The 65,550-nt window shown below is 33.6% G+C and overlaps 4 protein-coding genes across 4 annotated transcripts; 1 reads left to right on the top strand and 3 right to left on the bottom strand.

Moving 5' to 3' along the window:
- LOC18601752 lies at nucleotides 9,601–11,806 on the bottom strand. Its single transcript, XM_018117229.1, has 3 exons — nucleotides 11,463–11,806; nucleotides 10,928–11,342; nucleotides 9,601–10,797 (listed from the first exon to the last, which is right to left on the bottom strand). Exons 1-3 carry the CDS (start codon nucleotides 11,804–11,806, stop codon nucleotides 9,601–9,603), a joined length of 1,956 nt encoding a protein of 651 aa, XP_017972718.1.
- LOC18612139 (zinc finger BED domain-containing protein RICESLEEPER 2) lies at nucleotides 26,548–30,601 on the bottom strand. Its single transcript, XM_007048761.2, has 2 exons — nucleotides 30,448–30,601; nucleotides 26,548–28,813 (listed from the first exon to the last, which is right to left on the bottom strand). Exon 2 carries the CDS (start codon nucleotides 28,784–28,786, stop codon nucleotides 26,813–26,815), a length of 1,974 nt encoding a protein of 657 aa, XP_007048823.2. The 5' UTR covers nucleotides 28,787–28,813; nucleotides 30,448–30,601; the 3' UTR covers nucleotides 26,548–26,812.
- Nucleotides 35,109–37,781, top strand: LOC18612138 (HVA22-like protein f). The gene is made up of 5 exons (XM_007048760.2): nucleotides 35,109–35,259; nucleotides 36,806–36,832; nucleotides 36,947–37,069; nucleotides 37,156–37,408; nucleotides 37,522–37,781. Exons 1-5 carry the CDS (start codon nucleotides 35,213–35,215, stop codon nucleotides 37,546–37,548), a joined length of 477 nt encoding a protein of 158 aa, XP_007048822.2. The 5' UTR covers nucleotides 35,109–35,212; the 3' UTR covers nucleotides 37,549–37,781.
- LOC18612137 lies at nucleotides 40,424–51,105 on the bottom strand. The gene is made up of 4 exons (XM_018114010.1): nucleotides 50,666–51,105; nucleotides 49,808–50,543; nucleotides 40,967–44,025; nucleotides 40,424–40,883 (listed from the first exon to the last, which is right to left on the bottom strand). Exons 1-3 carry the CDS (start codon nucleotides 50,695–50,697, stop codon nucleotides 40,969–40,971), a joined length of 3,825 nt encoding a protein of 1,274 aa, XP_017969499.1. The 5' UTR covers nucleotides 50,698–51,105; the 3' UTR covers nucleotides 40,424–40,883; nucleotides 40,967–40,968.

Here is a 65,550-nt window from a genome sequence, read left to right as displayed (position 1 = left end):
GTTTCCATAGAGGTTAAGCCTTCTTGTGTTAATGGCATTGCCATTCCTAGCTTAAGGGAAAGCCAAAATGCTTTAACTTGAACGTCTATGAGGAATAGTGGTTTCAATAAGGGGATACATAATGGTTTTTTGTATAGTCATATATATGGTTGTCATAAGATCTCCTGCCTATTCAGGGCTAAAGACTTGCAATAATGTTATGTACTTAATACCATTGCATTTATACATCATTATTCTCAACTTTTCAAATAAAATCAAGGATAAGTGGCCAACTACTTTGAAAATTTCTAGAACTTCAAAATAGTGACTAAGGTGAAAAAATGGTAGTGTTCCCTCAAAACATTGAGCCAATTGATGGGTTTGGCTATGGACGGCATGCTCAAAATACACAGCAGAAAGCAAATTAAAACTTTTAACTAAACAACCAAAACATGCCTCCACCCATGGATCACTTTAGTGATATTTAACACATAAAAGCACAAAATAAATTATTATTCAGAAAGTTACCTTGTCAAGTAATTTCGCAATCACAATGGCACTTCCCGAAGAAATCCCGCAAACACCATAAGAAGTAAAAACCCTAACCAATGAAGTGCTTGGCCTCAAGCGGTAGAACACACGATTGCACTTGAACCTTCAACAAAGGAGAGAGTTTCTAACTATACTTTGTGCTAGCAAAGAAGATAACAATTGTCATTTTCTTCTTTTTCACAATCTTAGCCGAACCTTTCTCGAAAATTGCTTCATAAGCAATTTTCATTTTCACACAAAGAGAGTGGTGGTAAAGAAAGAAAGTGTTTTTTTTTCTGACAAAAACTAGGTCTTCTTCAATTGTGAAAAACTCTCATATGAAAATAGTTAAAAGATGACTTATATAGTTAGGTTAAAATAACTTCAATTTTGCAATTAAGCTCTCAATATTATAACATATTATAATATTGGGTCCATTATTTAATTAAACTCTTTTAATTAAGTCCTTGAAAATTAAAATCAAAATTAATTTTCTTTATATTTTGCAATCAAGGCCTTATAATTATAACTATTTATAATTATGTCTAAAACTTAATTAAACTCTTTTAATTAAGTTTATAGAAGTTAATTACCTAGCATGTGATTTAAGTCTAACTTAAATCATCGCTTGCCTAATTTAATTCAAATGCAATCATTGTGTGTGTAGACACCATATTTTTGGTGTTTAAAAAATAAATAAATAAAATAATAAAATAATAGTAAACAAAAGATAAACAACAAACCAAAAAATAATAATAAAAAATAATAAAAAAAAAGAGAAAGAGAAAAGGGGAGAGGCCAGGCACCTCCTTTGCCCTGCCAGACACAAAAAATTCGCGTCTAGCAAGGTAGTGGAGGCACTACACTCGGCCAAAAAGTCGAGTGTATAAAGCACTGTAGTAACGGATTAATGAAGGGGGGAGCCAAAAAAAAATTGAATGAAAAAATCCTAGGAATCTTGAGGAAACCAAAACAACCCTAGAAAATGCTAGCCACCTGCAACTCAAAAAACCCCTAATCTCTAACAGCCAGAAACCTCAATCGAGAAATAAAAAAATATACCCAAAAAAATACAAAAAAACAAACCAAAAATCAATCGCAAATACATATTAGGAAGGGGAGAGTAAAGGTTTTTGGAGGGATTTTTTAGGTAATTTCTAGAGGGATTTTGGGGTTTTTTTGAGCGACTGCTTTGGAGGGAGTTTTATTTTTTTGGGGGGAGCATGGGTGCCGCCGGTCGATCGGGGGAGAGTCGACTGTTGGGGGGTATCATCGGTTGGGTTGGAGTGGCATTGGGTCACTGATTGACGATGGTAAATAGAGAGAGAGAGAGAGAGCTGACCGATCGGCAAAAGAAGAGAGAAATAGAGAGTGAGAGGAGCCCGACTTGGGCGGTGAAGGAAGAGTCGACCAGGGCGGCAATAGGATAGAGGGAGAGAAGAGCCCGATTTGGGGCGACGACCAGAGGTCTGGTTGCGAGAAGGGCTGGCGCTTGTAGAGAGAAGGGAGAGAGTATGGTCTGTAGAGAGAGAAAATGGTGAAGGGAAATGAAAAAGAAGGAAAAAAAAAGGTTTCTATAACTAGGCTTGGAGAGCTCAAAACTACGTCGTTTTGAAGCTCACAAAAAAATCTTTTCTAACCTCCCTAAACGACGCCGTTTTGCTAGTGGGGTGTTAGAACCAAAAGGGGCTGGACGGAGCTGTGGGAACGGGTCGCAGATCGGGACAACAGCTTGGGTCCACTTGACCCACAAAGGTAAACCTTTTTATTTTTTCTCAAATTTGTTGGGTGATTTAGGTTGATTTATTATATTGGGTCTTAGGATTAATGTTTAAATAGGTATGATCTAGATTAAATAGTTTTAACTTGATGTTCTAAACTACATAAATATTAAAATAAAATATCAATGGAAAAATATAATATATATATATATGTACACATAGTAATAAAAATGTTTAAAAATGAAAAGAATATTTGCACTTAAGTAAATGAAGCATATATGCAAAACAAAAGTAGATTGCTAAATAAAATATATTTATAGTCTTAGATTTAGAGAACAAATATAACAAGAATAAAACTAAGAAAACAACAATAATACATAAATGACTGAAATAAATGATAGGCTAAAAAATATATATATAGGTTAAACAAGAATTAGAAACTAATAAGAATTAGAAACTAATAGATTAAATATTAAAATAATTATAATAAAATAAGTATGAGAATCAATATTAGAAAGTTAACTCTTTAAAAAAATAATATATCATTATATTAACTACAAGTATAATATACCGATGATGGGATGATTGGTCGGGGACGCGAGAAGTCGCAATCCCGGGCTGATTTTCCCTAGGTTCGGAATTCGAATTAAGGCTCCACCAGTACGATGGGAGGGCCTCGATTTCGAGATCTCAAAATTTTTTATAAAAATTCACAACACAAAATATCAAAAAATAATAAATAAACAAATAATAGATAAAAAGGAAAAAAATGAAAAAAATAAATAAAATAAAACAATAATGATAATAATTCATATATGTATATAATAAATTTGTGAAAAGGTAATATCCATGACATTAAATAAATAGACAAATAATAAAAACTATTAATGAGGAAAACCCAAAACACTAAATGATTTAAAATCAAGTATTAAATATCTAATGGTATAAAGCATAGATTAATAAATATTATGAAAAAATGATAAGATAAGAAATATCAAGGAATATATAGGAGAAACTTAGAATATATAAAAACATAAAATAAAATATAGGAGAATAAAAAAATAGAAAATATGATAATATGAAATAAAATGAAAATAATAATTAAATAATAAAAAATGACAAAAAAATAGATAATTGCATTAACATAGCATATATATATATATATATATATATGTTGCATATAATTGCATATAAATATTTCTGTTTTCGAGTTTAAACCCCGATGATGGGATCTCCCAAGGATCTTACGAAGGCGGGTATTTTTTGAAAAGTTTTCTAAGTGAAAAGGTATCCCCGGGTCCCACCAGTATGATGGGAGGGCTCGGGAAACATCTTTAATAAACGGTTTTTGCTCGAATTAGGTTCATTATTCATAAAAATATTATTTTTAAAAGAAAACGTACGATGACCCCGATGACGGGATTTATTCGTCGAATTTACGAAAGTGAATTTCTCGAATAATTCCGTAGGTGAGAAAACACCCCAGATCCCACTAGTACGATGGGCGGATTCGAGAGAACGTCCTTAATAAAAGGTTATTCGTCCGATATTTTTATCTCACGCCATGCATATCATCTTACCTCCTATTTGCATTCTATTTTAGGTTAAATAGGAGATAAAATAAGAGAATAATAACTAAAAAAATATAGTAAAATTAAAAATTAAAGCCCAATAGGATAATCTAAAAATGTTACCGTTCATGGAACGGGCGTCCCGGGGGTGTTAATCCTTCCCCGAGCATAACCGTACTTTTGAACTTAGATCTAAAAAAATGTAGACCAGTTTAGGGTTCTTTTTGGTGAGCTTAAAATTATTTTAAGGCTTCATCGATTAGAATCGAGTCAGCAGGTGACCAATCGCACCTAGCAAAAAAGTTTGGTGGCGACTCCTAGTTTTTTTTTTTTTAATTTTTAAAATTTTTGCATCGCGTTTGGCGGTCAAGTTCCCGGACCTGCACGTTACGATAGTGTGTGACCCTAATTTAATTCAAATACAATTATTGTGTGTGACCCATTAGATTCCCAACATGTTGGCAATGGAATTAATTAATATAAATTTCAATCAATTAATTTATAAGCAATTCCATATACCAAGATTGGCATCTAGCAATGCATCATGGCCACCCAATTGTTAAGAGAGTAAAAGGGTTCTTTGACAACCTTTCAATATACAGTCTATCAGTGTAATTCATTCCCTTATCATATATCCTAGAGATGATAAAAGCTTGGTACAGTGTCTACTTTTATTGACCTCTATATTTGTTCCTGCAGTTATAGCATTAGCTTTATAGAGAGTTATGAAACATTTTCATAATTTCTATATTGCCTTGGTCAAGGATTTCAATAAGCTAATGTTAACCAAGAACTGATAGGATATGTCCTTTAAAACACTTGAGGTGATTATTTACCTTGACCACTTATTTACCTTCACATGCTTCATACTATACCCAAAAGCATCTTGTTTTGGCATCCTTGGTTGGGCACCCGTAGGGATTAAATCAAAACATAACACTCCACATATAAGACAACTTGGTGTCTCAAGTCTAAGGAGTATTTACACGACTGACACATGAGAAGTGTTGCATAGACACTGGAGTGTATTATCAAATGCACTTCTCATGACTAATCATGTTCAGTGAACTTGCTCTCCTAGGCAAGCACCTATATTCTAATTTCAAGTATCTCTATACTTCAATCTATGAGATCGATTGCTTACTTTCAAAATAAGGAACATAGAATATACCAGTCTCTAAGTATCATTGATGTCTAGTTTCAATGATACATTGACCAAGAACATTTTGAGATTATGCTTTGATGCATAAGGATCTCATAGCTGCAACCCATTACAGTTCCTTTACAAGGTATATTAATCTCATGGGCTTTATCCAATTAGACTTATAACTCATTATAATCGATATCTTATTGATGAAGGAAAACCTTTAATCATTCAACATAGATGATACTATTGCATAATTAGAATCAAACTTTAACCAATCCCAATTAGCTGCAAGGCTCATCCCAACCCTAACAATCATCAGAAGTAATCAGATATCGTCCATTAAACGGTGACAAATTAGGGATCTAAGATTGTTGATGTTTTGAAAGAATAGAGGGATGGGCTCAAGTTAAAGACAAACTTAAAAAAGGCATTTGATAATGTCAATTTGGACTTTTTCAAGTTGATTATGTGAAAATTGGAGTTTAGTAGTTGGTGACACATATAGATAAAGATGTGCATTTTTTTGACATATATATACGTACTTGTTAACAAAATGGCAACCAAACAATTCAAGATGGGCATACGGTTGTCGTAATGTGCGGGTACGGGAAACCATCTGCCAGACGCGGGCGAAAATTAAATCGGTTTAGGAGTTGCCACCAATCTTTTTTTTATCTAGGTGTGATTGGTCACCTATTAACCCGATTCTTAATCGACGAAGTCCTAAATTAATTTTAGGTCCGTCGAAAGAACGAGAACTTATCCATGTTTTTAGAGATGGGTTCGGGAGTGCGATTACGCACGGAGAAGGGTTAGCGCCTCCGTGGTGCCCGTTCCACGAACGGTACCATTTAATCTTAAGTTATCTTAATATAGCCTTCTCTTAGTTTAATCCCTACTTTATTAATTAAATTTTTATTATATTGACAAACTGAGTTTTTTTATTTGGTTTTACGTATGCACATGATGCAAGCGTAAAATGATGTCATGACTTGTTTATTTTAGATGATGGAGTCGGTAATCTTTTATTGGAAAATTATTCGAAGACCATCCCAACGCTTTGGTGAAGTCTCGAAATTTTCCTCACCTAGAGATATCCCCGGAAGAACTCGTCTCTACAAGCTTCTTGGGGAAATCCCATTATCGGGATTTTCGTACCATTTGCAAAATAAATGTGACATGCAATGACAATATAAAATGATGAAATCTACATGACCGTGTTTATTAATTAGTTGGTTGGTAATACTAACATGCTTAATAATTTCAGGTAATTCNTATTTCTTCACCGCATCCGCATTTATCGGATTAGGCAAATCTCCCCCATCCATGTCAGCCAAGATCAAAGCTCCTCCTGAAAAAGCCTTCTTTACCACGTATGGCCCTTCCCAATTCGGCATCCACTTTCCCCGAAAATCAGTTTGATTAGGGAGTATTCTCTTGAGAACCAACTCTCATTCTCGAAACTGCCTGGGATGAACTTTTTTCTCGTATGCTCGCATCATCCTTCGTTGGTACATCTGACCATGACAAAGAGCCGCAAGCCTTTTTTCCTCAATCAGATTCAGTTGTTCGTAGCGGGAACGAACCCACTCAGCATCTTTCAATTCTGTTTTCATCAACACCCTCAATGATGGGATTTCTACTTCAACAGGTAGAACTATTTCTGCACCGTATACTAATGAGTACGGAGTTGCCCTGGTGGAGGTACGCACAGAAGTTCGATATGCATGTAAGGCAAAAGGAAGTTTCTCATGCCAGTCTTTATAAACTTCAGTCATCTTTTCGATAATCTTTTTGATGTTTTTGTTGGCTGTCTCTACCGCTCCGTTCATCTTCGGACGGTAAGTTGTCGAGTTATGATGCTTGATCTTGAATTTAGCGCAAACATCCTTCACCATCGTACCATTCAAATTGCTTGCGTTATCCGTAATGATCATTTCTGGAAGCCCATATCGACATATGATCTCCTTTTGGATGAACCTGCACACCACATTCAGCATGAGCCTCCTCCTTTAGGTACGAGCTGCCCTTTTTGAGTTTTCAGCACGAACCCCTTCCATTTTTTTTAAGCATAGTATTTCTTCACCGCATCCGCATTTATCGGATTAGGCAAATCTCCCCCATCCATGTCAGCCAAGATCAAAGCTCCTCCTGAAAAAGCCTTCTTTACCACGTATGGCCCTTCCCAATTCGGCATCCACTTTCCCCGAAAATCAGTTTGATTAGGGAGTATTCTCTTGAGAACCAACTCTCATTCTCGAAACTGCCTGGGATGAACTTTTTTCTCGTATGCTCGCATCATCCTTCGTTGGTACATCTGACCATGACAAAGAGCCGCAAGCCTTTTTTCCTCAATCAGATTCAGTTGTTCGTAGCGGGAACGAACCCACTCAGCATCTTTCAATTCTGTTTTCATCAACACCCTCAATGATGGGATTTCTACTTCAACAGGTAGAACTATTTCTGCACCGTATACTAATGAGTACGGAGTTGCCCTGGTGGAGGTACGCACAGAAGTTCGATATGCATGTAAGGCAAAAGGAAGTTTCTCATGCCAGTCTTTATAAACTTCAGTCATCTTTTCGATAATCTTTTTGATGTTTTTGTTGGCTGTCTCTACCGCTCCGTTCATCTTCGGACGGTAAGTTGTCGAGTTATGATGCTTGATCTTGAATTTAGCGCAAACATCCTTCACCATCGTACCATTCAAATTGCTTGCGTTATCCGTAATGATCATTTCTGGAAGCCCATATCGACATATGATCTCCTTTTGGATGAACCTGCACACCACATTCAGCATGAGCCTCCTCCTTTAGGTACGAGCTGCCCTTTTTGAGTTTTCAGCACGAACCCCTTCCATTTTTTTTAAGCATAGTATTTCTTCACCGCATCCGCATTTATCGGATTAGGCAAATCTCCCCCATCCATGTCAGCCAAGATCAAAGCTCCTCCTGAAAAAGCCTTCTTTACCACGTATGGCCCTTCCCAATTCGGCATCCACTTTCCCCGAAAATCAGTTTGATTAGGGAGTATTCTCTTGAGAACCAACTCTCATTCTCGAAACTGCCTGGGATGAACTTTTTTCTCGTATGCTCGCATCATCCTTCGTTGGTACATCTGACCATGACAAAGAGCCGCAAGCCTTTTTTCCTCAATCAGATTCAGTTGTTCGTAGCGGGAACGAACCCACTCAGCATCTTTCAATTCTGTTTTCATCAACACCCTCAATGATGGGATTTCTACTTCAACAGGTAGAACTATTTCTGCACCGTATACTAATGAGTACGGAGTTGCCCTGGTGGAGGTACGCACAGAAGTTCGATATGCATGTAAGGCAAAAGGAAGTTTCTCATGCCAGTCTTTATAAACTTCAGTCATCTTTTCGATAATCTTTTTGATGTTTTTGTTGGCTGTCTCTACCGCTCCGTTCATCTTCGGACGGTAAGTTGTCGAGTTATGATGCTTGATCTTGAATTTAGCGCAAACATCCTTCACCATCGTACCATTCAAATTGCTTGCGTTATCCGTAATGATCATTTCTGGAAGCCCATATCGACATATGATCTCCTTTTGGATGAACCTGCACACCACATTCAGCATGAGCCTCCTCCTTTAGGTACGAGCTGCCCTTTTTGAGTTTTCAGCACGAACCCCTTCCATTTTTTTTAAGCATAGTATTTCTTCACCGCATCCGCATTTATCGGATTAGGCAAATCTCCCCCATCCATGTCAGCCAAGATCAAAGCTCCTCCTGAAAAAGCCTTCTTTACCACGTATGGCCCTTCCCAATTCGGCATCCACTTTCCCCGAAAATCAGTTTGATTAGGGAGTATTCTCTTGAGAACCAACTCTCATTCTCGAAACTGCCTGGGATGAACTTTTTTCTCGTATGCTCGCATCATCCTTCGTTGGTACATCTGACCATGACAAAGAGCCGCAAGCCTTTTTTCCTCAATCAGATTCAGTTGTTCGTAGCGGGAACGAACCCACTCAGCATCTTTCAATTCTGTTTTCATCAACACCCTCAATGATGGGATTTCTACTTCAACAGGTAGAACTATTTCTGCACCGTATACTAATGAGTACGGAGTTGCCCTGGTGGAGGTACGCACAGAAGTTCGATATGCATGTAAGGCAAAAGGAAGTTTCTCATGCCAGTCTTTATAAACTTCAGTCATCTTTTCGATAATCTTTTTGATGTTTTTGTTGGCTGTCTCTACCGCTCCGTTCATCTTCGGACGGTAAGTTGTCGAGTTATGATGCTTGATCTTGAATTTAGCGCAAACATCCTTCACCATCGTACCATTCAAATTGCTTGCGTTATCCGTAATGATCATTTCTGGAAGCCCATATCGACATATGATCTCCTTTTGGATGAACCTGCACACCACATTCAGCATGAGCCTCCTCCTTTAGGTACGAGCTGCCCTTTTTGAGTTTTCAGCACGAACCCCTTCCATTTTTTTTAAGCATAGTATTTCTTCACCGCATCCGCATTTATCGGATTAGGCAAATCTCCCCCATCCATGTCAGCCAAGATCAAAGCTCCTCCTGAAAAAGCCTTCTTTACCACGTATGGCCCTTCCCAATTCGGCATCCACTTTCCCCGAAAATCAGTTTGATTAGGGAGTATTCTCTTGAGAACCAACTCTCATTCTCGAAACTGCCTGGGATGAACTTTTTTCTCGTATGCTCGCATCATCCTTCGTTGGTACATCTGACCATGACAAAGAGCCGCAAGCCTTTTTTCCTCAATCAGATTCAGTTGTTCGTAGCGGGAACGAACCCACTCAGCATCTTTCAATTCTGTTTTCATCAACACCCTCAATGATGGGATTTCTACTTCAACAGGTAGAACTATTTCTGCACCGTATACTAATGAGTACGGAGTTGCCCTGGTGGAGGTACGCACAGAAGTTCGATATGCATGTAAGGCAAAAGGAAGTTTCTCATGCCAGTCTTTATAAACTTCAGTCATCTTTTCGATAATCTTTTTGATGTTTTTGTTGGCTGTCTCTACCGCTCCGTTCATCTTCGGACGGTAAGTTGTCGAGTTATGATGCTTGATCTTGAATTTAGCGCAAACATCCTTCACCATCGTACCATTCAAATTGCTTGCGTTATCCGTAATGATCCTTTCTGTAAGCCCATACCGACATATGATCTCTTTTTGGATGAACTTGCACACCCCTTTTTGTGTCACATTAGCATAGGAAGCTGCTTCTACCCACTTCGTGAAATAATCAATGGCCACCAATATGAATCGATGCCCATTAGAGGCTTTTGGCGTAATAAACCCAATCACATCCATTCCCCACATTGAAAATGACCAAGGTGCTGTGAAAACATGCAATGGGGCTGGTGGAGCATGGATTCTATCAGCGTATACTTGACACTTGTAGCATTTTCGAGCAAAGTTTATGCAGTCTGATTCCAATGTCAACCAATAATAACCAGCTCTCATAATTTGTCTAGCCAACATATGTCCATTAGCATGAGCTCCATAAGTTCTTTCGTGGACTTCTTTCATTATTTTGTTGGCTTTCGCAACATCCACACATCTCAAGAGTACTTGATCTCGACTCCTTTTGTAGAGCACTTCTCCGCTAAGGAAGAAACCCATTGCTAATCTTCTAAGAGTTCGCTTGTCATTGTCCGTGACATTTTCAGGATATGCCTGGTGCTTGATGTATTGCATGATATCATGATACCACGGCTTACCATCAACCTTTTCTTCAATATTCAAGCAGTGTGCAGAGACTTCACGGACTTCTAAATCAAAATGGCGTACATCAGTTGCCTCTTTTATTTTGAATATCGCTGCGAGGGTGGCCAAGGCATCAGCAATCTGATTCTCTTCTCAAGGCAAATGGTTGAAGCTGATTTCTTTGAACTGTTTGCTTAATTCTGTAACCAGCTTTTTATATGGAACTAGTTTAGAATCTCTAGTTTCCCATTCGCCTCATTTGACATATCACTAAAGCCGAATCTCCGTAAACATCTATCGCGTTAGCCTTCATCTCAATTGCTACTTGTAATCCCATTACCAATGCCTCATACTCCGCCATATTATTAGTACAATTGAAATTCAATCTCGTCGTGGCTGGATAGTACTTTCCATTTGGAGAAATCAACACTGCCCCAATTTCGTGCCCCAAAGCATTGAATGCTCCATCGAAATACACCTTCCATGGATTAAGTTCAATGGGACCACCCTCTTCTATATGCAAAACGGCCATCAAATCTTCATCTGGAAAATCGAAACTTACAGATTCATAATCCTCATTAGCTCGATCTGCAAGGAAATCAGCGATAGCGCTCCCTTTGATTGATTTTTGGGACACATACACAATATCATACTCAGACAATAGCACTTGCCATCGAGCTACTCTTCTAGCCAAAAAGGGTTTTTCAAAAATATACTTGATGGGATCTAATTTCGCCACCAACCATGTTGTGTGATACAACATGTATTGTCGGAGCCTCTAGGTGGTCCATGCTAGCGCACAATACATCTTTTCGAGCGCAGAGTATTTGGACTCATACTCCATGAATTTCTTGCTCAAGTAATATACGGCCCGTTCTTTCTTCTCGGTTCCATCATGTTGTCCCAACACACATCCCATAGAATTCTTATTCACAGTCAAATACAAAATAAGAGGTTTGTCGGCCATCAGTGGCACCAACACCAGTGGATTTGTGATATATTCTTTGATTTTATCAAAGGCTATTTGACATTCTTCATTCCATTCTCCTAGGTCTCGTTTTCGAAGCAGCTTGAAGATTGGATCACATTTGCAGGTGAGTTGGGATATAAATCGAGCAATATAATTCAACCTCCCTAAAAATCCTCTCATTTCTTTTTGCGTTTTGGGAGGTGGTAGCTCTTAAATAGCTTGTACTTTATCCGGGTCCATTTCAATTCCTTTTTCACTTACTATGAACCCCAACAATTTCCCAGAAGTTACACCGAAAGTGCATTTTGCAAGATTCAACTTGAGCTGAAACTTTCGTAATTTCTCGAATAATTTCTTGAGATTGATAGTATGATCCCTTTCTGTATGAGATTTTACAATCATGTCATCCACATATACCTCTATCTCTTTATGCATAATATCGTGGAACAAAGCTACCATCGCCCTTTGGTATGTGGCACCTGCATTCTTCAATCCGAAAGGCATTACTTTGTAACAAAACGTTCCCCACATGGTTACGAACGTTGTTTTTTCCATATCTTCGGGTGCCATCTTAATCTGATTGTAACCAGAAAAGCCATCCATGAATGAGAACAAAGCGTGCTTTACTGTGTTGTCCACCAGAGTATCAATATGTGGCAAAGGGAAGCTATCCTTCGGACTCGCTCTATTCAAATCCCTATAATCGACGCACATTCGAACTTTTCCATCCTTCTTAAGAACTGAAACTATATTAGCCACCCATTCAGGGTACTTAGCCACCTCTAAAAATCCAGCATCAAATTGCTTCTTTACTTTTTCTTTAATTTTCAGCAACATTTCTAGCTTCATCCTTCTCAACTTCTATTTAATAGGCTTGCAATCTGGTCTCAAAGGTAACTTGTGGACAACAATGTCAGTATTAAGACTTGGCATGTCCTGATATGACCAGGCAAACACGTCCACGTATTCACAGAGCAATTCTTCTAGCTTCTGCCGTTCATCAGACGACAACGAGGTGCCAATCTTAACCTCTTTTTTCTCTTCCCCATTCCCGAGGTAAATCATTTCTATGAGTTCCTGATGAGGTAAAATCTCCTTTTCCTCCTATTCCAACATTATCGACAAATCAGGGGGTAAGCCATAGTCGTTCACCTCATCTTCATTTTTCAATTCATCAACATTCGGAATCATCTCGAAATCGATATTCAAATTGTTGTCTAGATTGTCTTCGTGTTCATTATTTAAAGACCTGCAAACAGGTAAAGTTGGACGCGTGTATGGGCAAGTATTTATTGACTAAAAGAATAGATGAAAGAAAATATGCAAAAAGATTGATGAATTATGAAACACATCATGCATTATCATTTATTTAAATGATGAAGATAACAGAAAGCCCTACTTAAACAAGAAATTACTCTTAACACCCTTGGGCATAGGCATTTAGATAAAATTGTTCATTACATTTTGGAAGACTTAAAGATGATGGGCAGTTCTGTGGCTGTCCAATTGCTTAGCTCCTCTCCTGGCCGTATTGGTTACACCACAGGGATCTTCTCATTAGGTTCTTCATCTCTAATCATATGGATTGATAGCTCATCAAATATCCGTAGAACCTGATTGACCTTTGTTGGTGCTTCGAGATGAATGAAACCTGCAGAGCGAAAAGTCTCATATAAGTGTGGGATTATTCGTTCCCCAAATTCTTCTTCTTTTCCCTCAAGTTGAGCCATCTTTTTAATATTTTTTCAAGCTGCCAGTTTCCTTCTTTCTTCTTTGGTAGGCTTGTACCCAAAACCAAATCTTTCTTAATTCTTTATTGGAGTCAAAGGACGATTAATTCCTTGTAAATTCTTTCCTAACCCCAAACCGGCACGACATCCTTTACCCACTGTCTGCTTAACCCCCATTTTAGTTGCTACTGACAAACGAGGAGTCGGTATCACTTTTCTTTCCCCCATATAAGTAGCGTTAACAAATTCAAAAGATCTGAAAGAGCATTCTGGGACTTCTTCTGTCGCCTCTACATAGGGAGCAGATGATGGTTGAATAGCCAGTATGTCTTCCTCCGTACATACACTTATCAGTTGGCCCTTAGCTATGAACTTAACTTTTTTATGAAGGGAAGATGGTATGGCTCCCGCCATATGAATCCATGGATGCCCTAACAAGCAATTGTATGACGGGGCAATGTCCATGACTTGAAATTGGACCTAAAAAATGCAAGGGACAATTTTTATCGGTAGTTCAATGTCCCCTACCACCTCCCTTGTGGTCCTATCGAAGGCCCTTACAACCATGTGACTGGTTCTCATATACGACACATCTACTGGCAACTTGGTTAAAGTAGAGCGAGGCATGACATTTAACGCTAAACCATTGTCGACCAAGACCCTAGGTACGGCATGGTCTTTACATTTGACAGTAATGTGCAGAGCTTTGTTACTCCCTCGACCACCCGATGGTATTTTTTCATCATTAAAGGCAATGAAGTTCCCCACTGTAATGTTTCCCACGATGTGGTCTAACTTTTCCACTGATATATCTTGTGCCACATAAGCTTGGTTCAAGACTTTGAGCAGTGCGTTCCTGTGTGCTTCCGAATTCAACAGTAAGGACAATAGTGAGATGCGAGCGGGCATCTTGGTTAATTGTTCTACCATGCTGTATTCACTATGTTTGATAAACTTGAGAAATTCACCCGTTTCTTTCTCGGTAACAGGATTTTTGACCTCATTGTTCGGAGTAACTACAGATTCGACAACTTGGTCATTGGAAAAGGTATCCGCTTTCTTTAGGCTTCCCTCTCCCTGTGCAGGTTTCCCTTTTTCAACTCTTTCTGCTATCTCAGGGGAATAACATCGCCACTTCGCGTTATACCCCCTACTCCAGTTAGATCTTCAAAAGATGCTTGGGGGGCGAATGAAGCTGTGCCCAAAATATTACACTCATAATTCCATGGGACAGCCTTATCGCTCTTGTAAGGGAACGGGCTGGGGACTTCGATGGTAATACCACTTCTGATCATAGTAGGGGATGTATCATTCATCAGGCTTCTGTTTTCTTCATAGAAGATGGTGAGAGGTTTAGGTTTGTTCGCCCCGAATGAACTTGATGCCACTTTAGCTGGGGTGTCTCCATTTATGGTTCCGACCAAATTCTCTTCGGCTTCTTCATAAAACTCAATTACCGATGAATCCATCAATTCTTGCAACTTACGACAAAAGCTATCACAATTTTGAATGGAATGCCCAATTGCCCCCATATAAAATTTGCAAGAATAAGCGAGATCATACCCCAATTCCTTTGTGTCGATGGGTTCTGGAGTGATGGCATTTATCTTGGAAAACGCCTCAAACACTTTATCCATTGGCGTTTGAATCTCATCAATACTCTTTTTCACTCTTCGAATCATCCCTTCATATATGGCATTCACAATCGGTCTTCTATGATTAGGTAAAGGATTCCCATCAACACTTGAACTGTTTTTTTTGGCAAAATTTAAAAGTCTTGCCTTAATGAGCACTTGAACTTTCTGTTTTAAAGCAATACAATTCTTGGTGGAGTGCCCTCGAATTCCAAAATGGTAATCACAATGCGCATTCGGGTCATACCATTTCGGGAAAGGTGGTCGGAGTGGTTCTAAAGGGGTTCGAGCAAGGAGTCGATTTTCTATGAGTTGTGGCAACAATGTAGTGTAAGGGACTGGAATATGATCAAACTTTGGTTTTTCTAAGGTAGTTCTAGGTCCTCTTTGACCATGACCAGGATTATTGGTTGAAACTATCGGTCTTGGTGGTGGAATTTGTGGAAGAACATTGGTTTGAAATGTTGGTTGCGGGGTAGGTTGGTACACATATGGGTTTTGTGTGATGTTGCCTATGTTCAGATAGAAGGGTTGGTATGGGGCGTATGCCCAGCCATACCCTTTTTTTTAATATTTATATTATTTTATATTTTAGCTTATTTTATTATAATTTAAATTATTTATTTATTTATTATTATTTTTTTTAGGTGTCTACAACGGTTAAGATAGGGCTGCCCATTCTCTCCCCTTTTCTTTAATATAGCATTGGAAGCATTCAATGTAATGATGGACAAAGCCATCGATATTAGATTATGTAAGAGAATTACCATGTGAGGAAATGGGCTGGAGGTTTCTCACCTCTAGTATGTATATTATACTATGATTTTTTGCAAACCAAAATTGCAAAGCTTGTTGAATGTAAAAAAGGGTACTATGATGGTTCCAACTATCAAGCCTAATTCAACTTTCATAAAAGTAATCTGTTTAGAATTGGGGTTGTGCAGTAAGATTTAACTGTATGGGTCAATAGAATTTCATGTACAATTGAGTTTTTACCATCCACATATGTAGGCAGGGATGGATACATACAGAGGCATGGGGGTGCTTGCCCGCCCACCGTTGAAAGTTTTTTAATTTTTTATGTATTTTTTTTCAAAAATAAGTGGCATCCCATATTTTTCTCCCAACCTCCGCCAAAATGAAACAGATGTTATGGGATTATACTTATCACTTATGAGAACAGACCTACCAATAACTATGTGATAACTCAAGAGGCCAAGACCATGACAGCATGACCCAAGATAAGACAAAATATATAATAAAAACTACTAAAAGGAAATTACATCTAAGTGATAAAAGTTAAAAAATAAAAACAAACTTTAATTGTAACAAGTAAGAGGTCATTTTTAGCTATGAGCATCATAAAAAATAAGTTTAGGAATAAGATTAAAGATGATTTTCTTCCTAACTACATGGTTGCTTATATTGAAAGAGAGATTATTGAATAGTTTGATACAGACTTAATTATTAATGAATTTTATAACATGAAAAAACACCGTGCACTCAACTTCGATAATTACAAAATGTATAATACATATATATATATATATATATATATATATATATATATATTAGCCTAAACTTTTTATATACGTGAACATGTTAGCTTTTTCTAGTTTTTTTCCCATTAGTAGTCTAATCCTTGATCTATCCTTGTATGAAGGGATGCCTTTAGGGGCAAACAGAAACCCTTAAAAATTTGAAGACTGATGATTGAAAGATTTAAAATGAGATTAGGTAATTGAGAAATGAAGTTTTTGTCCATGGGCGAAAGAGTAATCAAATTTTTTTAGTTGACAAATTGTTTGGTATTTAAAGGGGTTCATAGCACAAATGGTAGCTCAAGAGTATGACAATGTTCAATCAAGTAGTTGAACTAAGAAAATCAATCAAGGAAAACACAATAAAACTAGTTAAAAGTAAATGTAGGATCAAGAGTTTTGAGAAAGGGATTTATAGTAGTTCAAGTTCAAGGGTTCCATGCATTTATACATATGTAATGCTTGAGGCTAATTAAATAACACCAATGGGGGATGATAGACTTTAATCATCTATTCGAGGCATGGGTTTAATGTTTGTAGCCATTGCTTGTTCCTACCTACTGGCCTGTGTTGATAACCCATGCTTATAAAGGTATGATGGCCTTGTCAGGGTGGCAACCAACTTATTGAGGTGGGATGTCTGTTAATGGTCTTGTACAGGGTAAGGTGTTTACGTTGCGATTTTGTTTGAATGCTGCTCTCTTCATCTACTGTTGCTCTTTGTGTATCTTGTTGGATACACTAATAACATGATGACTTATTAAAAAAAAATACCCGACTCAACAAAATTTTAAATAAAAATCATTTAGACTTGAAAACTTAAAAAAAATATTGAATAACTTGAATCTTTATGTTGTTTTCTTTGAACATAATACATAAAAAGAAGTCTCTAAACTATTCAGTAAAATTCAAATAAGTTCTTTTTTTTTAATACGTTCAATCAAACTCCTCTACTCTTATTTTGAGTTAAATAAGTACTAATAACTAATGGTTGATTTAGTCAAAATATCACTTATCATTCTATGTCATGTGGTACTAACCTAATATGTTGACATGTAATAATGGATGATAACATGGTCATGTGACATTTTCACCAACCATGTTAGAATTAGGGACATATATAAAAAATATAAAAGCTTGATTAAAAAAATAAAAATTTATTTAAATTTTCTTAAATAATTTAAAATTTTTTTAATATTATTTATATATATATATAATGAATTTGTTATTTTGTAATTGATTTTGAGTTTTCCATCATTTTCCCTTTTTAATCCTTCTGTTGTTTTGTCATAATATTTTGTTGGTATTAATCATTCTCTAATATAGTTTTAATATGCCCTTGTGTCAAATAATACTATTGTTTCTAATTGGAATTCCTCATTAATTAAAAGTGTTATTTTTATTAAGTATCTTTTGATGGATACTTCAATAAGAACCATCATATATTTTTGTGTATCTTGGTTTTCAATTTCTAGAAGATATTGGTGGTCATATTTTGTGTCATCAAATTTGTCCCCCCATTTGGTTTTGAATGTTCTGATTACCATAAGGGCTTCGGAATGGGGATCAATGTCATAGGAATAATCCCACGACGTAATCCATGATATAATTAATTTGGAAAAGAAATGTATAGAAACATGTAAATTTGCCTAATCTTCTTCAGGTTGGAAATTTTGAAGGAATTTTTCATATAATTGGTCTATTTTTGGAGGGAGAATTTCTCTCAATGGCCCAAACCAGTTCCACTAATGAGAGAACCATATTGGAATTTCATATTGAGTTTCAAATTTGAAAAACATTAACCAGGAGTGCCGGTTATATTTATTGTTAAAAAGAAAAGTGTTGAACCATGCTTGTTGGTAATCCCAATAGTTGAAAACTGGGCAATGGTCAACTGCTTTTGAAAAATTATTTGGAAACTTCTGAAATTGGTTTAAATCTTCTCCCCAATCTATGGACCTTAAAACTTTTAAAATTTAGGCCGTAGAGTGGGTAATAAGAGTAAGGCCTTTTTTGTCTGTATAATGTCTAAAAAAGACTGACCTTGTTTGGATTAAAATATTTTGATAATACTATTAGGGTTTTTGTAAATCCCATGGTTTGTAATGCCATCCTTTGAAAGCTTTTCGAATGGCTATTTGAGGATATTCATGGTAAAATCCTTCTTCAATTAATAATACATTTTGGATATTTTTCTTTCTGAAATATTGGGTTTGGCTTTTTTGAGAAAATGATGTTTAGGATTGTGTTTGGCCTAAGGTTTGGCTTTCAGGGAAGATAGTTTGGAGGGTTTTTGGTCTGTGGAGCACAATTTCTTTTTTCTTAGAGGATTCTAGTGTTGATACGGCTATCTGTTTCAAAGGGGTTTGATCTTTTTGGGAGGCTAAGGCTAATGCAACCTCTGGAGATTGGGATAGAGATTTTATCCATTGCTTTATTTGGGTGTCCAATTCATACGGATATTGGGAATCTTGAAATATTTGTAATGGATTTGAGGCAGTTCCAACTTCCTTTTGTGACTCTTGTTCTTCTTGGGTACAAATCTCGTACCAAGATTTAATGGGCTTTTGAGTTATGGCTTGGCCTTCTTCCATCTTTTCTTGCTTGTCCATCCCTTTGTCTTTTCGATCTCATAATTTGGGGGGCATTTTTGCCTGTAAAATAGATTTTGGGTGAAAATTCTAGGGCTTTTGGAGAATTGGGGATTTGTTGTGGAGGTTTTGGAAAGCTTTTTTAGTAGCCAAAATTGGTACCATTGAGTAAGAATTTTGTTTTTCAATTTTGGGCGCATGACTTTCCCTGTAAGAATTCTCTTGTAAGAAAATCTAGTAAAGAGTTTGATTTTCCTTTAATATATTAAATATCAAAGTCGAATATACTTAAAATTGCTTGCCATCGTGCAAAAACTTGTTTTGAAGCAATATTTTGAACATCTTTTTGTAAAACTTCTTTTGTAGATTTGCAATCAATTCTTAAAAGGAATTTTTGATTTAATAAATCACTTTGAAACTTGGAGACGCATAAAACAATTGCCAAAAAAAAATTTTTAATAGTACTATAATTTTGCTGAGCTGGAGTCCAATGATGGGAAGTGTACTGGACTGTGAACTCCTTTTGGTTTTTTATTTGTTTAAGAATGCCACCATATCCTATTTCTAATGCTTATATTTCTATTATTTTTGGGAGATTTGGATCTGCTAAATGCAAGCATGGTAATTCTTTTATGTGAGATTTTATTTGTTTAACTATGGAGGTATGAGTATCTGTCCATGGACTGGGATTCTTTTTTAACCTATCATGAAGAGGTTTGCATATTTTGTTTAGTCTTGGATAAAAGTCTATGACATAACTGAGACTTCCTAGAAATTTTTGGAGTTGGGTTGTTTTCTAAAATTTTGTCAGCAAATTTTATTGATCTTTTTATGGAAATTATAGTTCCTTGTATCACATAATGTCCTAAAAATCGTATTTTTGTTTGAAATAAACTAAGTTTTGATTTAGACACAACTAAACCATTCTTTTTTATAACATTAATGAAGATTCTTAGATGCTTAAAATGTTTTTGTAGGTTTTATGAAAATATCAAAACATCATCGATATATACTATTGTAAATTGAGAGTATGGATTAAATATTTCATTCATTATTCTTTGAAATTCATATGGGGTATTTTTTAATCCAAAAGGCATAACATTCCATTCATATTGTCCAAATAGGACTATAAATGTTGTTTTGTACCCCAGTTTCTTTGATCTGGATTTGCTAGAATCCTAATTTCATATCAAATTTTGAGAATATTTTTACATTGCAAAGCTTTTGAAGAAGATCCTTTTTTGTGGGAATAAGGTATCTAATCCATTCTAATGCTTTGTTTGATGGTTTATAATTAATGACAAGTCTTGGTGTTCCTCTTTCTATTTCTACATTTTTAATTACATAGAAAGCAGAACAACAACATGGTGAATTACTTTTTCTGATTAATTTTTTGTTTAGTAGATCTTTGATTTCTTTTTTGCAAAATTCTTCCATTTCTTTGTTCATTTGTATTGCTCTTGCTTTTGTGGGGATCTGTTTTTCATTAAAATCTTTTGTATAAGGTAATTCCACTTGATGTTTTTTTCTGTCCCAAAAAGCATTTGGAATATCAGAACAGATTATTTCTTCTATTTCTTTTTTTATTTGCTCAATATGTTATTTGACCTCATTAGTGGTTAGTTGTTGATTAATTTTTTGAAAAGAAACTTCTTCTTTTAAATATGTGATTTGATTTTGTTTAAAATTGATTAAAGAATTAATTTGATTTATGTGAATTGATAGGGATTTTAGTAAATTGATATTTCTGATTTTTGGCTTTTCTACAAAAGGAAAACTTATTGTGGTTTTTAATATTTTGGTAGTAATTGCTTGGTGAGTAACCTTATAGGGTTTTAATAATGAGATGAAAGGCATTCCTAAAATGATATCTTGAGTCATATCTTTGACCATTAAGAAGGGTGTTTTTAATTTGATTCCTTGATTACATATTTCTGAATTTGTTATTTTGTAATTGATTTTGAGTTTTCCACCATTTGCCGTTTTTAATCCTTTTATTGTTTTGTCATAATATTTTGTTGGTATTAATCCTTCTCTGATACAGTTTTGATCTGCCCATGTGTCAAATAATGCTATTGTTTCTAATTGGAATTATTCATTAATTAAAAGTGTTATTTTTATTAAGTATCTTTGGATAGATACTTCAGTACGAACCATCATATATTCTTGTGTATCTTGGTTTTCAGTTTCTGAATCTGTAAGGTTTTGGTCATCTTGATTTTTTGTATTTCTGAAGAGTTGAATTTGGTGTTTAATTTGTTGCTGTTCTTTTTTGAGTTTAGAAATTTTTGCTTTTATGGTTTTTATTTCTAGGTTTAATTCTTCTTTTGTTACTTTCTTTGGTTTTGCTTTTTCATATTTGTCAAAAATAATATCTTTAATGCTATATATGGGTTCATGATTTAGTAAGGCAGTTTTATTAGGTTTTTCTTTTTTTGAATCTTTTAGCTTCTAAAGATATTCTTTCTTTAGTGTTGGATTTTGTATTTTATCAATAATTTCAATCATGAATTCTTGGTCTTTTGTTAAGACATTAATTAAATTTTCACTTTCAGTTGAAGATTGGGATGTGCTATGTATTTCATCGTTTCTTTAGTATCAGATGTTGATGTTTCTAACAGTATTTCATTGATTTTTTGTTCAGTTTCTTCTCCTAGTTGGAGTTGGTTGATTTTCTTTCTCATTTTGCAATATTTCGAAATATGACTAGTTTTTCCACATCTAAAGCATTTTATTGTTTTATCTATATTACTGGCTTTGTTTTGTTTTTGTCTTTATTTTCTATATTTCTTGTATTTTGGTTTCTAATAATATTCTTGAAGGTTTTTCTTATGTTCTCTTTGTTTTGTTGGTTTTGTAGAGCAACAAGGTTTTGAGGAAGAAAATTCATTTTTTTATATTAAATTGTTGACAGAATGATCCTAATTCCTTTGCACATAATTTTCTTTCTTTCTTTAATTGTCTTTGGAGTTTTAAATCTTGACAGATTTTTAATCCTTCCTTTTGAGTAAAACCAATAAGTTCTCCATATGTGAGCTTTTCATAAGCTATTATTCCTTTATAAGTTTCTCTTATTTGATTCCTAACCTTTTCTCCTAATAGTATAGGAAGTCCAACTAAGAATTTTTCTTTCCAAAAAGGTTGGTTATTATCTGATATTTGCATTAGTCTTGTCATGAAAATGTCTTTGTACCATTTGAAATTAGTTAATTTTTTGCATTTTAAATTTAATAGTAATTTTGAATTTTTATCTCTTAAATGAGAAGGATCTCCTATGAAGTGTTTGGATATTGAGAAGATGAGAGTTGCAACGGCATCTTGTATCTCTCTTCCTTGATTATCTAAAATAATGCCTTCGTTATCTTTTTTGGTAGCTTTTAGTATTTCTTGCTGTTGATTTGTTGTAAGATAATTATCCCACCATCCTTTTAGTTGTCTTGTAAATCCAAATGTCTGTAATTTGACCAGTTTGGTTTTGGGTTTTGTAGACATTTGAAACCATTGTCATTTGTTGGAGTGTACTGAGAATATTATATTCGGACATTCCATCTATATTCCATTCGTAAATAGTATTAGCATTATATTTGTTTTGAAATATTGGTTTCTATTCAATATTTAGGTCGGTGCTATTATTTTACGATAATAATATTTTTGTGGTTCTCTCCAAACCATTTTATTGATTTGTTGGCTATCAGATTCTTCTAAATCACTTTGGTTTTCTATTATATGAATTGTGCGGGATTGTTGTGTTGGAGTTTCTGAAATTATTAATCCTGAATTTTGGCTCTCTAGAGCATCAATTCTATCTTGTGTTTCTTTTAAACATTGATTTTTTTGTTCTTGGTGATATTTTTTTGGAACCTCAAATGGTGTAAATACTGGTTTTGAAGTTTTTGGGGTTTCTGATTTGTATTCTTTTGTTCATAAATTTTAGGAAAGTTTAGGTTGGTTTTCAACTAAGATTTCTATTTTGTCTAATTGTTGTGATATAGTATGTAGATTTAAATTTGTATAATAATTCTGTTCTACTATCATTTTTATGTCTTTTGAGGAAACATTTTCTCCTGTTTCAGGTGCTCTCATTCTTAATGGAGTAGCTCTAATTCTTGTGTTTTTATGTACATTTGTACTTTTGTAAGAAAGGGGTGTTGTGATTCTATTTCTCCTTTATTAGTTTGCCATTTATTAGCAGTTTTTGTTGTATTTATTGAGTGAGTATCATAATGATTTTCAAACCATTCAAAGAATTCTATTAAGATTTTGTATTTATTCATGAAATTGTAGTAGTATTCTAGTATTTCATTCTTTTGTTGATCATAATTTTGAAATAATTTTCTCTTTTTTGTTTATTTTTCTTGGAATAAAAAGGTCTTCTGCACCATTCTTTGTCAATTTCGAATTCTTTTTATAATACAAATATTTCTGAATTTTGTTCATTATTTGGATTTAAATTTGAATTATTGGTCATTGAAGAGTATGTTGGTGACATGTTGGGAGAACTTGTTGAACTATTTTCTTGTGTTGTGTAAATGGGTTGAGGTATGTTTGAAGAGTTGTCTACTGTTTGTAAGTTTGTTCCGACTGTTGAAGGTATTGAGGATATAGAAGCTCTAGCAGTCCTAAAGTCTATTCCTATTATAGATGGATTTTTTCCTAAGATATTTATGTTTCTTAAAGAGGCTATGGTTTGTTCAGTATCAAAAGATTGTCTAAGGGGTACTCTTGGAGGCCTATTGAAGATTAGTTCTACCGAACCATCTCTATATTCAGTTACATGGTTTATTTCTGTATTTTGGATGGTAACAGGATTTGTATCTCCTTCTATTTTTCATCTATTTAGAAGTTGTACTTCATGCCATTGAATAGTTCTTGGCATCACTGTATGGGATCTGACCATATCTGTTTGTATCAGAAGGGTTTCTCCTTTTGGGCTGTGAATTAAAACCTTTGTATTTATTACAGAATACATTGCTTTGTAATATAACATATATACTACAGTTAATGGTTCATAACTTGGTATCATTTTATAATTATGAGTTTGGATTTGAAGTATTAACGAACTTAAGATATTTCTATCTTTTAATGAAACCATAAAGTTTGAAAAACAGTTAAAATGTATTGGTTCTCTTCAATATATAAATATATATATATATATATATTCTTTCAATCCTATATATGAAATAGTATTTTCTTTCAAGACTCATAAAAGATACCAAGACTCACCAGAAAATATCGTATATATTCTTTCAATCGTATCCATCTTCAATATGAAATAGTAAGGTATCAAGTTATCATTAGTAAAATGCCAACAAATCTTATATTTGAACCTCTACATTTGCTTCTTTTTTTCTTTTTACTGTGAAAAAGACCTAAAAGTATTCCTTTACAAATAAAAGCAAGTGAAAGCTTGACCTCTATTAAGAATATTGCTAAAAAAACCAAAAGTATGGAGGCAGGGATCAAAAATCCCATATCATCTTGTGCATATTCCAATTTGAATAAATTCCATCCACAGTCCCCTGACCTTTTATAAATATTTCATTTTCACCTTTAATCTAAAAATCTTATGCTTATCATCTACCATCTTTTTAAATTGTTCAAAATCCATTCTTGGTTAGTATCAATAATTAGAATATATATATATATATATTAATGTAAGGTAACAAATTTAATTAGTGCCACATGTATTTCAATAGCTGTTGGATTTACCTACATACATATATACATATCTCAAATTCTATGCAAGACCCAAACTATTAAGTAATGAAAGAATGGATTCGAAATAAATCAAATAAATGTGAGATAAAAAAAATAAAATATTCATAAAAAGTTGAAGAGGAAATGAATTTAGCAAAACCAGATTGAGTATGATGAAGCGGAATCCTATGCAGTGGGGGGATGAGAATATTCTAGCGGAAAACATGATGATTTAGTGGAAGAATATTGAGAACGAACTGTATAGAGTACAAGAGGGAAATATCATATCATAATCATAATCTTGTATAGAATATATGTGTATATATATATATATATATATATAATGCAGCCTATCATGCTAGTATAGGTGCAAGGTGGGGGAGTGAAAAAGCTAGCTACCAAAGTTGATTCCAAAACATGAATGAGTAAAAGAGAACAACCTTTTCAAAATTAATTTTTCCCAAGCGCTGGAAGAGGATGAAACGAAACCGAAGCCGAAAGTACAGGCAATTATCCAAAGTAAAGCTATTTGAAGACGAGGGACCACAGAGCCAACATCATGTTCCATGTCTGAACCTAGCTAGGAAATGATGCTGAAAGATGCCGATATTCAATGCATTACCTAATACTATAAACGATGCACAAGCTGTCACCATCCATTCACTTACCAAGAATTGGATAAGCTGGTGCAAAATTTTACATGACAACAAACAATCAAGGACAATTTCTAGATGCCTACATCTTTTCCTTTGTAATTTTTTTTTTTTTTTTTAGATTGGCCTTATTCTATTCCATTCCAAGTCCCCTTCATTACTTTTTTGTCAATTACCTTCAAACACAATATTAATTATCATTTATGGTTTGAAACCAACCCTTACCGTCATGTCCCAACTTATGTACCATCATTAAGAGTAAATAGAACCAAGGAAATGATAAAAAGGCAATACAAAGGGGAGCTAAACCCTTGTACGTTTGACACATCCGAATTCAACAACTTTATGATAAGCAGAAATTCAACATATATATATATATATATACACCTTAATCACCAGTTACTTATATGACTCCCACAATTCATTACAACATAATAAAGGGTATAATTGTCAAAAGTTATTGTTTCTTTCCATTGTCACTCCTTGACCATATAATGTTATTATTATTATTAAATGTAACCTGCACAAGGCCTTCAACTTTTGGGCATAAAATTGTACTACATATGTTAGGCATAGGTTTGGCAAAAAAGTTTTAAGTCCAATAAATTTTGTTGGCCAACCTCGATTAATTTATTTTATATACAAATTTATTATATATAATAAGTAAGAAATATTTTATATATATATATATATGCTGCAAGTATTTTATATCATTTAAATATATACACATTTATAATCAGACTTACGGATGGGCTTGTATTATTTTGGTCACCGAAGCCCGCCCGAGCATGGCCTAGCCTGACCTCCACTTTTGTTAGAGAAGGCCGGGCTTGCTGCTTCTATGGAACCAATGCCCCGCTCAAATCGACTCCAGCCAAGCCCATGAAACCCTCTTCATCATCGCATCTTTCTTTCCTTTACATTTTCTTTACAAGAAATCCAAATAAATAGGAACCATATCCAAGATCGTCTGTATCATAAAGGCACAGGCATTGTTGTTTTCTTTATAGAGCAACACAAGCATTGACAGTATGGATAAGAAGAAGACAGGGTGTTGTAGAGAAAACAGAAGACGGGAGTAAAGCTTAACTAGCTTATATACTGTACAACCAATTCACTTACACCATGGCAGCCTAAAGATGGGCAGAATGATCTGGAGTTTGATATCGCCCATAAAATTTCTTAAAAGGATACATAGAATTGAGAAAATGAAAAAAAGCAGCTACACAAAAATGGTGCTAACTTCCCACCTCATCCGCTCTTCCTTCCATCCAAACAACAAAAAAAAATTCAAACAAAAAAGGAAAGAATTTGTGGTGGGTGAAGGGAGGGAGGGAAAACTAACTCTCGAGTTCACTCCTTATCCAATCTTGTGAACACATCAAGGCTTGAACAGTAGTTGGAGGCAATGAGCTCCAATTATGATCGACCACTCTTCCTCCAGTGTCAAATGTTGATTCTGCTGCAACTTTTGATATAGGAATTCCTAGAATATTGTGCGCCATCATAGATAGGATAGGATAGCTTGGAGTGTGAACCTTCCACCAATTTAGTATGTTGAAATCAACATTACGAGGAAAAAGAGGATCCTCCAGGTACTTGTCTAAATCCGAATTAGAGCCATCACTCTGAGAAGTTTCATGAAGGAACTTGTCAAACCCCATCAGCCTATCCCTAGAATCTTTTCCAGAGCCAGGAATACCACTCACTTGCCAACTCAGTCCCTGATCAAGGGAAGAAGCTAATGGAGAGACCATAGAATGTTCATTGTAAAGTGATTTAATACACTCAAAAACATCATCAATAAGCTCCGAAGCACTATCGCCATATAATTGTGGGTAGTAATACTCCAATAGTTTCATTTTGAATCGAGGATCTAACATAGCCGCAACTGCTAAACCCAGACTGCACTTGTCCCAGTAGTCTTCAAACTTCTTCCTCATCTTAACAGCCAGGGAATTGATGTAATCATCAGGATTCTTGCACCATTCAATCAACTGCAAGTGAATATCACAGATCTCGGGGAAAAATATATTTGCAGTTGGATACTTACTTCTTGTAAAAACATTAGTAACTTCTACAAACAGCTTCAAGAAGCTAGCAATGACACTCACTCTATCCCACTCCAAATCAGATGGGAGAAACTTCATGTTGACAGGGTCACGATCCTGCAGACAACAGAAAACTTTCCTGTATTCTAAAGCAACTTCAAGCATCAAAAAAGTCGAGTTCCATTTCAATGGATTATCAATACGTAAGCATTTTTGACTTTCAACCTGCACCTCATGAGCCAGCTCAATGAACATAGACTGTGTAGCTTCTGAACTTTTAACATAGCGGATGCTTTCCCGAATTTTCTGGGTAACTTCACAAAGAGCATCCAAGGCATCCTGAACCATGCGATTGAGTAGATCTACTGCACAGCGTACATCAAATAATTGACCATTACAATAAAGGAACCTATTTTGTGACAGCCGATCTCTGATTCTATCGACAATGTTTTCACTGGTATAACTATCGAATATCATAGAAAACAACTTACGATCTATATCCCAATCCATCAAACAAGTCATTATAACCTCTGAATGCATGTCCTCTGTATGAGAAGGATCAATAGTAACAAAATTCAGAATCCTCTTTTTTAATTGCCAATCCTCATCAATGTAGTGTGCTGTCAAACTCAAGTATGCAGAATCATCTGAAGCAGTCCACACATCAGCAGTTACACTGATTTTTCCAGGGAACTTATCCAAAACCTCATACACCCTTTGCTTCTCCTTTGCATAGATTTCCATGCAATCAGCTTCAACTTTATTATATGTAACAAGTTCAAACAATGGCTGCAGATTCCTGACAAATATCTTGAATCCAACATGGTCCACCATATCCAAGGGGTAGTTATGCAATATGATCATGCGGGCAAGATCAAATTGGCTCCGCCTTTGATCCAAGCTACTATTGCCAATTGTAACAGGCTCATTTTTAATCTGCTCCTGTTCATATCTAAGATTCACAAGGCTAAGTACTTCATCCTTCTTCTGCTCTTGATCAATAGTTACAACAGCCAGAGATCCTTCCTTTTTCTTTTCTCTACCAGAAAAGTATTGAGCTATGCCATGATTAGATCTTCTCTGACACCTAATTAAATGGTTCCTCAGATGTGAGGTTCCACTAGTACTTGATCCACTAAGCTTCTTTTTACAATGCCTACAAATAGCCACAAATGTATCACCCTTTTTAACCCTATCAAAGTCATTCCATACAATAGATTTCAATCTGCTCGAATTTGCTACGACTGCATCAGACATATCCATCACATGAACCTAATATTTTGCATATATCTGCACATTAAAAACAAAAAGAGTATTTTCTATCATTATTACAACTACCAACAAGTGAGAAAAGATTGCAGCTATAAAACCCCAAGAAAATACCATATTCATTTTAGAAACGAATAAAAAACATATATACAGGATGTTATAAAAATTCAAGATCCAAAATAATTTAAAACTGCAGAAATGTTTCATAACTATTTAAGAGGATATGTGTGAGAGATACACACATACATACAGAACAGAAAACATAATTATAATTCGTTTCTTTGCATTTTCCTAGGTTCCATAAGATTACTAACAAAATCTTCAAACTGGAGGCAACAGCAATTTCCATAGTTCTCTTTCTTTTTAAGGATGAAATCCCCATAGTTCTAAGAGCACTAAAAATAGTCAAAAAGTTTCTCATTAACTACAGAAAACGTGATTCGACAAAGTGGATAAACAACTCAAAACAATTTCTAAAACCAAAAAGGTTAAAAACAAGTAACTGATAATAGTTTCACTCAGCAATGGCCTATTAAAGCAAATTCAACCATCAACAAGTGCTTATAATCTATATTATAAGATTAGAGGAAAGATACTATGAGAAGGAGGCCTAATGACTCAAACTTGACTTAAGACCCTAAAATGCAAAAACCAAATAACTGAACTTATACGGCGTTCCAGTCTGAAAGAGACTGTTAATACTTGCCGACTGTTTGGTTGAGAGCTTTCATTGACAACAAATATATTTGGTTATTATTGCAAAACATGATAAACAGATAAAGGAAGGGTGTAGGAACTGTCTTTCTTCTTTTCATTTTCTGGTTCAGAGAAACGGTATATCTATAAACTTTATAAAAAAAAAAAGGAACAATTTTGAGGATAAATACTAAGAAATCCATATAAAATGGCTTGAACATGCATAAAACCATAAGCAACTCAATATAGTGATTTTGCCCAATAAAATATGAGCAAAACCCAAAGTAAATTCTGTAAGGGGCAGTGAACAACAGAAAAACCACTGTTGCCTTGAAGCAGAAGTATACAAGACTTAACTAAGATGCTTTTGGCTGCATACTTGTCTATGATAGGCTTGATTGAAAAGCTATTCCACGGCATTTGCTCATTTGCAAAATTATTTGACAACACATACGTGGAAACAAACAAAACTTCGACATCCTTAAGCATAGAACATAACAAGCCAATCGTATCCCCAGTGAGATGAATTTCAACACAACCCGTGGTGTGATGGAACAATCGGAAAATATAGCACCATAGAAACATTCCATAAATCAATGTAATTAATGTACCATTTGATTCGTTGCTTTTGCTACTTAGTTTTCTTTATATATATCAAAAGCAACAAATCAAAGCGAGCCAAATTAATTGATTTCTTTTTCAATTTTTAACAAGAAGGCATGAACTACTGCCCAATTCCATTTCAAACGTAAAGGATGACGCGGAAAAAAGAAAACCCCCGCTAAATTACTCTTCATTTCAGCTTGATAGCATGGATTATAAAAAAAAGTAAAATAATTAAAGAAAATAAAAGCACAAAACAAACAGATTTCTTTAATCGCAAACAGAAATTCAAAATTCTATATATATATATATATATGGGGGGGAAAATTAGAGTAAAGGGAAAAGGGGGTTGATACCTTTACGACGGAACTGGTTTTATATTTTATGTTTTTCCGGGTCACGTCGGGTCGGGTTAAGTTAAAACGGAATAGGGTCTAGAAATGGGTAGTCAGGGGGTAAAGCGGGATCGGAGTGTGAGGTAGAGAGAGAGAAAGACAGTTATGCCGGCGTGAAGAGAAGAGATGGCTTTGTGAAACAGAGCTTTTATAGCACCTTCGATCCAACGGCCAACATTCTGTTCTATTTATCCGATGGTTCAAGATGGTTAGGATAATTACAATGCAATTTTTTAAGTTTTTGAGGCCTATTTTTTTTTATCTAGAATTCATAATATATATAATAAAATAGAGACATGAAAGTTAGTGAAATTTATAATATTATGTAAATATAACTCTTACGAGTATTATTCAAATTGATCTTTGGCTAAGATTTTTTAAGTATATTCGATTCTAAACTCAATTTGAGTTTAGAGGTGTATGAAATAGATTTAGGGATGGGATTAGTAACTGAAAATATTTTTTATTTATTTTAATAACGAAAAAAATTTAAAATATATCACCTAGTTTGACGAGTTTGGGCTAACTCTTAAACATGAAGGAGGCCCAACCCAAGCTTGACTGATTGACACATTTAATAGCAATGGCCAAAGGATGCATTAATTTTGCAAAAGTCAAATTTAAATTCGCAAATAAAAATATAATACATTAAGACAGCATTTAGTACAAGGAAAGAGAGAGCACATTTTTTGTAATATATCTAATTAAATTATATCACAGTATTTATTTTGTAATAGATTATTGTAATTTAAAATTATAATACAATCACACTACAACTGAGGGATGTAATGTGATTGCAGTCTAAAACCAATGCAATCACATTACATTGTACTCTGTAATATTCTTAAAAATACTTTTACCCTCAAACTTTAGTAGCTTGTTAAAAATATTTTGTAATATTATAATTAAAACACAAAACATTAAAATAAAATATAAAATATAAAAATCAAAAATTAAAATAAAATATAAGAAATTAAAATTTATATAATATAGATAAAAAAATTAAAATGAAATATATAATATAAAAATTATATTAAAAATAAAAAAAATAAAATATTATAATAAGAAATAAAAAATATATATGACATTAAAAATATATTTAAGAGATGATATTATATAAAAATTAACAATAAAAATTATAAGTATATTAAACTTGCATTTTAATAAATAGAGGTAATTTTAAAAATGAACATTACATTTCCAGTAAAGTACTTGTAAACCAAACGCTGCAGTATTATCTTCCCTACATTTTAATCATTATTTTGCTTGTATGCTAAACACTGTAATATTATTTTCACTGCAATCACATTACTTGCAATCACATTACCTATAATTACATTACATTGTAAAGTACCAAACGTCACCTAATTTAATTAGTAATATCTTATTTAAATAGAGTAAAATTCGAACATGTTGATTTAGTTAAAAGTAGTAAGGTTAATCACTTTAAAAGTTTTTATGCAACCTGGATTCGATAATAAAATATAAATTTTATTTAGTTTTATGTATTTTATTAATTAAAATTAAAATCAATAAGTTAGAAGTAAATTTTGCATTTAAGAATACCGATGGAAAAAAGATGTATAAATTTTGAGAACCTCAAATTTAAATTTGAATATAAAATATAATGTTCATAACTTACCCTAATTCAACCAGCAACACCTTATTAAAATCAAAGTAAAACTTGAATACATTTGTTCAGTTATATAAGTGACGACCCGAATTCAATAATAAAAAATAAATTTTAATTAGTTTTATGTATTTTATTAATCAAAATTAAAATGAATAATTTTAAAGCAGATTTTGCATTTAGATATAATTTACAAATTTTAATAAATAATTTATTAATTATAAGTAATACCTTCAGTAGATAATAATACAAATGTTAAAAAATTCATTATTTATAATCAAGTTTGAAATACAGATATCCTAAAATTACTATTTTGTATAAATCCATTGTCATCTCTAGACACATCTAATTTAGCTTCTTGTATATGGATTTATACATCTATATTTGCATATATATATATATACACATACATTATTTTTCAATCTGCATATGAACTAAATTGCATGTCAAATGTTATAAATTAAAATATAAATATAATATTTATCTTTTGATTAAAAATAACAAATTTTTTGTAAAACTATAAGCTTATCATATGTAATTGATTTTGACTAATAAACTAAAGATTGATAAATTAAATTATAAAATGATTTGGTTACACCACAACTTTACATGAAAGTAATTCCAGTCAGTTTTAATTTTTTCAAAAGAAATATTGATTAAAGTTTAAAAAATTCAAAAAAATCATTTCATATACACCAAATGCTATAATATTATCTTTTTAGTAATTACCTATTTAGTAATCATTTCATAAAATAATTATTAGAAATAAATAACAAAGACAATGATATATGTGGCTTAACACTATATAATTTTCTTAGTCTGTAGACGGACATGGTAGGCCCGCGACTTGTACCATATACAGCAATGAGAATGAGCAAACGGAGGAAGAGGTGAGAATCACAAATTAAGATTGGGTTGATTATGCGTTATAATATTTAAAAGTTAAAGGGGATCGTTGCTTTCGTTCCCTTGTTTATTTTTCACTTCTGGTTTCGTTTTGTCAGAGGGGAGGAGGGGGAATGGGCTAAGGGGTGATGTATACACATAAAAGGAGGGGAAAAAAGTGAGTCCGTACGCTTTTGTAACAATGAATGGCTGCGAAGCATAAGGTGCTTATGTCATTAGGATCCATGACAAAACAGAACCCGATGCTGGTGATGCATCATGTGCACAAAGTACATACAGTAATCAAAGTCTTTTGGAGTAATTAAGGAAGAATACTCCTCCTTTTTGGACCACTCCTCACGCCAAAATATAGTTTTAAAGTCATCTTTGTACCCTACCTACCTGCCTCACATGGGTCTTGGCCCCCCTTTTTTTCACCATTTCCTTTTTCATTTTCTGATTGCTTCTCCTTCTCCTTGTACATTTTCATGTGCATATTGAGATCAATATCATCTTTTTTCTTCTTCGTGCCATAGGTTTTGCCAGAGAAAGGAAGTTGTTTAATTTTCTTCAAATTAGTATAGAGAGTTCTTAAGACCGAAACAAAGCATCAAAACACAGACAAATCAGTGTTAGTAAGTACAAACGTTTTAGAATCATGATGGATTCTCCATTCCATTTTCCAATACCTAACAAGGCTGAAGTGGGGTTGAAGGAAGGAGATGATAGAGGAAAAAGACGAGAGAACTGGTACAAGACAGACTGCGAAGAAAGCTCAGAGCCGAGGGCGGGGCTAAAGGCTTAAAAAGCAAACTAGGCTTTCAGTGCCTTAAAAGCTCTTCTTCACCTATAAACATTTGATTTCTTAGAGTCTGACCTCCTCTAAGTTTTTAACATGAAATTACCTTGTTCTTACCTTCATGACTGGGCTTAAATGCTTCTACTAATAAATCTCCTGTCCAGAATTAGCCTCTTTTTTCTTATCTCTTACTTCATCCTTTTTCCACCCAGAGAGAAGGAACGCTAAGAACTGTTGGATTTTTTTTAAAAAAAAGGAGCGCATTTATTACTAACAGTGATCTTGAAGTTATATCGTTGCAATTCCTCTGACGTCCTCATCACTTTCTTCTTGCACTTGAAGAAGTATCACTTCTTGCTCCATTTCTTGGTATAAGTTCATATACACTGACAGTTTTTACTCCTATAATAAAACCAGATATGGTTCCATAAAAGTATCTCTTAAAAATGTTGTAACTGACAAGTAAAATACTGGGTATCTCAATCGGTACTCTCAAAGACAAAAAATGGAAAGGCATTCAGAAAAGTTTATAGTAGATAGAAATCTTTTTATTAAGTTTCTGTACTAAAACCAAGGCAGTATGGAGGGGCCAAAATAGGAACCGCACTTTAGTACTAGCTAGTGACTTAGTGCCCCCAATATGCAAACACAATGGGTGGTCTAACTCTCACCAGCTACTCCACCTCGACGTGAAAGATTGATGGGTAAAAAGTTGGATGAAACATCACCGACTATATATATATATATATATATATGTATGACCTGAGCATGATATCAGATAGAGTATTCCAAAGCTTAAAGTCCATGCAATGTATATGTATGTCTTGCCATAACATAACCATCATAAACCATGCATGTCCAAAAGGGTTTGCCATTGCCAAGTGGTTGTTTTTGAGAGACATTATTTGCTTTCCCAGTTTTAGGTGTTATTGTTGCAACTTTATGCAGCATTCCGAGAGTACAGTCATTATATACTGAGAGGGAGAGGGAGGATATTTTCATGATAGCCAGCTTATGGTTAACTTTGTGAGTTTCGGATTCCAAGAAAAGCTTCTCTGCGAAAATTTGTCTAAATTTGTATCCCTGCAAAAGTTGCAACTAAAACAACAATAATAACTTTAAGAAAAAGGGAAAAGGTTATGGGGAGAAAGAGAGGGTAAGGCATATATTCCAACGCCATTCCCCCTCCTATCTTTTTTCCCTGTTTCAATCCTTTTCTTGCTAGCAGAGAAAAGAAGACTTTTGGCACATCCAACACATATTCTTTACTTGGTACATCATCAGCCCCACAAAGCTTTAAATCGCTGCCATAATTTCCATTCTTCACATTCTATCATCGATCCTCATCTCACTCAAAATTTTTCATCAGCTTTTATTCATCACAGAGACAAGAGCTGCAGCTTTCTGATCATATGGGTGTTGTTACAGTAATTGCCAAACGTCTAGATGCAATAGTCGGGTACTTAATTACTGTTCACTTTATATTTAATATATGCTGGAAAATATCATCTCTGTTTGTAGATCTTGTCTACTGAGACCATATATTTTCTGGCTGGCATCATGTCTCTGAAACTATATCTTATTACTCCAATATAATATTTCCACATATCGTAGTTTGTCCATTATTTCTATATCATGTGGTGCTATTTTATTTGAAGGGATATTATTTGTGTTTTTCATATATCTACAATTTATCTTATTACTCTCAAAAGGTATGTGCAATGCCTCCTCCTCATTTTTTTCTCTCTTTTTTTTTTTTTTCATGTTTCATAATTATATCATTTTTATTTTTTTTTACACCTAATACGTTTTTCTATATTTCGATTTATTTTCATATTTTTTTATTTTTGGACATTAAAAATTTATTGAACACACCCTTTTTTAAAAAAAAAAGTTAAATGCTTACTATATAAAATAACTAAAGACAAAATTGTTTTTCTTAACTTTCATGAAAGTACAATAAAGACTAAGAAAATATAGTATAGAGGAAGTAAAAGAGAATATCCAAAATATATTAACTAAGTCATCACTGCATGCAAAACTTGTTTTAATTATTGTTGCAAAAGTCAAATCCGAAATTTGTCTTAATTTTGTATCCCTGCAATATATGTTTTGATTTTAGTATATTATATATCAAAATTTTATATAAAATTGATATTTCATTGCTTTTAATGTCAAAAAAGTCATGAAATATAATTTCAAAATATATAAAAAAATTAGATGTTTAAGAAACATTACAACAAATTTGACTTAAAACAGCACATTTTAAAATGTGCTACTCAAAATATTTTTAATAACACTTTTTTTATGTTTTCTAGAATGTTTTTGTAAATCTAATTTCATTATATAAATTTTAGATGCATTAGGAATAAAATGTAACAATAGAAATTATATACACTAATAAAGGTTACACTTTTTTATATTGCTACTAAATTTTAAAACAATGAAATTAAAAGTTTAAATAGCTGTATTTTTTAAAATTTTATTATACAAAAAAATATATCACCTAAAACAATGTGATTAAAACTCAATTTTTTGGAAATGAAAGGACATACTTTTATGAGCACTTAAAAATAAGAAAGAACAAATAAAATAGGATGCAAGGAATAATTAGTTTAACTTCTCTTTCCCTCTTCTGTAAACTTCTCTCTGCTTTGATATGCTTGGCCTGGATTTGACAAAGGCTCTGTTGGCTCGGGATGACAGATTTTTGCTTTGCATGGTATAACTTGATGATGATTCCTTAGGTTGTGCTGTGATGATGTTCTTGACGGTTGTCCTTTTGTTCTCATTACTACCTGAGGGTGTTGTTGAACTTGTATAGTCTGTTTTGATGCTACTTATCTCCAGCTCTAGCCTTCTATGGCTTCCTTTGTATAGCAAGTTATTAATGAAATCATCTACCTTTCAAAAAAAAAAAATAGTTTTAACTTCATTTTGTCTTTCCTTATGCCCACATATATATTATAAAAGGTCTAATAAATTTGTTTTTCTGTGTGACCCAGGCCTGGAGTAATGCTTCTTTATCCATTGTAAGTAAAGCATTAATTGTCAACATTTTCAGAGAGTAAAAATATTTTTACAATTGAGAAGAAAGAGTATTTAAAGATATCAGTCGTATGAATATTGTGTGTATGAATGAATAGATATGCCTCAATCCGAGCAATAGAAACTCCTTCCATGGTAGATGACCAGCAGTGGCTAACTTATTGGATTATATACTCTTTGATAACCCTCTTCGAACTCTCATGCTGGAAAATCTTGGCTTGGTAAGCACGGGTTTTATATGTTAATTAACCCATCTGAGAAAATAGGAAACTCATCCTAGCAAATTCTTTTTTTCTTCTTCTAACAGGCTACCATTTTGGCCATACATGAAGCTTCTATTTTGCATGTGGTTGGTGCTACCGATTTTCAATGGGGCAGCTTATATCTATGAAAAATATATTCGAAAATACATAAGGCTTGGTGGATTTGGAAGCTCAATCTCAACTTATACAGAGGACCAGAGGAAGATTCTCCAGATGATTAGCTCAGACGCAAGGAAATACGTAGCTGAATACATTGACAAGCATGGATGGACTGCGTTTGAGCGAATAATCAAAGTGGTAATGAACAAACCCAACAATGCATAACTCTGTCTCTCCCCTTTTTCCTTCTCTTTTTCTTATATATAGCTCAACCCTGATTTGTTTTTCTTTGCTTTGAGCTGCCTTTTCAGGCTGAGAAAGAAGCAAAGAAGCCTTGAAGTCTTAATTTCCAAGTCATCCTCCACTTCCCCCTTTATCACTGATTGTCAGAGAATACTACAAGTTTGTGTATATATAGATATGAAAACAGAAAAACGAAAAAAATTGTATATGAAATTCTGAATATATAGCACTCATGGGGAAGAAAATAACGTTCAACCAGCATTCATTTCTGCAAAAACCTCAACCCGTAAGTACAATATAATACGATGTTGGATTGAGACATTTTTTACGTTGAGCTTTCTACTCTCCAAAACTTGCTCTAACTTAAAAGGACTTATTATATAATATACATACATATATATATATATGCTGGATTTCCCAAAAATGGTGGGTACACCTACCTAGCCTGCCAATTCTTTTTTCTTTTATAACAAGAGCATAATTCCATTTATACACATAAAATATTTTCTTGACAGACCAAAGAGATTGAAATATATCGTGACTTCATGGAACAAGAACATACACACAAAGGCACGATCATGTTACCATCTATCCTTCTCCAATTAGATATGGCAAATGTGTTTAAAACATTTCATTAAATCGAAGTCAGCATTTTCGTTGTTTATTTTTTCAAATTCTAGATATCTTAATTTGAATATCTTCACATGCTACTAATCATCTTTTTTTCAAAGCATCATTACTCATTAAATCCTCACTTAGACATGATAAAAGTTTCAATAGAGTTTGGTAATCCCCACCACTGAAAAAACATAACTCCATATAATCCATGAAAAATGACATGAAATTAAAATGTGACAGCAATCTTCATCACACAAACCACACCATATGCAGGAGTAGTTATTATTTAGCAAAGAGCTATCCCTCTTTCTTTCAAGAAACTTTTAGTAGGAATGTAGTCCAAAACAGCCAACCATATTGAACATTTGAGGAGATGTATATGATGTATTTCCAAATAAATTTAAACCAAACCTTTGGGACCTCCTAGGTTGACTGGTTTCTCAAGGCAGATGTGGCTTGCTTCATAGAAAAGAAGCATTTGTCATCCAACTCCCAAACCAATTGATCGTACTTATCCAAATCAACTTGCTCTTGAATTTGTTTCAGTTCTTTCAAGGGATCTTTTTTCTCATTCAAACAGTTGCCTTCTGAAATTTAAGTTCCATTAAATTATTGTCCCTCATCATTTCTCACTTGTGCCACTTTTGTCTTCTTTTCAATAGGCAATGAGAACAATCTAGGAAATATTTCTTTCAAAGGAGAGTTTGACACCCATTTGTCCAACTAAAAAGACATTCCCACAACCCATCTATATCCATCCCTTCCAACTAGCTCCTCCACATCATCAATGTTTGGTAAATAACATTCTTTCCTTATAGAAACTTGAGGGTAGCCATTGTAAAGCACCTTTACAATGTATTTTTCAATAACAAGTCTTCTCCAAAAAGCTTTTTGGCAGTCCCATTACTTTTGATCGACACACCTCATTGCATTCAACTTTGGCAAGTTTTCTCTTACTTTCTCCACCCTTAAACTTATCACGTTTCTCAATGACTCCTTCGGGAGCAAACAGACAAATACATAGGATTTACATATAATATTAATAATTTTTTTACATATAATTTTGAATTATATATATAATTAATTACATATAACGAGACATAATTCTTTTTTATTTACAATTATATCAAACTTTAGATTATGATCAAATCTTTTATTTTTAACCATTGTGGTATTTATTTGAAAACAAATATTAATAACAAATTTACTTGTATATACCAAAAGATTGTAACACTGGCTAAAAATATTATCAGACTAGAGGTTACAAACCAAGGGGCCAAGAGAGCTGTGAAAGGTTGCTATCTGAATTCAGAAGCTGTTAGCTACAGAACTGATATAAGCAGAGAAACATGAAGCAGTACATTGGTCAGAACTTCTCCCCAAAAATCAATGTTCCGGAGAATTGAGATACAGTCATAAATACACTGTTGTGGGACACTTTTTGACCTTCACCCTCTGGAGTTTAAAATCACTTTCACATATTCCTGTAGTGCGATTGTCTTAGTAAAAGGAAAGAGAAAGTGGAAGGAAAATTTTATGTAATCTAACTTTTAAGATCTACCATATCTTCTTTTATGTTATTATATGCTGATCAAAGTACAATGCTAGAAACAAAAACTAAATCAACTTTTTAATAAGAAAATGCATGCATATATATACTATTAAGTCAAATGCTTAAGTGTAAAGGGTTTTTTTCTTTTATGCAAATAATGCGAATTCTAATCATAAAAAAGTATATAAGCATTTGTGTTGAAATAAGAAATCTATGTAACTTCTTTTATAAATGCACATAAAAGTATAGAGAACAGATAACGGAGTATGAATTTTTATATAGATCATTATTTCACAAATAAATTATGAAATTTAAAAATTTCACAAATATATTTTATATGTTTTCTTTGTCTATTTAATTATAAATTAGAAAATAAAAATAGAATGATTAAGTTAGCACATATAATTTAAATGAAGATATGGCAATAATTAAAAAAACTCTATATCATTAAATAATGTATAGCACTAAAAACACAAGTCTATACATATTTTCTCCAAAAACTTTTAAAGCTGAAGATTATAATGTTAAATCAGGGCTTGAATTTTCTCCTGAAATGGTTATGTATCTATGTCTGTGAGTTTCAACATCATTTCAAATCACCCATATATTGTAACATGCATAGGAAATGCATATACACTTGCCCTCAACCCTAAAACACAGACATAGATGTCATGCCCAAAGACTAAGGTAATTGACAAATAGTGGTTTGAGATAGTTCACAAAAACCAAAATCAACAACTACCACAGAACCAATCTGCATTCCTCCCTCCTTTTATGTTAGAAAAGTTAGATCCTTGACAGAATTAAGATACCATCACCCTTCCAATTAGACATAATTCAGTTTTTGACATATATGATTAGCCTTACATTGGATAATACGTGCTTCACATATGACTACAGACAATTTCAGGAAGAAAAGGGTCAGTGAAACAACTTCTTAGGGTATCATTAACGAAGCATAAACCCACTTTTACAACATTGGATTACAAATTCCAAATACAGAAACCTTGAAAAAAAGAAAAAAAAAAACCTTGGAAGCTTATAACATGATGTAGTAACTGATCCTCGGCCCTTGGATTGTAAATACAGGTGATTTTCTTTTGGTTTTTGCTCTTTTTGTCAATTATATAATCTCACTAGTTGGAGCTGGTATCAAATGGATGAAAGCTGATTTCATCCTTTCAATGACTCCAGGGAACTTGCAAGCAAAGAGCAGTCAAATACAAACAGTCTTCTATCCTGCTGGGCTAGTAGACAGTCCTGTTACATTCAGATGCAGAATTTATAAAGCCTGGTTGATAAAAACTGAAACAGAAATTTACCAGCAGGAGGATAAGACTTACCCCTAAAACCTGTAAATCTTTGTTGATTTCTTCTGAGTCTCCAAAATGTTACCACAATCAGTCACTGATGCAAAAGGGATAGTTGAATGGATCAACCTCGAGTTATCCTGATCCACATTTTGGCTGGGTTTCAGGATGTGCTTCACCCCAGCACCAAGTTTAATAGGACCTGGTCTTGTCACACCGTCAATTTTAGAAGAATCAATTACAGCTGAAGTTCCAAACCCATTGCATCTAGGCTCATTTGGAATCCATCCTACAAGGCCTGCTTCATCCCTGTAAGGGTCAATTTCAAGTGACCCCATGTTACATTGAATGTCATCAAAGAAATTTTCTCTTGTTGACCGAGTTGCAGCTCTTGATTTATCTTGAATTCCTAGACTAGGTATCTTAATAGGCTTCATTGGACAATCTTCTTTAGCTCTAGGCCTCTTCCTTGTCTTCCGGCAACTATCAGGGTCTTGAATGCCAACACTTTTTAACTTCATTCTGTCTTTGAACTTGATTCTGTTCCTGTGGCTCATGTTAACAGGAGAAGATGGTTTAATTCCTGGAAGGGCTGGAATGAGTGGGGAGTGAGCTATATATGGTTGGCCAACTGGACTTTCCATGTGTGAGTGAGAGATCATTGGGTTGTGATCATAAGAAACTATTGGCAAATGAGGAACCAAGGGGTTGGTAAGAAAACTAGTCTGCATTGTATGGGGATGACGTCTACCACCCTCATCAGGAAAAGGTTGAGAAGGTGTACAAGGTGCCTTCACTTGCTGCGTTGCTTGTAACAGCCAAGGGATCAGGCTCTTCGAGGAGCCCCTAAACCAAGATGGTTGGACATGTTCACCCTGATCTGGGTGCAAAAACGGAAAGTTGAAAGATGATTTTACAGCATTCTGAAGATTCTGCTTGTATTTGTGTTCAACAGAACTCCCATTTATATTCTGATAAATTCTGTGTGAAGTAGATGCTGAGGGAAGTTGAGAGCTAACTCTTAAATTTTCGTTTCTGGATATAAAAGGCTCCTGGAAGTCAGCTCCATTTTCAAAAATAGCATGGGAAGTGGGTGAATGGGCAAAATGGTGTGAGTTTGGATCAGGATTTCTTGCAATTGTAAGGCTGCTATTATGGAATTCCGGATTTGCTTGCCAGTTGAGGCCTGGCTGAAAAAAATTAGACTCAAGAGGCTTCATGAATGCATTGCTGGGAAAGGCCTGATTGCTCTCTATTTCGAATCTTTGATCCGGAGTTTCTTTAAACTGTCCTGATGCTGGATTCAAAAGCCAGTCTTGCGTAAAGTGTCTATCAACATAGGAATTCTGAAGGACAGTACCTTGAGGATGGTGCTCTCTTATGATTTCTTTATGAGTCCAGACCTTTCCATCTGCAAATCCTTGTCTCTCATCACTGCTTCGACAAATTGCAACATCTTTTCCCATCAACCGCATTGTTGGAGGAGGCCTATTCAGGTGCATCTTGTCTGCATTTTCCTTTGCATGAGTAATACCCTTCTCCTTTTGGTTCTGAAACTGGTCAAATTGCCCACATCCACTGAAAGAGATGTTTGTCAGATTTAGGTCTGAATCCATCAAGCAGACGGAGCGATTGCATCTCCTATCAGAATTTAGACAGTATCCATCTTCTTTTCTAGGGCCTTGCGATTGGGTAGCCCCTAATCTAGCTGGTGAATGGACGGTGGCATTCTCTTTCATGTGATACTGTGCAGGAAACAAACTTAACTGATTATTTGGATGTGCACTTCCGATAAAATGCTTCCCTTTCAAAATTGAATGATCATCTATTCTCGTTGGCAAGACAAGATTGCTAATGCTATTGGAAGAGCCTGATGCTGGAGTTGATTTCTTTAGCTGGTTAAATCCTCCTTTTCCAGTTGAGTTTGCCTGTACTAGTTCACCTTGTGAATTCAGAGGCAAACCGAAAAATTCCTCATCCCTGTACTTCTCTCTGAAGGCAACCGCCTTCTGTTTCCATTCAGGAAAGGGACATAACCTCCCCATCAATTCAATAGGAGACAAATGATATAAAGGCTGATGAGACAAAGCATAGCCTGAAACAGTTTCTGAGGCAAATTGTGATGCAAATGGAGCACTTTCATTTACATTTTTACTCAAAGCAAAACCAGATGATGAAGGCTGCAAAGATGCCCTTGCAGTTGCCTTAGAACTTATAGATGCAACTTCCTGGGTGTGATCTCCAAAATAATCAACAAACACGGAACCGTAATTTGAAGCTGTAGAAGCACCACCACATACTTGAGAATTGATAAAAGGATTTTGGACTTCTTTCACTGAAGAGAAGAGTCTAGGAACACCAGTATACAGAGGGTTACGTAATGCCGTTTGATTTCCTTGATTAGACATATGCAAATTACCAGAATCTACTACAACTTGACCTGTGGGCAAGGATTTATCTGAAAAATTATTTTCTTTTTCTTGCTCAACAATACATGGTCTGAGAAATTTCGGTATATCAACATTGTGATGAATATCAGGAAACTGTTGCTTCTCCATCATAGCTTGCACCCCAATTCCATTTTCTGTGCTAAAAGAAACACCTTCATCATCACTTCCATTTATCTCTCTAGCCGGGAATTTTTTATCACCTTCAATCCAGTGGCCTTTTTTTGACAGATCAAATGAATCCAAATCAATGCCGCAAATGCCTTTCTCAAATGAAGTAGCATGTTTCTTATGGGGACCAAGCATGTCATCCTGACCTAAGAAACTGACATGCCTGGCTGAATGTTGAACACCACAGGTACTTGCTTGAGAAATTGCCCTCACATTGCACATTGCTGCATTTTGCCCAGAAATAATTTTTGGGGGATTCTTGAGAATGCCACGAACAGGAGAATTTCGATTTTCATGCTCTACAATTGGCTTGGATGCTTGAACAACCTTGTTTTTCTTCTTTGCAGACAAGCATTTGAGACTTGGTTTCTTTTTAAGGATAGAAACAGCATTTGAGCCCCTATTGCATAATGTATTATTTGGTTTTCTATTGAAATTGACTGGAATTTGCAGCTTCAGCTTGCTACCATTCTCCTGAGACACACAAAAAAAGCAGCACCATGGTTCAAGTTTTTAAAAGATTTAAGTCATTTCAACTATAGTCAATTCAACCATGAAAAATAAATAAAGTCCATTGAACAAGCTGACCAACTTCCATGGTATGTCATACTTCCACACAAACTTGAAAGAATTTGAATCCTGTTAGAAACTTATTCTTTTCAAGTTAATTAGATTAGAAAATTTGGATTTACCATAACTCTTCTACATGTGAGTTTTACTAGTTGTTTCTACTTAATTTGCAAAGTAAGTCCCTATAACTATTCCACGTAGGAATCTACACAAGAAAGTAGTTATTAATGGATGTTAACATCTTGCACTTTTTTGGCAAAATCAATCAATTTAGAGCCCTGATGAGAGAAATCTGATTCTTAGCTACAACAGAGAGAACGTAAAAACCCATGGGATGGTTTCTGATGTTCATGACCATAAAAATCTACAACAATTTCTAAATTGTTATAGACTGGGCCATAAAAAAGTAGGATTCGGTGAATTCACAGGCACAGATATTCATTTTTCACATTTGAAGAATTCAGCCATAAATTACGCCTAAATCCATGTCAAAAGTGCCAAACTGAACTTAAAACAGAAGAGCAGCAGTGGACTTGGATAAAACTGTCACAAGGGGGTTATCCCATCCTATACCAACAACTTGTAGACTACCTTCACAATATGTGATCTACATGGCTAATCACATGATTATATGTCGACTTTCAACTACATGATGCTAATTCAAATCATTTTATCTATACCTACTCCAACCATGTACGTCACCATCCTCTGGTCCAAGGAGGCACTGGCTTACACATATTCCTTACAGCCAGCTTAAGAAGTCAAAAATTACTGACAGGAGGAATAGCCCTTAAGATTTTACTGGTTCATGGAAAAGCTTGTAGTTTTCTAAATTCAGATCACATACCAAGTCCTTTTCCTATCATTTTGGAATTAACTCCTAAGTTTTTAGTTTATTTACTTCAGTTTTGGTAGTGTTAACTAGCAATCTGGATTTTTCAAGGCATTTTTTAGTAATCATTATTTTATCATACAGCTCTCAGAAGTTTATCAACCTTTATTTCTTCAATTTTCCATTTTAGTTGGTCAATGCAATGCCAAATTGCAAACCTTGAGGCTTGACTGTCCTATGACAATGCAGAGGTATAATTTTACAGTGTCGGTTTGGAAACGTAAATGATATATAAGGCGAGGATTTAATAGGAAGTAGTTGGCTTGTAAGAGATCCAAATTAAGTGAAAAAGTGAGTATGATTAGCTAGTTAATAGGAGGAAAGAGAAAGAAAGAGCATAAGCAGATAACAAATAAAGGAAATACAGCCCTCGGCTTGCATGGGAATTTTCAAGGCCACTGGTCCAAGTTCTGTAGGCTTGTGGGGGAGAGAAGACAGTGAAATTTTAACACATATGGGAATAAAATGACTAACTAAAGAAAAAGAATAAAAGAGAAACCATTATAATCATTCATGTGTTAATGCAAATATTCACTATCAAAAAGCAGAAACAACTGTTCCTCGATGCTTCTAGACATGAAAAACACTATGGAAATCCAACATTTAAACAAGCCTTCCTGCAGAAAACAGCATAATTGCCAAGAAAAGAGTAACAAGTATAAATAATTCAGATAGTATAACATATAGCAAAAACTGCTTAAAATTTTCTTTCACTGTGACAACTGCAACATAAAGCTTAACGTTTTTTGTCATAATGCCACCAACATTTTCTTCTAGATTGTAAATCTTTGGTCAAATTGCAGTTGAAGACATGCATGATAATCAAAAGACATCCTTTATTATAGAAAAATATGGCATCTGCATTTCAAAATTACTCTGATATTTTCTGGAGGTGCTTCCTGTATTCCACATTTTAATAGGTATGCCTACCATTAAGAAGAAAATATAAACTATTACAAATATAGCAGAAAATTATTTTCCGTGATATGGAAAGTGATCATATGACATCTAGCAGCTAATTTGGACAAAAAAGATGTCTGCCTGGGAAAGATTGAAGAAACATTACTCCAAAAAGAATCTTCCTGTGGCTTTACTAGATAGTTTACATAAGGAAGCTCACTGGATCATACACTGATAAACTTCTAGGGATTGTTAAACTCTCAGCATCGAAGATTGTTGAGTTTGACCAAAGAGACATGAAAAGCACACTGTTCTAGCATAAACTTTCACATATGACCAAAAAGAACACTTTTGTATACAAAGCTGTACTAGTCAAAGCATCTAGAATTTGGGTAATCAAAAACGATGGATAATTGTATGTGAAGTTAAAATTACCAGTTACCTAAAAATGATCTAAAAAATGTTGAAGAGATTTTAGAAGGTCAAAATGTCCTAAAGGTCCAAGAATTGAACTGTTCCAGTGGTTATGAGTCCTTGAGATGTAAAGAATATTGCTTTTTCAATATAGTGAATCTAAGTCAGACATGTTAAGGAGTTGGGAATAACCAGATACCTCTTTTACAGTCTTTCCAATTCCTCTATATGCTTGATGTGATGTAGCAGAAGGGACAACAACTATACTGTACTAAAAAGTGGATATTGTCTAAGATAGCACCTGCAGAAACCTGGTTCTAGAACATATCTATCTCTAGTTCTTTCCAAACTTGATCTTCCTTGTGCAAATTTTAAGGTACAGCCTCCATCCTAATTATTTATTTCTTTTATGACTAGTGAAACATTATCAAAGGTAAAAAGAAGGGGCACAACCATAGTACAAAATTAGTGAAAAGAAAAGTATATAAAGAAATGAATTCAAAAAGGAATTGGGCTAGCTAAAAGAAATAACAAAGGATTCCATTAGAAGAAGAAAGAGCTATTAGTTAACATTAGCATTCTTTTCCTCCGTTGCCCAAATATAGAATGGGACTCACAGTTTTGTCTTAGAAAGGCAACTAGCAAGTCCATATGGATTCAAGCATCTAAGAATATGTAGCAAAGCATGCACACCCTCTCTAGCTAGTTCTCTACGTGAGTACAATAATTGAGGGTAACAAAACACATTCATTAAAAGATTACCTTCTAATTGATAGAACATGGTGTCATAGATGAACATTACCAAAATTCATCCATTAAAACACTGCCCTCTAACAAAATGAAGTAAAGGTATATGAATGTTCCTAGAAATCAGATAATTTTGTGACCAAGAACCTAAATATTGAGATGCACAATATCAAATTGAGACACTAAACCCATTATCTGAAGTGTGTATTACATAAATGAGTGGCCATTTTTTCCTTTGAGAAGAAAAGAAGAAAAAAAAAACTCCTCTCATTATTGTCAGTGAAGTAATCATTTTTGGGAGGTTATGGAAGCAAATAAAGGGCCTGTTTCCTGTCTAGATAAAAGGATACAACACTAGTCAAAGCTACTTAGCGAGTCACCCAGTTTTTTCAAACAGCACCCTTGCACAAATGGACAATCATTACCGTCAGTGGTTGTTATTCATCATCACATTGATTTGGATATATGAGGAAATGACTTAGACTAAAAGCTTGTTCTAATTAACAAATGCAATGACTTATTATTGAACAAACCTTGAACAGTATAGGTAAATGAGAGAATTAGCACTGCCAACTGAAAACTTTCCCCTTCAAACATTATCCTCATAAAGAACTAATAATTAATTTCTCAAACAGCATTTCTAGAGATATCATGGACATATAAATCACCCGCATGATGAGAAAAGACATACTGAAAGGAAAAAAGAGGAAGTTCTTAATTTATCTCCAGACCACCAGTCAGATTTTTAGGCCCTTTGATGAAAATTTCTCAAACAAACCATTGCATAACAATGTTGTTGTCACAATAAGAGAAGTAGTAAGCGAACTTGCCAGGTATCAGTCAAATGTTGTGGATCTTTTTCTGCTTGATAACACATTCCTATTATTTGTTGTATTAATTATATTTCAACAGAATGTTTTCTCTCGAACCTTAAAGGACAAGACTGCAGAAGATACACCAACATAATGCAAAAATATTTCACCAGCTGTTTAATGACTTTTTTTCTTTTTAGACAAATCTCTCAGATGTATTTGGGAAGTGCACACAGCATCAAAGAAGCATTATTCTCTCATGCTTCTTATAGAAAGATGCTTTGATTGGAACGCATCTCTCCTATCCAGATGACTTTCAACTTTCAAGAGCCAGACAGTAACTTTTAAAACAAAGACTACTCATATTATAAGTCATCATCATCACCTATAATAAACAAGTTTCCTGTCAATATATTTTCATCCCAACAATATCTTCTATAGTAATTTTCCACTACTTTCCATCAACAAATTATCAACAAGCAGAATGGAAAACGCTTAAAGTCATGCTCAAACCAATATGCAAAAACGCATTTTCCTGATAGTTTGTAAAGTCCACCTAAAAGGACAGAAGACAATCTACAAAAGTCCATGCATGAGGGAATAACGATGCCTTTCATCCCCATACCATCAATAAACGACAATCCATGCCAGTAGATGAATCCTATCTAGCCACCATTTACACCAAGATGGGTTCCTAAAACTACAAGAGTCTCATAAAATATGAACACTTCAATTTGCAATTTCATTGTGCAGCTGGTTAAGCATCTTATGACATAATCCCGGAACAGCAAAAGCAATTTAGGACAACTCAATAATTCAGTTCCCCACATAATATATGGTCCTGTTCAAAAGAACAGCTTTCAACTTGGCATGTATCAGAGTTTGATATCACCCATCTATTCATCCTCTCTCCACCAAATGCAAAGTAGATTGCAAAAACTAAATAGTGACCAGAGCTGGACTGCTAGAATACATTTCTCTTCAGAAGCTAGTCTCTGCGATAACACCATATGTATGTCATTTAATGCAAAAGCATTGCAATAAAGATCATGACAGCAATTTCCAAATCTCTATATCATTTGTCGCAATTTTCCACATTATCATCAAATCCGACCTTACAGCTTAAACAGTTCACCTGAAATTATTATTCAAGTCCTTCAATAGCGTCCATAATCTATCAATCTCAATGATAAGCACCTCCACTATAAGATGAAACACTAGCCATTAGATAAAAAATCAGAATGGCCGGCCCCAATATCTAAATGATTATCTTCGTTAGAAAAAATTATTGCAACAGTAGTTAAAAGAAAAGAACAGCATCATTAATCTAGGATAGATATGCTAAACCAAGGACAAAAAAACCTCTACCCTATAAAAGACCTCTCTGCCCAACCCGTACTGTACAGCTGGAGCACCACACCTCACCTAAGCTCCATAACGTGCTCAAACCTTCCCAAACATGAAAACCCCATCTCTTTCTTTTAACTTTTTTCTTCTTTATGCTGCTGCTGAACCTCATTGCACACAACAAGTACAATTACAAGGCCACTGCTCAGTGATCTCAGTCCTCAAAATGAATACACTCTTTAACCAGCTTTATCAGGAGTAATTTTATTAATCAGAAAGGAAAAGAAAGAAGCACAAAGAAAACGCACATGAAGAACATAGATATGCTAGCACTTTAATTTGCTAGCTCAAAATCCAATCTATCAAACAATCCAAAGATCACAAGCCCACAGTACTAAAAATCGGTGGCAGTTTATGACGACATGAGTAATAATGAATTATTACCCACATGAAATGAAAATATTGCTGCAACAACTCTAAAGTATAAATAATGAAAAGTGGTATAAAATTAAACAAGTCACAATCATAACAAAGCACATAATTTGCAATATTTTATGGTGTAAAAATTGCATACCTCGTTAGCTATGAGCCCATCTTTCTTCTTATTCTTATTCTTATTCTTCTTCATCTTCCTCTTTTTCTTCATCAACTTTTTCACGATTGCCACTTTCTTCTTCTTTTTCTTCTTCTTTGGCCTCTCAATCTTGCAATTCAATTCGCTCTTGAAACTGCCATTTTCATCTTCATCCAGCAGATTGTTATCCTCAGCAGCATCCTCAACCTTGTGGATCTGTGGAGCCGCAGCAAAAATCTCAACGATGGATCGTTTCTTGGGGGCTCTTGATTTGGTAGCCTTGATTGCCATCCTCATTTGGCGCCTCTCTTCCCTAGATGCTTGAGCAAGGCAGCTATCAACATGAGCGTTCAACGCATTCACTGTGGAAGCAGCAAATGCCCCACAAACTGGACATTCCAACATGTCTAATCTCTCATCAGATTTCTCCTCCACATGAAGATATACTTGCAACAAATTATTTTGGTTTCTCAGTTGTGTTTCTTGAAGCTTATTGTTTTCCATGTTGCTGCTGCTGCTTTGAATGTTAGCTAATTCAGTTGATTTGAGACGATCAAGCTCTTCGGACCACCAGCGGAATTTGGTGACCGTGATCGGAGGGAGAAGAGATTCCACGGTTTGTTTGTTTATCTTACTGTTACCATTGTCATCATCATCTAAAGAAGAAGAAGAAGAAGCTCCACTGAACGGCCAGCATTTCACCACGTCGATGCTTCTCATTTTGGAAGCATACTCGCTATGCAAAACATTAGATCAACAAAGTCAAACAACAACAAGAACAAAGAAGAAGAAGAAGAAGAAGAAGAAGCAAACTTGAAAAGGAGACAAAAAAAAAAACCCAAAAAAGAACAAACTTACCGGATGGAAAAACCTTCAAAAACAACAGCCATGCTAATTCTTGAGAGAAGATGTACGTATCCAGAGAGAAATCAGTGTCAAAAACTCATCTTCAAAAGAAGAAGAAGAAGAAGAAGAAAGAAAACAAGCAAAGATATTTGGCAAGCTGAAATTAGACTAAAAAGGAAAGAGAAAAAGGGGAAAGACCCAGACGGAGAAAGAGAAAGAGAAGAAGAAACTGATAGTTGAAGAGAGGTGTAGGCTTGTTGTACCTATGGTGAAGGGTGAAGATGAGGCTATAGAAAGAGAAAGGCTTTGCATTTTTCCCGCTCGAAGAGAGAGAGAGAAGGAAAGAAAGAGAAAGAGTGTTTCATTTCATGCTTTGCTTTGATAGCTCTTCTCTTTCCCCTAATTTATGACTGACAGCGACGTATGAGACCGCAAGCGAACGCTAAAGTGTTTCAGAGAATAACCAATTTTACATTTCTTTATTCATTCCTCAAATACAATTTTTTTTCTTTAATCTCTGGCTTTGTTGTTTGCAATTTGAGAAGATGCAAATGGTTTTTTTTTTTGCTTCCTCTTCCTTCCCCTATAAGACGCACTCGTGTACGCATAAAGAACAAAGATTCGCTGTAAGAAAAAACTCTCCACCTACGCGCTGAATTACTGCGCGTGGTACACACTCTTCTATGTGAATGAACAATGAATGGTCGGAAGAGGAAGTGGGTGTTGTTTTTTATTATATTAAATTTCCAGTTGGTTAGGTTCTTGCTAACGAATCAGAAGCTGACACCATCTTTTTCAACACCTCCATCCAATGTGTTATTCATGTTCCCATTCACAGTAGCCAAACTGTCCACTCTCCCTCTCTCATTTAACATGATATTGCCTGTGTGCAATGTTTTTTGTTGATGCGTATGTATACTTTCTTGGCTTTCTCAAGATGGGGATCATGGGAACATTGAAGAGTTTTTGTAGTGGAGGAGCAAGTTCGGTTACTTACGGCCAAGTGGTCCATGCATATAGCAGAGAGACTTGGACAAACCCACATGGAGTTCATGATGATAGACATAGTAACCATGCATGATGCACATCTTAAATTAGACTGGAAAAAAAAGCTTTACATGAATTTGTCATCTCTCTGATCATCGATCAGGTCCAGTTTTCGTGAGTGAAATATGTTAGGGCTTTACCTTAGATAGCTATATATTGGATCAATAAAAACCAAAACCACGCTCATCTTATATACTGGTACCCCATCTACATCTATGGGTTTCCTAGGAAAGGAAAAAGGGTGAGTAAGAGATTGAATAATGGGAATGCATGATGCCAACATCAATACAGCTTGCAAGTTAAAAAGGAAACATCTCTAATAATTCACCATCGATACGCGTTCTCTTCTTTGTTACGTATAAATTAATAAATATAAAGGAAACTAGAGATTTGAACCTTAAATTTCAATCTTTCTAAAAACTAAAAGGAAATAATTAATTAATAATTGAAAATCAGTCCTTACAAATTACTTTACATTAGCTATGGGGGTGAACAAATGAAAATCAAACGTACAGAAGAACTAAGTTTAAGATATATATATATATATATATATATAATGACTTAATTAAAAGTTTCATATCTTATAAGTAGGTATATGATGACTAGGTACGCAAAGCTTGCCATATGGTTAAAACCTGAGTGTCTTCTTCCTCGTTAGTAAGATACATATACCAACTAATTTTGGTAAACCAACAGGATATATATGTTAGAGATCTAGAGAAAGCCAAGGAACCAATAAATGACTCTTAATAAAATTCTTAATATGAAGCCGTGCATGTATGCTTTTTAAAACTTGCACTTCTGCTTTAGTTGACGAGTTTAATACGAAACACTGGTTTCTTGGGAGACAAAAAGGGAGAACATAGAGAAAAAGTGTAGTGCTTCCCATCCAATTCCAAACTATACAATATATTTTAGTATCAAAAAAGAGCAATCACTCAACAGCTCTCATGCAAAGCAAAGCAAAGAATTGACTTAAAAGATACTTATAAATAGACTTCATTGTTCAAAACTATCTGTTCTTTCTGTCCCTTTTGCATCAAAATAATTGCACACACATATTATATATATATATATAGATAGAGAGAGAGAGAGAGAGAGAGAGAGGCCTTTGTCATGTTATTTCATTGGATGTTTAACTAGGTAATAAAGCCAATGTAAAACAAGTATAAGTGAAATTCTTCTGCAAAATGATTCAAAACTTTGACATCTAAAATGCATTTAAATCTCATAATTCATAGGTAAGAGATGAAAGTTTTTCCATAAGAGCACACCCCAAAACTTAAGAAAGGCTTAGATTAATTTGTTGAAAACTGATCAAAACCATAAAGTTCCCTGTTCACAGCCATCTGATGAATAAGGCATTTTGTAGCCAATCCAACAATTCTGTGGGTTTCTTAATTTAAGATCATCAACTAAGCTAAAATTAGAGTCTTCAACTCCACTCTAGCTTGCTAGCCACTTCTTTTAAATTGGTTCATAAACATTTTCATTCAGGGCAATTTATCTATGCCCAGACAATATATATATATATACATATACTANGCCCAGACAATATATATATATATATATATATAGTTAAAGAAAAGTAATAAATGATTTTGTCATCAGTTTGAGAATTATTTTGTAGCTTGCCAAAACTGAACATGGATTAGTTATTAATTAGTAATATTTACGTGTTAAAATCCACAAGTCACTTTCGATGCCCTCTGGCAATCGCAATTCGCAACCCATAAGCAAAAGCTATGTCCCATGTGGGTTAATTAAAAAGAAGAGAAATTTTCAACCGCGTGTCGGTCACGCGTCACTCTCAAATTTCTGAAATAAATAATAATAATAATAATAATAAAAGAACCCTAAAATAGCCTAAGTCAGGGAGCAGTATCGTGGATAGCATGAAACAAGTGTCCGCAAGAATGAAGCGAGTAGAGAGTTGATTGACTTTTAAAGAGTAAAAGAAAGAAGAAAGAAAAGGGCTTCAAAGTACGTGAACATTATTACGGGCGTTGTGAACCCATTGAGAGCGACCATTGATTTTTATACCTTCAATTTGGTAGGACACCCACCACCCAAAAACCTTTAAGCATCATCCATCTTCCCCATGCATGTTATGTATGATGGTGCATATTCCCATGGCATGGACATGCATACGAATTCATGCATTATGACCTCTGCCTCAGGACCTGATGGAGACAAAAGCTCCACTGTGAGCTGACATGGACCCCCACGGCCCCACCACCCCCCCCCCCGAACCAGACTCTTCTGCCTTGTTTGACAATGACTTGTTTCTGTTGTAAAATCAGATATGGCCAAAGGATCTTACGTGAAAATAATCCCACTGTTTCTCTGCTCTTGAGCTTACGTCCACGTTTAGGCTAGTGCTATCTTTTCATCAATGTTGGCTTAATTCCTTACTTCGTGTATTTTAATACTAAAAAGCCTTAGGTTTGAGCATCCATAATTTTTCGTCTATTTTGATAATTTTACGTTGACATTATTCAGAATATAAGTTTTTGGATGACATACGTGAAGAAATAATACATTTATGTTATCCCATTTAATTTTTTATTTGTTTTCAAATATAAAAATCCTAAATGTTTCATTAATAATTATTATAAATATATCATTTTTCTTGCATTTGAGTGTTTAAGTCAATAGTTTAAGCATATAATTCAATGATATAAATGCCATATTCTCTTACTTAAATCGATAGATCCTACAATTAAATTTATCTAATAAGTATAGAGCAAAAATCATACATAGAAACAAAATTGATATATAGGCCAGGCAATATTACTAATCCCAAATACTCTACGACAATTTAACATAACCAAAGAACAAGAACAATGAAAATAGACTTGAAATCTCCCAAACACCCGAGTCAAGACCCAAACAATGATCTAGGACGGATTCAAAATATTTGCTGAGTAAGGTAAAGAATAGTTACATATCATGAAATAAACACCAAATTTCATTAGAAATATATACAAAAATTAAAATTATGGCCTACATATAATATGTCTATATAACATTTGCTTTTCAAAAAAAAAACTAGATTTTATTTAAATTATTTACTTTTAGTTTCTAAAAATAAAAAAAAGCAAAAAATGCATTTAAATAAATACAAAAACAACATTTACAACTAATCATTGTCGCCAAACCTAACCCCTTAGTGCAAAATCAAAAAAGATGCTCTACCATTTGAAAAAAACATCATTAAGCCCTCTAGAGGGAAACAAATTCACTCAGTTGTCAAATCAAATGTTGGGTTCTTTGTGGGAAATGGTAAAAGAACATGTTTCTGATCGGATGAATGGATAGACGGTCTCACCCTTAACAGTGATCCAGGATGGAAAGAAAAAAAAAAAAAGAATTGATCGAGGATGGAAAGAAAAGAGGGAAGGAGAAGTGATTGAGGATGGAAAGAAAAGATGGAAGGAGGAGAAAAGATAGGCAGTTGAAAAAAGAAGGGATAAGAATATGTTAGGGTTAGAGACAAAAACAAAACAATATATATCTTTAATTAAGTAAGAAAAAATAAATATAATTCTTTTTCATATAACACCAAAAGATAGATTTGGATAAATGGGTAATTCTTTTTCATATAATTATATCTTTTTCATATAACTCTTGGTTGTCCAAGAGCATTACCCGGCGTCAATCAAAGCTTATAAAAGCATATAATATATTTTTTTATATATTTATATATAAACAAGTTAAAATATTAAATATCCAAAGGGTGATACATGTGCCCTACCCGAATCCAAGATAAGTAGTAAAATTTCTACTTGAACTCATCTTAAATCTAAATATAGGATACCCAAACCCTATACGGGTTGGATACTCACACACACCCATTACCATCCTTACAAACAAATGTGGAGTTAGAGCATTGTTCTGGAAATTGGTTTGGGTAGGTTTTGCTCCGTATAAAGTGGAAGTCTTTGTTTATAAATTGTTGCAAAGGAAGACAATGATGAAATCTTACAAGTAGTAAAACTTTTACTCAAACTCGTCCTAAATCTAAATATAGTGTACTCAAACCTTATACGGGTCGAATACTCACGGACAGCCATTACCATCCCTACAAACAATTATGAGTTAGAGTGTCATTCTGGAAACTGGTGTGGGTAGGGTTCATTTCATATAAAGTGGAAGTATTTGTTTGGAAATTGTTGCAAAGGAAAACAGAGTGAAATCTGGATTGTTAAAGAAAGGTTTTCTCAAGAAGAGTGCGACTACCTACACCATTTCTAACATAGAAGTCAAAACGATAAGCCATTTATTTTTCACATGTAAGGAATCTTGAAGAATTTGGGTCCAATGGTGAAACAAATGAGGGATTCAATTTGATAAAACCCATCAACTTTTTTCGAGTAGAGTATACCAACAATATGAATGACGAGGATAATAAAGTGTGGCGTTTGGATTTCTTCACTACCATATGGTCAATTTGGCTGAGTATGAATAAAATGATCATCTTAGAGAGGATTTGGGATATCAAGTAGACAACAAAAATTATCAAATTGGGGATAGCTTCATGGACTAATGCGAAATGACCAGAAGAGAATGGCTTATCGTTAATATGGTCTAATCCCCAAACATAGCTAGATCCACATAGAAAGTTAAGGGGACTAGACCTTTCTAGGGGCTTTGCTAAAGAATGGCTCAAATTAATGTTGATGGCATAGTTAAAGAATGTCCTAAGAAAGTTAGCATCAGTGGCATCCTAAGGTACGAGGACAGGATCATTAAAGTTGTATTCTCTCATGTTGCAATTAATGATTCTGATACTCCTAAGCTGACTACAATCAAGGAGGCGTTATTGATTTTCTCAACCTTTAGATGGGCAACCACCCATGATCCGGTGGTGGAAAGCAATTCTCTTAACTTTATTAAGTGAAAAAACCACCCGCCTTAGCTCTTAGAGGATAAGGAAGTTGGTTTTGGAGATTGAAAGTTTGAAAAAAAAAATAAAAGGACAGAGGATCTCTCACATCTTTAGGAAGGCGAATAAGGTGGTGGATGGGTTAGTCAAAGTAAGGGTACAACGAGAACATAATCACCTGATAGTATATGGGTAGTCAATGTTATTTGAGAGGTGGAGACTTGTTTGATGACATTTTGAGTTTTTTCACTTAAAGGTAATAAGTGAATGTTTGCTATATTTTTTGTTACAAGTCTCTTTACTTAATTACTAGTTGGTTTTTTCTTACAAGTTTCAAGGGCTCTAGAAGGCCAGTGAGTACGATGGATTTGAGCACTATCTAACCTTTCACTCTCAAAGGCAATTGCTTGGGTATGCTTTTTCTAACCTTTCTAAGTGATTTTATGATGTGGATGGTTGATTGCTTTAGGTTGTTCTAGGCTATTTGGTTTCCTTGATTTAAGGGATTTTAAGCTATTATTGTTGTGAGCTTTTGGAAGGGAAGAAATCGGATTGATTGTGATTTTTTGTTACCATAATTTGGTTTTAAGATTGTTTTATGAAAGGTTAGACACTGCTACAAGTTATGTGTCGAGAATTGATGAGTATAAGATGTTTAGGACCTAATACTTTGATTATTTAGAACTTTTAGAAAAAAAAAGAAAATAAAGAAAAATAATACTCAATAATTAATAAATAAATAATAGGGAAAACATTAGTGGGGATGGAATGATAAAGGAAACCCACAAATAGGAAAAAAGAAAAATAAAAGAAAACAATAAGGAGATAATAAGGAAAAGGAAAAACTTCAACATTCAAAAGGTGAGATATGAAAAATAAGAAAAAAGGAAAAGAAAAAAAATTGAAAAACTGAAGAGAAAGAAAAGAAAAGATAAGGAAACAAATAAGTTAGACTAAATTCGATTTCCTCTTTCATGGGAGCTCATATCAATGAATAATGATAATGGTTTATGATGTTTGCATGAGCCGCGATATGAGGTTTTAGGATATGCGCTGTGGGGGGGTTATCTCTCTCTTCGAAATCAGTTTTGGGGTGTATGATTTTTGTGGTTGGGTTGTCATATTGTGACCCATGGGGCTTGAGCTAAAGGAAATCATCTTGGTTGGCAAAATGGGGCCTCCCCCTTCAGTTTACCTTAAGGGGTCATTTTTGTGTCAGTGTGTTCCTTTGAATTTGTTGGGTTGATTCCCTATTGTGAGGTTATCTTATGTAGGGGTCAAAATAAGTGCTTATACAAGTAGGTGATTATTGTGAGTTGAGAAGGGAGATCACACTTGTTCCGTAAACCTCTTAGGTATGGTCAAGAAAAGGATGGGAAGGCAAGTCTTTTTTAAGATTCCTTATGACAAGGGGAAATGGGTGTTCTTTTTCTTGAAGTACTATGTGGTTTGCAAATGTTGTGGGTGGTATTGTTGGCGTGATTCGAGAGCTAACGAAATGAAGTTCTAGAGGAGTAACAAGCTAGTTGACATTAAATAATAAGAAAATATAAAAATATAAATAATAAAAAAAGATGAAAAGAAAAAAAGGAAACATGAGGAAAAAATAAATAATAAGATGATCGACATAATAAATCTCAAGCCAATTAACAAACGAGGTTTAGACTTTTCTTTTTTCTTCTCACACTACTGAAGTCAGAATGTTGGTACAGTGTCATTGTTTCTTCTTCACTGAATGGGGAACAATCAATTCGTTGCTCCTCATGGCAATGGAATATCCTTCGAGGTTGAAGAGTTATGGGGAAAGGGATTTCTAGATACTGTGATGGTGGTGTTTGGTGCCCCGATCCTTCAACTCTCTTTATGTTTCTTCATTAATCAAATGGTTGAAAAGGTCTTTTATTCTTAGTTTTGTTGTATGTTGGAGTGATAACCTCTTATGTTGTAGGTTTTAAACCTTTCAATGCTATATTTTCAAAGGTTTCAAGCAGCAAGAAATCATAGGGTGGTACCCTGATAATTCTATGTCAAGTCAGGCAAGAATTGAAAGCTTTATGGCAATAAGTGTTATCGGCAGTCTTCAAGCATGGGAAGTGAAATGATTTATCTCATGGATGGCAATTACTGGTGAGCCAACTAGCATTGAGGGCCATAAGAGGTTTTATGGGTTTTATGTTTATTCTTCTTATGCTTTTAAGGTAAAGGTCTAAACTAATGCAGCTCTTTGAGTTTGGCCTTTGAAGGGTTCATCTTAGGGATAATCTTGTTTGACATGGGGAGTGGATAAGGGTCATGTTTGCTAGACCTGACAATTTGTGTTTTTATGTCTTAAATGTATTAGACACAATTAGACACGAAACACGTTAAAATTAAATACAAATACAACATGAATAATATTCGTGTCTTAAATCTGAAACATGTATGTATATACGTTTAATAACCGTGTAACACGACACCACACGATTAACACGTTTATTAAACGTGTCAATATATGACACATTACGATTAAAAATACGATTAACACATTTAACACGATTAAATAAAAATATTTACAATGAGATATAATTTTATTATTTAAATTTAAAATCAATAATTATAAAAATAATTGTTTAAAATTACATTATTATCCTCATAAAGTTTTAAAAACTTATTAAAATAATTATTTAAAATTATTTAAGTAAGGCTAAAATAGTATTTGACTATTAATTTTTAATAAGTTGATAAACGTATCACATATACACGTTTAAACATGATAACACGATTGATACGACTAATTAAATGTGTTACTTGTGTCTGACATCTTAAGACACAAAAATTTTCGTTTGTTAAACGTGTTAGATACGAAACACGTTAAAGTTAAATCCAAACTTATTTAACTTCGTGTCTTTCCATGTTGTGTCTCAAATTACCAGGTTTAATATTTGCTCTACGAATTACTAAGACTAAAAACAAGTCTTCTGTAAATTGGTTGCTAAAGACTATGTTTCAACAATATGTAATCCTACAATAATCAATCTATAATATTCTACTTTTCAAAAAGAAAAACTAATCATTGTCCTATTTTACGAAGTTGGTTATATCTATAACTATATTTAAAGGAAACCCAAAAGGCTTCCTTACTTGACACTTGGCAATATAGCGTAAAGGAGGAAAGGCCCAAAAGGCTTCTTTCCTTCCATCTAGTTATTACTTTTTCTTTTTTTTTTCTTTTGGTTTTTCAAAACTTATTATTAAATATCAAGTCATATTTAATAAATATTAAAATAGCAATTGAAATGTAATTATCTTTTCTTTACATTAAAAGTTAAAAAAATTTGAATCCAACTATTTATTTAAAAAATATATATACATGTCAGTTACTAAATCAAATTATATAATATAATTTTTTTTATCAAATTAAAATATACAACTGTTATTCAAAAAAGCTCAATTTTAATTTTTCTAAATCTTAAATTTAAAAAAATAAGTTTTCCTATATTTAAATGTACTCTCCATTTTTCACTTTCTAAAATAAAAAATACTAACTAATAAAATAACAATGTAAGGAAACTTAAATATATCCATTAACAACTTTAGTATCCATTTGCAAACATGGCAAGATGGAGAAAAAAGAAAAAGCAAAAGAAATNTTAACAACTTTAGTATCCATTTGCAAACATGGCAAGATGGAGAAAAAAGAAAAAGAAAGAAATGATGGACTCATATATAGTCTTGCTAAGGTATATGTATGCCTTTAACTAGTGTTTGGTATGAGAGAAGTAGGAGTAGAGTCCCTGCAATGTACTCAATTAAATTATATTATAGTATTTATTTTGTAATAAACCATTGCAATATAAGATTGCAATGAGTCACATTACAACTAATAGATGTAATATGATTATAGTCTAAAATCAATGCAATCTAATTACATTGATTTTAGACTATAACTAGTCTTGCTAAGATATATGTATGCCTTTAACTAGTGTTTGGTATGAGAGAAGTAGGAGTAGATTTCTTGCAATGTACCCAATTAAATTATATTACAATATTTATTTTGTAATAAACCACTGCAATATAAGATTGTAATGAGTCACATTACAACCAATGGATGTAATATGATTATAGTCTAAAATCAATGCAATTAGATTGTATTGCACTCTACAATGTTATTAAAGATAATTTTATCATTCAATTTGGTTACTTTATTAAAAACATTTTATAATGTTATAATTTATTTTTTTTATATAGATTTCGATGATGTTTTTTTATTATTCTCAGTAATTATGCTGACTGTCAATAAAATTTATATTATCTTTTAAAAGAAAAAAATTAAAATAAAATATATAATATAAAAAATTATATTAAGAAATGAAAATAAAATGTATAAGATTATAATAAAAAATAAAAAAAATGACATTAGCAATATATTTAAGACATGATATTACATAAAAGTTAATAATAAAAAATACAAGTAATGGTGACTACAATAACAACAATTATATATTTTGTACATGTTAATGTACACCAACAATCAGATATAATACTATAATTACTATTGTATATCTATTTCACAAAGTATTCTCAATTTAATTGAAAAAAAAAATTTATCATTCCGAACGCATCGCACAAACAACATACTAGTTTATCTTATATCGATCATATATTGCATCATTAATATAGCCTAGTTACAAAAATATTCTCCATAAACTCAAGAAAAGCTGGTTCTTTTTTTATAATATATACTTTCTTTTCATGTTTTATTTGGTCTTACTTCACTTTCTTGAGAATGGTATCCTCCAATAAGGTCACATATTCTTACGCAGCTTATTTGTGCAAATCACCTTCCCTAATTTTGCCCTCACTTAGTGCGACCCTAATGTTTTCCCCCATAGACTCATTCTGATTTTATCTTCTTCTTTTTTTTTTTTGCATGTTTTGGTTGAAATAAAAATAGTTTTGAAGTACTAATAAATTCAAATTTTAATTCTTTTTAATTTGAAAAAGCTACGTCAAATTTTTTTTATATAGAAAAAGATTGAATCTAACTCTTTAAGTACTAAGTACATGTACTCATCATCAAACCAAGACTCGCTTGTTACTCGTGTTTAGCTCGACAAGTACTCAAGCTCAACTTGTTTACTATCGAGCCGAACTCAAGCTTATGCTCTCCAATAATAAGTTAAAGCCGAGTTTAAATTTTGTAATACTTGACTCTAAATGACTCTCAAACCTTATCAAGTTTTTGAATTTAATAATATTTTTACATATGTAAATAACTATTTACATATTTTCAATTTATATTTAAATTTTTAATTCAAGTTCAAGTTTGAATTTCAAAATTTTTTTACTAGAGTCGATAATAATCAAAACTAATAAATTAAATTTAAGAGTAACTGGATTATATTTTGAGCTAAGCTTAAACACAAAAAATAAATAAAGTGGAGCTCAAGTCTAATAATATAGTAATTTGGCTAGTAGAATTCCAAAAAAAACCCCTCAAAACACTTCAAAAGGACATTTTGGCTCCTCTTATTTCAAAATGATATTTTTATCTCTCCATTGTTAACACTATTAGTCAACAATTAAAAAAAACTATATCAATACTACATAAATATTTTAGGACACAAATAGCTTCTTAATTCATGTTTCCTTCTAAAACTTAATAAAATCCACTTTAATATGTAATAAAATTTAATATTTGACAAAGAAGAAAAAATTTTAAAATTTAATAAAATTCTTATACAGTATTTGTGAGCATGGTATTTGTCTTTCTTTTTTACTTAATAAAATTCAATATTTGATAAAAAAAATCTTAAATTCTTTTTGAAAAGTAACTTTGATTTCGGGTCCATTTGATAATCGTAAAATAGCTTGTTGGGAAAAAAATTTTCTATGTAAAATATTTTATAAGAAAATTTAATATTTTTTATTATTTAGATGAATTATCGAAAATATATTCCATTTTTTGAATCATCTCATGGAAAATATTTTCCACCGTCACTTTATAAAAATTTTATAATCTTCAATTTTTCTTATAGATTTGAAAGTGAGTTTGCTGTAAAAAATACCTTCTAAGTTGCTTAGTTTGCTGTATAGATTTCACAAACTTCAAACTCTAATTTAAAGCTACAAAACCCTTGTTTGCTAAAACTATGCATCAGTTTAAAGATAATAATAGAATTCTACTACTTATTGCATTATTTTCACTTGGTTTTATTTTGTATCTCAGGAAAATTGTACAGTTAGAACTAATGCCCTAACCTCAATTTCCTTAGTTCAACTGAAGCAAAACTATAATATAACAGTAACCCAAGATGATTTGTCACTAGAGGAGAAGCATCTAAAAGTAACCCTTCAAAGATCACTATTACAAATTATTTATTATATAGATTATTGAGCTAGCAACATTAACAATCGAAAAAAAAAAATTTATTAGCAAAAGCGCAAAGATCCAAGGACAAAAACCTAGGTCCTAATAACTTCTGGGCTTTGAAATCGTGCTTTGGCTGTAATCCATCTATATAATTAGTCATAGATCACATGAACCAATAACCAAGCCAAAGGGGTTAATACCCAAATTATATGGAAAATCGAAGCAAGAAGGTCAAAGGGAAACAATGATGGCAAGAGGCTGTGCAACACAAAATGGGAAAAGAATAAGACAAGGACCCAAGAGATCTTTGAAGAATATGAGAAATAGAAGATCTTATGAAAAATACCCAGGAAAAATAGTGAAGAAATGAGAGATTTATTTCCTGTTTTGAGGGAGAAGGGGAGCAAAGCATACATGGCTATTGAGAGAAGAAAAAGGCTGCCGGATGTAGCTAACCATGTCGTCTATGGAGGAAATCGAGGGTGGAGGAAGGGATGGCAGAGAAGGGACTTGGGGTCTTGGTGTCGGAGGCTTTTGTGTTTTCAACTAGAGGAGGGCGTAAGACAATTCACGAGGTCAACGGATCTTTTTCTGGTTGACCGTAAAATCTTTTACCAAATGAAAATATTTTCAAGTTACCGAACACCGTTGAGTTTTGAAAATGTTTTCCAAAAAAACATTTTCAGCCAAAACAAACAAACCCTTCATAATGAAAAAAATACAAAAAGCTATCAGCCATGGTAGAAACAAGAATCCAAAAAATCTAAATCCCATCAACTAATAGAAACTCAAGATCACTTCTCAAGTTGCAAGAAGATTAAGATATCTTTCGTCAAATCTCAAGGCAAGCCTTTTCCCAACAGCTATATGGTAAGCACTATACCAAAAGCAAAACTCAGCCTCAATCAAATCAAAAACACAACAGAGCTGAACCAGGAAATCAAAAACAAAAAAGCAGCAAAGCTAAAGCCCTACAAATAGAGAATGAAACCTATTACATAGTACACGATCAAAACTTTAAACTATTGATATATAATAATCAAGTAAAAATCTTTTTACGTCACCTTAAATTTTAATTTTAAAAAATAAATTTTAGACAAAATTTTTTTAACAAAATTAGTAATCACAAGTAAAAAATTAATCCCTTGATTCGATAACATCAAATTTAAAATATCCATCATTGAGCAAAATTTTTAATTTTATTACATTCTTTTCAATGAAAAAAATTCTAAAATTATTGAAAAAATAAAGAATTTAATGAAAATAGACTTCACTAAGAAAGAAGTTTATGATTTTCAAAACGGATACAACTTCAACTTTCTAGGCCTTCAAATTAAAATTTAATTAAAATTTTTTGGATTTTTTTATTAAGATTTTTAAAAGAATGATGAGCAGATTTTTTAAAAAAGGGAATATGCTTAAATTCAAAAAACAATATTTGAGGCATTTATGTTTTAAAATATTTATGTTATATTAGGTTTAATTTTTTTTTAATTATTGACGAATAGTGTTAACCGTTGAAAGGTTAAAAACATCATTTTTAAACAAAAGTAACCAAAGTATCTTTATAAAATATTTTAAAGAAGGTTTTTGAATTTTACCCGTAATTAGACTAGACTCCATTGTACCCTTGCTTACCAAAAGCTTATGTGCTAATGTTTACAAGGGGTATAGATATCTAATTCTGTCCATTGGTGAATCCATAATAGTTGGGGGCTGTTTTCCCGCCTCTAATTAATATTTTGTTGGTTTTATTTAGTATTCTTTTCCTTTCATGGCAGCTTTTCTATCTTTTTTTTTTCCAAGTAGTAGTACTACTAGTCTATTACTTTTTTCTCTTTCCATTTGTGTTCTCTACTTAAGCACGTGCTTTACTGGTGGAACAGCATTGAAGTGAGCACACCACAGACTTAACGCCGGTTAATATGCGCGGAAATGGGTTTGTTTTATTATTTTTAATTTTTTTTCGTACTTTCCTATTTTAATTCTTATTTTTTCTAGTTTCTTGTTAATTTTTTATTACTTTTTTATATTGAAAAGTATAACTTATCAATATCATAAAATGTTATTCAAAAATTATCAAAAGCACTAAAGTGTCAAGTCAAACATAAATATTTAATTTGAAATGAAAAGAATGTTTTTATTAATAAAAATTTGTTAAATTGTCTAAAAATATAAAGTCAAAAATAATGATAACATGTGTGAATAATGCCAACTTTAAGAACAAAAATGTTTATGTGTGTGATTGGACTATGTATTCAATAGTTTTTTCTGTCAATAAATTACTCAATTGGTCACTAAAATTTTTTGTATTTTTTTTAAATTTTCACCTACCTTTTAAAGATTAAGTTTTAGTCACCAAAACTTAAAATATATTCAAAAACTCTGATGATCAATTTTTTGTTGAATTTCACTTTATGTTAAATAAGGCCACATGGAATGCCAAATATGAGCTAAATTAATCATTAGAATTTCATCTTTCTAATGATTTTATGATTTTATGGAATGCCAAATAAAGCTACTTGTCAACTGTTAAGGATAATACTAAACCTTGTTTATTATTGTAATCTAATTTCTATTTCTATCATCTTAGCTTTATCTAAATACTTA

This window comes from Theobroma cacao, chromosome 1 (assembly GCF_000208745.1).
Source record: "Theobroma cacao cultivar B97-61/B2 chromosome 1, Criollo_cocoa_genome_V2, whole genome shotgun sequence".
NCBI lineage: Eukaryota > Viridiplantae > Streptophyta > Magnoliopsida > Malvales > Malvaceae > Theobroma > Theobroma cacao.
The sequence above is the reverse complement of the archived record's forward strand: the minus strand, read 5'-3'. Positions and strand labels throughout refer to the sequence as shown.

Bases quoted from the DNA above. Each gene is read 5' to 3' on its own strand.
- LOC18601752 (XM_018117229.1), bottom strand. From the start codon at position 11,806: ATGAGAGGATTTTTAGGGAGGTTGAATTATATTGCTCGATTTATATCC. The intron at 11,343-11,462 runs GTATTGTGCGCT...CTTTTTGGCTAG, and splicing joins TACTCTGCGCTCGAAAAGAT to AAGAGTAGCTCGATGGCAAG. The intron at 10,798-10,927 runs GTGATATGTCAA...GAAGAGAATCAG, and splicing joins TTTACGGAGATTCGGCTTTA to ATTGCTGATGCCTTGGCCAC.
- LOC18612139 (XM_007048761.2), bottom strand. From the start codon at position 28,786: ATGGATATGTCTGATGCAGTCGTAGCAAATTCGAGCAGATTGAAATCT.
- LOC18612138 (XM_007048760.2), top strand. From the start codon at position 35,213: ATGGGTGTTGTTACAGTAATTGCCAAACGTCTAGATGCAATAGTCGG. The intron at 35,260-36,805 runs GTACTTAATTAC...TGTGTGACCCAG, and splicing joins CGTCTAGATGCAATAGTCGG to GCCTGGAGTAATGCTTCTTT. The intron at 36,833-36,946 runs GTAAGTAAAGCA...ATGAATGAATAG, and splicing joins GTAATGCTTCTTTATCCATT to ATATGCCTCAATCCGAGCAA.
- LOC18612137 (XM_018114010.1), bottom strand. From the start codon at position 50,697: ATGGCTGTTGTTTTTGAAGGTTTTTCCATCCG. The intron at 50,544-50,665 runs GTAAGTTTGTTC...TGTTTTGCATAG, and splicing joins TTTGAAGGTTTTTCCATCCG to CGAGTATGCTTCCAAAATGA. The intron at 44,026-49,807 runs GTATGCAATTTT...TGTGTGTCTCAG, and splicing joins ATGGGCTCATAGCTAACGAG to GAGAATGGTAGCAAGCTGAA.